Genomic DNA, 72,089 nt, shown 5'->3' with positions numbered 1-72,089 from the left:
CGAAATACTTCAATTTGATAGTATTTCACGACTTTCAGAGAATTCAAGTAATTCTTTTCATCCCCAGTTTCTAACACTAACATCATCAAATAGTCTAAAATATGATTGTGGTTTACATTGGTAAAATTAGTAAACATGATTATGTTTTGCTATTAGTTGTAGTCATATAGACCTGTTAAGGCATAGAGATTTTTGTGTTTTATTACACTTTAAGATAATTTATTTAATTGAAGATAAAATATATTGGATGACCTGGTGCGAAAATAAAAATAAAGGGTATAATGGTCTTTTCTTTGTTATTATCAAGTGCGACTGGATTGTTCTAGATTGCATGAAGCATCGAGACTTTGGATGGCGTGAGGAAAAAGGGAGCTGGTTTAATGGTTTGAAGGTTGGGTGCAAGAAAAGTTTTAGGGGGTATTTTGGTTTTCTTTTGGAATTTTAAAGAAGAAAGTTTTTTTTTTCAAAAAAGAGTTTGGAATAACTATTGGGTTTTTTTAATCAAGAAACAGTTTATACTGTCAAGATGTGTAAATGAATCAAGTTGTATACATATAATGTGATCCATATAAGCATACATTTAAGGCTATTTTCATAGTATCATAATTTCACATCTTCATATTAGAGCATTGTATTTTGAAAATTCTATTTTGTCTCATGTTATATATATCAAAGGAGTTGGTTCGGTGGTCTTATAAACAAAAAAAAATATTGAATTCAACAAAAAAAAAAGGCTAAAAGGATCAATTTTATAATTCAACATAAAAATTCAAAGATTCCAATAAAACAATATCTTAAAAATTCAGATCTTAAAAATTTAATGTATTTACTTTTTTATTTAAAAAAAATGTTGAAAGATTCTAATGTTGTGGACCCATCCACGCCATTCACCTCCAAACCCCATTTTATAGGAACCCGATCAAGATAACAAAGACAATATACTGATATAGAGTGTGGTTCTATTTTACGGGTCCCAACTGTAAAAATACACATACCAATAAATCTGGTATGCGTGTAAAGTATTTTATATCAATTAAATGAAGCGGATCACGTGTGAAAACAACTCAAAACAACATACAAGTCAGTGGACTGTGGATACAAAATTTAAGTGAAGCGAATTTTGTCAGAAGAAGAGAAGATATTTAGTTGGTTGGTCCCCCAGCCCTCCTCAGTCCTCACCCAAACCCAACATCTCGGCTAAACCCTCCTACCCACCTAAACCAACAAACTGACCAAACCACCCTCACCATAGCCAGATTTATTTTCAAGAGAAATTTGACATAAAATGTGTTGTTTATATACTTTAATTTGTATGTTTTATATCATTTTTTTGTGTATTTGTCTACATTTTGTCGTTTTAAGAGAGTTAGTTTAGTACATTATGTGGAACAAGTATACGAAACATTAATCAAAGAGTAAATGTATAAGATGATCATGAGAGCGACACTATGATCCAACGGTTGAGAGAAGCCATATCAAGTCTTTTTACAAGTCAATTCCAAGCTTTTGACTTACACAATCACAGCTAACCTCACCAAACCCGACCCGATTGTTTGCAAGATCAAATTCCATCCACATATTTTGTTGATGGTGATGTCCAATGATGTATGCTTCAATTCCTAACAAATCTGAATTCCCAAACGTAAAGCAATGTATGTCATCACCACCCTTGGTTACACCCGCCACTTTAAACAGGAGCTTCTGACCCGAAATAACCATTTCGGCGCCCCGAAACATCATGCTCACACTAGGTAACACGGGCAACCCGACTCGACTCCGTTCAACCCGGTAACAAAGGTCCATTGCACCTTGAAACACGAAGTTCGGATCCTCATACACCCGTAATACATTCTTAGTTTGTTTCAAGAACTCGTTTTTCAGAGCAGTGTAAACAGGTCCAAGAAGAAAAGTGAACTGGGTACCCGTATCTATCATTGTCTGACCGGCTCCGGTGTGGTCGGGTACGAATATAGATTTCGGCAAGGGTAGAACCGTACCCGCAACCTTGATTCCTTCAAGCTGAACCGTGTATGCCACCCGGTCGTAATACGGTAACGGCGTTGACATTTTAACCATGGATGTGTAAGCTAACGGCCGCCGGAGCAGAGAGATGTTATATTCTCCGAACAGTAATACGCCGGTGGAATCCTGACCCGATATGCAATACGAGAACTTTGGGAACCCAATTTGGGTCACAAAAGATAACGACCCCCGGTTCATACCCATTAGCCCGGTTGTTTTGGAATCCTCATCTTGGTTAGAGCTTGATTCCATATCCATGCAACCGAATATTACTCCGGGAAGGTCCGAATCCGTGAAGTGGAAGGTATCATAGGCGAGATTGCCGTCGACGGAAGTGGCGTCGGCGTAGGAGAGAGTAGCGTGGCAGAGTTTTTTCGGGTCGCAAGAAGCGGGGACAGTGAAGTCTCGGGTTCGGGTCATGCAAATGGGGGAGCTACAGAGAACAGGGGTGTAGGATTTGGAATGTAATGGATCGTACGACAGAGGTGTGGTTGGTGTTTTATTACAGTGAAACCATGAAAGCTCGCTGCCGGTGTCGAGGACCATGGTAACCGGCTGTGGAGGTGATCCGACGGCGAGGGTGACGGTGAGAGAAACATTATGTTGAAAAGGGAGCTTCTTTGGTGGTTGTATGTAGATGCTAGATGAAACTGATTTAATCTTGAGTGGTAAAATTGCATTTTTTGATGTAAGTGAAGATCTTGATTGAAAAAATAAACAAAAAATGAAGAACAGGTTAAAAAGAAGAAGCAGATGAACAGATGCCATGTAAGAGGTTTTAGTGTGGGTTTACCAAAGTGAAATACGAAAAAATATTGGGTTTTCTTTCTCTTTCTCTTTCGTTGTTGCTTTTCTCTCACATAGAAACACACACCGACTGTGTGTGTAATGGTAAGAAAGGACACCATACATACTATGTACTACGTGTGTGTCGATTTAAGGATTTTTAGGGCTTGTTGAGACCCTACCAAAAAGAGGTGTTTCTTGTTTTTGTAGTAGGTTGGTGTGGTCACTATTTATTTAAATTTGAAATTGCATAGAAGAAATGTACTATATGATTCAAGATTTTGGTAACAATAGTGGAAACAAAACACTTTTTCATCAAGATTTTGTGAATTGCGGTGTACAATAAGATAAAACATGAATGAATTATTATATGTAAGATAAAAACTAAGAAACAAAAATATAACTGTATTCATTAATTTTAGACTGAAGAATGCCAAAATATATTGAACCCCATTAAACTCTATTGATTATAAAAACCAAAAGTAAACACTATGTCTATCACTCGTGGTTTAGAGATAACAACATAACGAGAGTTATTCACCATATCCACTCTTACACAATATTATATATGGTTAAAAGCTATACTTAATAAATTTTATGATACTTTTAATCAAAGCCGGATAGAAATTTATAAAAAGAGAAACATATTGATACGACCAGATCTTGTCATCTTGATCAATTGTATTTCACAGTGTAAGCATTTATTTTTTTATATTTAAAAGGAAATCTTAGATTCAACGAAATGGAAAATTGTTGTTGAAGTGAGTATATTTCAAAACCTAATATGACATTGAGTATTAGCTACTTTTAATATAACCTAATTTTGGTGAATTATAATACAAGAAGTTTAATACTTAACATACAAAGAATATGTGACCTCACATGAAGGGACGGACGAAATGGAAAATTTATTATTTTGTAGAAGACTTTTTATGGAAATCAAATATTATAAAACTAAATCAAAGTAAACTCGAATACGAATTAAGGTATTTTACAGGTTGTCCATCTTTCAGTTCAATACTTTATAATATATATATATATATATATATATATATATATATATATATATATATATATATATATATATATATATATATATATATATATATATATATATATATATATATATATATATATATATATATATATATATATAGAGAGAGAGAGAGAGAGAGAGAGAGAGAGAGAGAGAGAGAGGTTCATGTGAGACGGCCTAATTTTGTGAGACCGTGAGACGCAATCCTATTCATTCATTGAAAATTTTTGAAATTTATTTTTTCAAATATTATTTTCGGAATTTATATTTTCCAAAAAAAATAAAAAAAAAGTACCAAAAAAATAAAATAAAATAAAAGTTTTTTTTTACATATTCTAGTAGAATAAATAGAATATTCTACATATCTGAGAAATCTAGTATAATATTCTAACATTCTAAAAATCATATTATAATATTTACAATATTTACAGTGTAATATTCTATTAAAATATTTCACGTATTTTTAAAAAAATAATAATAAAAAAATAAAAAAAATAGTAATTTTTTTTTTTACTTTTTTATTATTTTTTATTTTTGTAGGTAATTAAAGTTCCGAAAATAATAATTAAAAAAAGAATTTTTGGATTTTTTTCTTTTATTTTGCATTTTAAATTTATTTTTACTTTTCCCATATATATATATATATATATATATATATATATATATATATATATATATATATATATATATATATATATATAGGGGAGAGTTCAATTGAGAAAAAAAAAGGTTGAGAATGGGGGAATCATTCTCAGTCAATCATTTATTTTTGCCGCAAAAGCCTCCAACGTACCGGCGGAAATGAGAAACGAATGCACATGTGTTTTCCAACATAACATATTTTCTTAAACTATGCTAATCATTACCTTAATATATACAAAAACATAGTTTTTTTTCGTTTTTTTTGTTAATTTTTATAAGCTATTTTTATCAAAAAATGATTTTAAATATACCAAAATTCATGATTTTTTATTCTCTACAAATAGACATCCATAAATAAATAACAATGCATAAGGTTTTATTACAGTACATTCGTTATTCACTTATGAATAAAAAGTATGATTTTTTTTTACAATTTAAGTATCATTCATATATGAATATAGCATATAATAAACATAGTATATTCATATTTTAATATTGGACGATGAATTCACTTGTGAATATTAACATATATATTCACTTGTGAATATTAGATGGTATATTCACTTATGAGTATCAAATGATATTTCATATGTGAATATTACATAACATTACATGGTATATTACATGTGAATATTACAGAGTATATTCACTTGTGAATATATTAGATGATATATTCACTTATGAATATTACACAGTATATTCACATATGAATATTACAAGGTATATTCACTTATGAATATTGAAGGTATTTTGACAAATATATATAATTTTTATATGTTATTCACATATGAATAACATACAAACTTGCATATTTGTTTTGTGTTTTTAATAATCATATACTGATTCAGGTGAGAAAACATACTCATATGTGAATATAACGTGCTAATTTAGTTTAAGCATTTCATCAAACAGTTGGAGTGCAAACAAGTAAACTATTTTAAAAATGTTAAAAACATCAAGTTATCAATTCCAAATCATCATATACTTCCGATTTCGACTTCAGATGTGACATCCTATCTCTGATCGATTTCTTAATTTAAATCGAAAATCCGATTGGGAACCTGTGATTACCGATTCTAAGTCCCTCAATGTCGATTGTGACTGTGAGTCCAGAACTCCGATTCCAATTTCATGAACAGCGAAGAAATTCCGATTTAGTTGAAGAAATCTGGATGATTATTGAAGGTTGGAGGAAAAATTTTGATGATGAACGAACAGTTATCGAATTCTCTATAGTTACGTATTTGAGATTGAAGGTTATTACGATATTTACAAGTTTGTCACCGTGTCTTTTATGCTTAGATTAAATGAGTGGCTGAGAATGATTCCCCCATTCTCAACCTTTTTTATTTTCTCAATTGAACCCACCTCTCTCTCTCTCTCTCTCTCTCTCTCTATATATATATATATATATATATATATATATATGGGAAAAGTAAATATGTGGCTGTCATGTATGTAATATTAAGTATAGAACCATCTAAATTGACTTCATTTTGATTAAAAAAATATAATTTTGTTTCACGGTTAGCTTCTTCCTATTGCTTTTGAACTCATACGATTATTTATTTTGTAATTCATCCCAACATCTACGTATTTCGAATGTGTTTTTTTATTAAATCTCTAGTAGAAAATTCATAACTTCCTCTTACACCTACCTTGTGTATACTTGCATGTTTTTTTTTGATGGATTATGCGAAGCGGTTTATCGAGTTTCTATTGAACAATTTCAATCTTTCACCATAGTTTTTTGTAATAAATTTCAATATACTTAACTACATGTAGTTGATAAAAGATTATTATATACGGTTTGTTGTGCAAAAATTAAACTTATAAAACTCCATGAAAAATATATACAAAGCCAATTATAAACTCTAATAGAGGATACGAGAAATACTATAGCGATATTTGATTGAATTTTATTAAAATTATGTAGTTTTTGATGGTTCTACACCTACATAACAGCCACATATTCTCTAATGTGGGTGAGCAACTATTGTGCGGACGTATATATATATATATATATATATATATATATATATATATATATATATATATATAGGTTTAGGTTCTATGGAAAACCAAAATCCCTAAAAATCATAAAAATGCATAAAAAATACTTAGAGATCACAAAACTTTTTTTTTTGAATTTTTTATCAAAAAATCGCAGCTTTTAACATAAAATCGCTGAAAATTTTTTACAAAAAAAATGATTTTTTTTTCAGCGAAATTGTCAAAAAGGCTGTGATTTTTTGATTAAAAAAATTCAAAAAAAAGTTTTGTAATGTCTAGGTATTTTTTTATGCATTTTTATGATTTTTAGGGTTTTTTTTGTTTTCCAAATAACTCTTCCCTATATATATATATATATATATATATATATATATAGAGAGAGAGAGAGAGAGAGAGAGAGAGGTTATAATGTGGGTGAACAACTATTGTGCTGACGTGTGGACAATGCTATTCTATTAGAATTACTAAAAGAATAACTTGTTTAGTAATGTGAATACGTTCAACCTCACACAATTATTGTCATTTCCATGCATTCTTACTAATTCTTATTCATTTTTGTTCTCATACATCGGTTTTCACTCATTTTCATTCTTACAGAATAAGACTCAATAAACATCCTGACAACATTCTGACAGAATGAGAATAATAATAATAAATGTTTAAATAACCTTATAGATGATTTAATTGGTGAGAATACGTGATAATGACAATAGTTATGTAAGATTCAACGTATTCACATTATCAAACAACATATTTTCTTTGTCATTCTCATAGAATAACATTGTCCACACGTCCGTACAATAGATGTCAATCTACATTTGAACCTAACTATATATATATATATATATATATATATATATATATATATATATATATATATATAAGGTAAGCTCAATTGAGAAAATAAAAAAAAAAGGTTGAAAATGGGGGAATCATTCTGAAACAATCATTTGTTTTTGTCACAAAAGCATTCAAACGTACCGACGGAAATAAGAAAGGAATATATATGTGTTTTTCCAACAAACCATGTTTCTTTAAACTATGCTAATAATTACTTAAATATAAAAAAACATATTGATATAGTTTTATCGAAAAATGATTTTAAATATATTAAAATTCATAATTTTTTATTCTCTATAAATAAACATCCATATTGATATAGTTTTAAAATAAAATAAAAATTTTATTTTTTTTATAGATTCAACTATTGTTATTCATAAATGAATAAAAATGTATCAGATTTTTCCTACAGTACTTTCATTATTCACTTATGAATATATTTCTAAAAAGTATGATTAATTTTTTTTAGAGTTTAAATATCATTGATATATAAAAATGCATCAGAATGTTCCTACAGTACATTTATTATTCACTTATGAAGTTTTGATATATTTAAAATAATTTTTTTTGATAAAAATAGCTTTCTAAAATTAAAAAAAATATATATATATTTTTGTGTATATTAAGGTAATGATTAACATAATTTAAGGAAACATGTTTGGTTGAAAAACACATGTTTATCCATTATTCATTTTCATCGGTACTCGTAAGTATTTTGCCGCAAAACAAATGTGTGGCTGAGAATGATTTCATCATTCTCAACATTTTTTTTCTTAATTGAACCTTCCTTTTATATATATATATATATATATATATATATATATATATATATATATATATATATATATATATATATATATATTAAAAATGTAAAGAATAAAATGGTATTTGTAAAGATGATCAACGAGAAAAATGTTCTGAGTTGGTATATGATTGTATTTTATATAATTTTGAAAATTGATATCCTAATTTGTAATTAAATTACATCAGATCTAGGATGTTGAAATATCATATTTGCAAATAAATTAACTTTTTATTCTTGATAGGCTTTGGGTTGTGTTATATACAAGGTTGCAGAACTCGCTACTCGGTAATTATTCGGCCGACAGGAGAGTAGCAAGTACTCGGATTACTTGAATACTCGGATACGGTAAATCATGTAAAAATTTATTTTTAAGGAAATCATACATGTCAAAGATCATAATCTTAAATATTAGTTGATTGATATTCATTATAAAATTAGGTGAAATATCAACAAAAGATACATTTTTAAATGTTAAATTGTTTCAAAAATGGACATCATTCTTTAATATTATATATTTAGATTAATCATTTAATCTTCATCTTCCAATGTAGCTCTAATTTTTTTATTGATGTTAACTCCATCTGATTCATATTCAACATCTTCATTTAGTTCTTCCTCATCATCTGGCACAAATTCTTCCTCATCAACTTCTTTCAATCTAGAGCTTCTATGATTTTGTAAAAACTTCTCATCACCCATAGCTTTATTGGGCTCAACTTCATTGAACAATACATCATTTTCGACAATCCAATCTTGAGCCTCACTTGCATCTTTTGCTAATAGTACTTCGATATCCTTAGTCTTCCTTTTCTTGTTATTTTCTTACAAATTTGCATTAAATTGAACAAAAACAAGATTGTTCAATTTTGGATGTCTCTAATCTATTTCTTTTCTTTGTATGTACCTACAAATTTAAATAAGCAAAAAAAAAGTGTAACACCCATAAAAATTCATGTCAAATTTAAATTTTTTTAAAACATTTCAAAACACATGGTTATTACTAAACTTGTTTTCAAACTAGTATATTGTCAGAGTATCACATAATCAAATCATGAAATCATAAAATGTGAGGAGCGGTACGATGACGCCTTTGCCTTCCTGTGATCATCAGAAGTACCTGAAACAATAATCGATAAATGTATGCTCGAAGGCTTAGTGAGTTACCCCCAAAATACCAACGCCATACAGATATAACCATATCATATAAATATATAAACAAACAGATACATCATGCATAATGAGCCATCAGTCTGACTAGATCGACTCCCGGTCCTCAGTCTATCTGGACCGCTCTCTGAGCCCTCGGCATGTCTGGACCGCCCTCCTCAGGACCTTCAGCCTATCCGGACCGCTCGTTGGGCCTTCGGCCTGACTAAATTTGCCTGGCCCGGGCCTGCAGTCTACCCTGTCCGCCCAGGGTGTCTTAACCTACTGCACACAGCAGGACTTTCTGTAACATCCCCTAATTTCTCGGTCAGAAAAGACCGATTTAATTTATGCTTTTTATAATAAAATCAAAGAAATCTTTTTAAAAGATGTTGCGGAATTTGTTCCCAAAACAAAACATGATAAAAGTTTATCAAAACTTTCTTTAAGAAATGTATAGTTTCATTTTATATCAAAACCTCGGGATGTCATGTTCCGATACAGATCAAAAGCATAAACAAGACATTATAAGCCTTTCAACAGTTATTTACAACTACTGGCCTATAATCCAAAAATCCCTCATTGTCCTCCGACTATGCTCGGGGTCCACTACCTGTAACATAAAAAGCTGAGTGGGTCAGGCTTGGGAGCCTGGTGAGCATATAGGGTTTTCAACCCACAATAATAATAAACTTACTAAGTTCATCAATCAACAATAACCCTGACTACCCGTTCCCGTTATCCTTACTTTATGTCCCTAAGCACTTATCACAAGGGACCTAGCCTAATGAATATCATCGGGATGGACACTACTGCTAAGGGGTTTCCTCAGCCATACATGTCCTAAAGGCAACCATGAGGGGGGTGGAGTACAGCGAATGAACACCCAAGTTCATTAACACCTACAGGTTGTGAACCTGCTAATGTTTCCCACTGGACCGTCTAGAACATCTGTGGTCGTCATCCAAACTCCGCTAGATGAATTGTTCTCAAAACTCATCGAGGCCTCTCCTCAATTTTATTTTATCACACATCACTATCTACCCATGTTCTACCCAACATATTTGTAGATAAAAATACTTATACAGTTTAAAACTTGTATAAAACGTCAACTCAACAGTCACCTCAAATAAACAATTAAATATATTTACACATAGCACGTATTATAAGGTAAATACTTCATATCTATGTGTAAAATGAAAGTGACTATACACTCACATGATTTGATGATAATCGGGCAGCAATTCGTTTCCTAAAACGACCGTTTCTAATAAAACCAAGAGTTTCATTGAGAAACCGGGCTCTGCGAAAGGTCGGGCTTCGAAACCGAAAAAAATAAATTATAGGGGTATGAACTCACTTTGATAAGCGGTGATTTGGGCGGCGTTTCGTTTCCCGTAAAGAGTTTATTTAACGAGAAACCGGCTAAAATTAGGTAGAGTTTCGACAGGAGAGAGGTTACTTCTCGGGAATATCGGGGCTTCGAGCCTTGCTTAGGGTTCGAGACTTGATACCAGGGCTTTAGGGGTTGTATATGAGCTTATGGGCGTGGAAAATGTGAAAGAGGATGAAAATTGGGGTGAAAAAGTGTAAAAATTCGGAAGCCCTCGCATGCATATATATATATATATAATCCGAAGGTTCGGACCCGGAGCTATGTGAAGCTGACACGCGTCGGACAGGTTTCTTACTTCGGACCGAAGGCTCGCAAGGTGCTAGGCTCGGATTGGACCAAACCTCGGTCCAATGGGAAGGGGCCATGTGCGAAGGAGGGTGTCCGAGGGGTGTCTCCGAGGCATCTCATGCGAAGCTGTTGGCTTCTAAGTAGACCTCGGCTGCGGTCCAATCAGGAGGTGCCACACATGGGTTCGGTCCACTCAGCAGCTGCCACGTGCGAGGGTGACGTGGCATGCAAAATTGCCCGGTTTTTCCCATTTTTTCTTTATTTTTGTGCCAAACTTGCAAAAATCATAACTTTCGCATACGAGCTCCGTTTTGGACGTTCTTTATATGCACGCGTAGGTAAAATTACGCTCTACAACTTCCGTTTAGATTTTGTCGGCTTATTTTGACTTTAAATTTTATATTATTATTTTTAACAGACCGGGACATGAAATCCGTTAAAAAATCATAACTTCTTCATCCGACGTCCGTTTTCGTCAGACTTTTTACCGTTGTGCTCCTAATGACGAGACCTTCGATTCCCGTTTAGGTTGTGTCGGCTAAAAATCGCTCGATCTAAAATTTGAGTTTTTAGTTGTCTACTGCTAAGCTGAAACTTCGAAAAATCATAACTTCCTCATACGAAGTCAGATTTGGGCGTTCTTTTTATCGAACTTCTCGGTTTGACGAATACTACGACTTTCGTTTAGATTACTAAGGCTAAAAAGTAGTTTATCGAAAACTCACTTTTTACGACATTCGGCACCGTGCCTGTTTTGTCGCGAAACTTCGACAGGTCATAACTTCTTCGTTATAACTCGGATTTTGGTATTCTTTATATCCCCAAAATCCTTGTTTCAACCACTACAACTTTATGTAAAGATATCGGGCTTATCTTACACTTTAATTTTGACGCTTATTTTTATTCTTAATTAATTAAGCCCTAATAATTAAGCATAAAACACATAATTCCTTTTCATTTCTTCAAAATGAGTTACAAAGGTTAACATAGACCATTATGTCAATATTAATGCCTAGCCTAGAAACACGAGCGTTACAACTCTCTCCCCCTTAGGATGATTTCGTCCCCGGAATCACACAACGACAAACAACTACGGGTAGCGACTCACTATGTCACTCTCCGTTTCCCAGGTGGGATTTGGCCCAATTTATATGTTTCCAACGTACAGGCACTAAATCGACTATCTTACGTTACAACTTCTTAGTCTTACGGTTAACGATTGCATCAGGTTCTCCAATTAACCTCTTGTTCTCGTCCAACCTTAATTCAAAAATAGGAAATATGTCGGGCACACCTCCCGTGAACTTTTTCAAACAACACATATGAAAGGTGTTATGAATACTCTCTAGTTCTTCCGGTAATTCTAGCTTGTAAGCTTGATTCCGAATTCTCTGAAGAACTTTAAATGGTCCAATAAATCTTGGACTTAACTTTCCCCTTCTACCAAATCTTATAAGTCCCTTCCACGGCGAGACTTTAAGTAAAACCGAATCTCCAACTTCAAAGTTTATCGGTTGTCTTTTCTTGTCAGCATAACTCTTTTGTCGATCTTGAGCAGCTAACATCCTTTCCCTTATCACTTTCAACTTTTCGGCAGTCTGATGGACTATTTCAGGTCCCATAAACTGCTTTTCCCCAGCTTCCAGCCAACATGATGGCATTCGACACTTTTCCCTCTACAAGGCGTGATAAGGTGCCATCCTAATGCTTGAGTGGAAACTATTATTATAGGAGGATTCTACTAAAGGGAAGTGTTCATCCCAGTTACCTTGGAATTCTAGGGTACATGCTCTCAGCATATCCTCCAATGTTTGAATCGTTCGTTCGCTCTGACCATCGGTTTGCAGATGGTAAGTTGTACTCAAACACAACTTGGTACCCAATTCCTCTTGTAGACTCCTCCAAAATCTCGAGGTAAAACGGCTGTCACGATCGGATACAATCGTTAACGAAACACCGTGAAGCCTTACACTTTCCTTCACGTAAGAATTCGTAAGTTTATCCATAGAACATTTCTCTTTGGCTGCTATGAAATGCGCACTCTTAGTGAAGCGATCAACGACCACCCAAATCATGTCGTGACCGTTCCTTGTTCTGGGCAGTTTAGTCACAAAATCCATAGTGATGTCTTCCCATTTACCCATGGGTACGGGTAAAGATTCTAAACTCCCATACGGTTTCTAATGTTGTTCCTTAACCATAGCACAAGTTACACACTCGACCACATACTTAGCAACATCGAGCTTCATCGTGGGCCACTAGTAATTGGGTTTTGGATCCCTATACATTTTTGTACTGCCGGGATGAATCGAGTACGTGGTCTTGTGAGCTTCTTCCATCAGAAGATCTCTTACTCCTCCCGTCTTAGGTACCCAAATCCTATCTTGGAATACCTTCAACCCTTGGTTGTTTGTACCGAACACTAACATTTTGCCCAAACGTTCTTCCTTTCGGTCATTATTCTCCAAAGCTTGCTCTTGAGCTTTCTTTATACTTTCCACAAGGTTGGGGAAAACCCTAACCGACTCGCCGAGTCATTCGACTGACTTGCCGAGTCCAAGGCAATCTTCATCGGACTCGTCTAGTTGTTCATCCAACTCGTCGAGTTCATGACCATCATCATATGACTCGCCGATTCGACCTTGCGACTCGTCGAGTCCCTTCAATCCTTCAACCATACAGATGCTTTTTAGGCCATGCAAAGAACCCATATTACAGATCTTAGCTCATAGGGCATGTTTATCACGTAAAGTTGCAAACTTTATGTGCATGAAAGATGATAATGGCCCAAAACAAGCTAAAGGAGCGGCTTAAGGTAAGGGAAAGCGATAGATCAACAAAGAGTGGAACTTTATGACAAAGAGGGGCTAAAGGAGTCCAGATCTGAGGTTGCAATGTAACAACCCGAAATTTCATATCACTTCTTATAACTCAAATTGTAATCCAATTCGATCAACCAAACGCCGTTTCCAAATCCGTTTCCGATTTCGCCATTTAATTAAGTCATTAACTTGTATTGATCTAAAATGACTTAATGGGTGTCTTAATTCCATTTGAAATCATTCTAACACTCCATAATAGTCATCAGAATAATTCTAGAATCGACCATATCGAGTTACGACAACTTGGTCGGGTGCGACCAAAAGCCCCGCCTAACGCCGGTATCGGGTAGAATTTCGTCGTGTCCAATTCCCGAGCACTATATAAAGGATTCAAAGCTTCCATTTGAAGCTTTTGGCCATCTTTCCTTAATCACTCTCCAACCTCTCTCCTCATCCATAATCAAAGGTCCAAAAACAAAGATTTAAGGCTCCAAATCAAAGAGGTAACATCCCTAACTTGTTATCTAACCCCTTTAGCCTTCAAATTGATGTAAAAACAAGGATTTAGGACCCGGAACATGTGTTTACGGCCAAGGATCAAGCTTGGGCCGTAAACACTCAAAAATGGGGTTTTTAAGCCAATTAACCCTTCCAAATCATTGTTGGGACTTAGATACGACTTTGAGGCTTTCAATCTTGGACTTGAAACACTTAAAACATGAATTTTATGGGACAAAAGAGAGTTTACGGCCAAGGCATGTGCTTGGGCCGTAAAATCCTCAAACATGGGGAGTAAACACCTTTATACATGTTAGAATGCCTTGAAACTTAACCAATAGCCTTGGAATAAATCATAGAACCATCTAAAATTAGTTTGGGGGCCTTAAACATATCAAAATGCCACATATAGGAGTTTACGGCCTTGGCACATACTCTTAGGCCGTAAACTCATAAAAGTATGTTAGATGATGCCCTTAAATCACCCAAAGGCTTGGAAAAATTACTAGAATCACATGTGATTGCTCTAAGTGCTTCAAAACAATTATTCTTGACCATGGGAGAGTTTACGGCCGTAAACTACAAGTTTACAGCCGTGAACTCCCTTTTAATTGGTATAAGTCACATTAAATCATTCCAAGGTATTTTAGAAATTCATTCCATAAATCCCCAAGTCCAAACAAGCCATTAAACCCTCAAAATCACACCCACTTGAGTTCACGGCCGTGAACTCATGTATGTGGGTGTTATATGGACGTAAACTCCATAAAATGTTTACTCTTGGGGAGTAAACTCAAATCCCAAGTCCCTAGTGTCATTGCACGTCCGAAAATGTCACCCGGGTCACTCCAAACGCTCGTTTTGAGGTGTTTAACCTCGTTGGAGTGTAATGTTCCATATAATTAGTGAATGTAAATCTAATTAAATATATATGGACATTATTTCATTTTACATAGGGACATCGCGAGTAATCAAGCCCCAAACCAACGTCTAGTGTCCGAAACCGTCGCATTTCCGAGTCTGGTGAGTTCATACCCCTACCCTTTTTCACTGTTTTCAGGGGGGAACACAAGCAAAGTACAAGGGTTTCTTGTACTCAAAAACTTGTTTTCGTGTGTGTGTTTCACATTTTATATGCTTTTAATACTGATTGATACAACTGGTAACCATTCGATCATGCAGATCACGTAAACATTTATTTGTGAAATGGGTTTTATAAACTATTATGTTTTATGTATTTCACAAATGTTTTCCACATTTTATCAGTTAAAAGCATGACATTAGAACATATGAACATGAAACTTGTACACTGTTTGTCCTCGGTAACACTCCACAGAGATACGCGAGTGGAGGACTATCATATTATTACTAGTAAATTTGTTATTCCTGTATGATTGGAGACACGTCCTCGGTGAACACTCCACAGAGATATGCGAGTGGAGGACTACACCCATAACCAGAATCTCTGGGATTTAGAGAGCGTGACTTGAGTGTATAGATCTATACGGGGCTGACTACCCCACACCTGGCTGCTAGCTACAGCCGAACCGAAATGGTTCAAGGGTGACGAAAGTCATAAGGTTGTGGACTACTTATTGCCACAGGTTTAGTCTATAGTATGGTTATGGAAATCGCAATTAGGATAACAGAGATTTACTTATAGTAATAATGAATAACTTTATACATTTCACAAGATAACCAAGTTTCGGAATACATCTTTTACATTGATAACCAACATTCAGGAAAGTATGGGACTTTCCTGGGAAACCTTGTACATAACCAGGTCTAACCATAATACATCTTTTACATCTTTTACAAATGGTAACCAACATTCAGGAAAGCATGGGGCTTTCCTGGGGAAAACATTTACATAACTCGAAAAGTGTAACAAACTAGGTAACCTTACATCTTTTACAATTGGTAATATACAATCAGGAAAGTATGGGACTTTCCTGGGGATCCATTGGTACATAACCAGAACAGAATAACAAAACAGATAACCTAAATGTACATTTTCACAAGGGTAAACATGTTTTCAGTGTACAACTTTACTTTACATAAAGTGAAACAACAACCAACCTTTTTAAGAAAATGTGAGATTTTCTTGGCGTGTGTTACATTTTCAGAAACAGAAAGGAATCATGAACATTTTCACAAAACAAAAACCACTTATGAACTCACCAGCGTTATGCTGATTTTCAAACCGCTTGTGTTCTCAGGTCATTGATAGAACAGGTACCAAAGATCCACTTGATCCAGGATGGAGTGCGTACAAGACCCGTTCGTTTTGTCTAAATTTATACTATGTATCACAACTGTATAACTTTACTTTTGAAACAATGTAAAACTTTTCTATATGTAATGTAATGTTTGTTTCACTTTACTTACTATGTACATTGGATTTGATACTCAACGTGGAGTTAACGCCGTAAATGTTTCTGCCTTCGGTTTTCGAGGTGTGACAAATTGGTATCAGAGCCCTTGTTTATAGTGAATAAAGTATACCAAACCTTACATGGTATAAAACTATAAACACTAAAGGGCCTAAGTGCTCTGAAATAAAAGTATCCTCAAACTATAAGTATTTTCAAAAAGTATATAAGTATACCGAGCCGTCGAGATCCGTAACTACAAGTAGAACAAAACATAAGTAAATGGGTGTTGTGTACTGTGGTTAAACCTGGGCAGTTATGTAGTCGTGTCTAGGGTCAATATAGCCTGGCCAACTATATTCATTCGAGACACGGCCAACATGTGCTTGGGAGTGACTGTGGTATGCGGCATGCCTAAAAACTTACCCTAATACCACAAACATCGCGCCAGTGTAGTAACGAATCATGAAATACTATGGGAGTATTTCTCGAGCCAATCTTTTGTAAGAATCCTCGTTAATGTATAGATCCTTGATCATTCCATTAGCGATAGTTTACCTGCTTTGATAACTCTTTCCTGCTTTATCGCTTATTTGGAATAAATATCTGTCATATCTCTCGATCCAATTCAGAGGTCTTATCATCCTCTCTTTCTTGATCTTATTAGATCAAGATGCCTCCTAGAAAGAGACCCAGCTCAAAGACCAACAACCCTCCGCCACCACCTCCTCCTGAAATTGATCCCGTGTTATTCCAAACAGTTGTTACCGTCGCGATGGCAGCTGCCATGTCCCAATTGAGCACCGGTGGTTCCGGTGGTTCAGGGGGTAGCAATCAGAATCAAGAAAGTAATCAGGAACACCGAAAGGAGGGTTCCTACAAGGACTTCATGAATGCAAAGCCTTCATCCTTCGATGGCACTGGTGGTGTCATTTCCTTGTCCTGATGGTTCGAGAAAATCGAATCCATTTTTGAAATCTATGCGTGTGCTGAGTCCGATAAGGTCAAATTTGCAGCCTGTACCTTCAGTGATAAAGTCTTGACTTGGTGGAATGGCCGAGTCAAATCCTTGACCCTACCCATAGCCAATGCCATGGGCTGGGACGCCATGAAAGAACTTCTCCTTGCCGAATATTGTCCCCGTGGTGAAATGCAGAAACTAGAGCACGAGCTCTGGAACCTAAAGATGAAAGGTTCCAACATTGCTACATACACTTCCCGATTCGATGATCTCGCACTTCTCTGCCTTGGGCTAGTCACTCCTGAAAGTAAAAAGATCGAGAGGTTTATTTGGGGGTTAACCAATCCAACAAAAGGTCATGTCTTAGCTACTCGCCCGGACACATATGATAGTGCTAAGACTTTAGCCCAAGCCATAATTGACCACAGTGATGATGTCGAGGAAACCACCACCGCCCCTGAGTCGACTAAAAGCAGTGGTGAGAAAAGAAAGTTCTGGAAGAAGAAGAAGGGTCAATCTTCCCAAGGATCCTCCAAAAGACAGCAAACAGTAGCAGTCCATGCTGCTACTACCCCCGTTGTTGCTGCTTCTGTTGTGGGATCCACAGCTCCAACTCCTACCAGCCGGTATGCTGGTAATATCCCCCTCTGTGACAAGTGCAAGTATCACCACAACCCTGGCCCCTGCCGAGAACCGTCGTGTACAAATTGTGGTAAGAAGGGGCACACAGTCCGATTCTGCAAAGCTCCGGCCCAATCGACCAATCAATCTTCTGGAACAGGCGTTGGTCAAGCCTGCTACAATTGTGGTGAAGCTGGGCACTTTAAAAGGAACTGCCCTAAGAAGTCTACAGCTGACAACACCGGAAGGGTCCTCGCCATGGGACGGGAGGAAGCGGTTGCCGATACCACTGTTGTCTCGGGTACGTTCCTTCTCGACAACTCATATGCTAGTATTCTTTTCGATTCGGGTGCTAAAAGGAGTTTCGTTAGTCATACATTCAAACATAACCTAAAACATAATTCCTAACCTTTAACCGAAACGTTTACCGTCGAGATGGCGAACGGTGAGAAAGAGAGTGCGAGCGAAGTATTCGTATGTTGTACCCTTACCCTGAACGACCATTCGTTTCCTATCGATCTCATGTCGGTATCCATAAAGAGCTTTGATGTCATCATTGGCATGGATTGGTTGAGTCCCAATCATGCGGACATCCTTTGTTTCGAAAAAGCAATCCGTCTCAACCTTCCTTCGGGTCAAACTCTAGTAATCTATGGCGATAAACTCAGTTCCAACCTTCGTATCATTTCCTGCATCAAAGCTCAGAAGCTCCTGCGAAAGGAGTGTATTGCATTCTTGGCCCATGTAATCAACGAGAATCAGGAAGTTAAAGACCTCGCAAGCATCCCCGAAGTCTGTATCTTTCCTGATGTATTTCCCGAAGAGCTTCCAGGAATTCCTCCCGAGCGTCTGGTCAAGTTCCGTATTGACCTAATTCCTGGAGCTACTCCTGTAGCGAAGTCTCCGTATCGCTTAGCTCCAGCAGAAATGCAGGAGTTATCCATTCAACTCAACGAGTTGCTCAGTAAAGGATTCATTAGACCGAGTTCCTCACCCTGGGGAGCTCCGGTATTGTTTGTCAAGAAGAAAGATGGATCCTTTCGGATGTGTATCGATTATCGCGAACTGAACAAGTTGACTGTCAAAAACCGATATCCTCTTCCGTGAATAGATGAGCTCTTCGATCAACTCCAGGGAGCCAGTTACTTCTCCAAGATAGACCTTCGTTCAGGGTACCATCAGCTACGAGTTCATGAAAGTGATGTTTCCAAAACAGCTTTCAGGACTCGATATGGACACTACGAGTTCGTAATGATGCCCTTTGGTCTGACCAACGCACCGGCGGTGTTCATGGACCTGATGAACCGGGTGTGTCGTCCTTATCTGGACAAGTTTTTCATTGTGTTCATTGATGACATACTCGTCTATTCCCGAAGCGAAGAAGACCACAAACAACACTTGAGGCTAGTGTTGGAAACCCTGCGATCCAAGAAGTTGTACGCGAAATTTTCCAAATGCGAGTTCTGGATTCGAAAGGTAACTTTCCTCGGTCATGTAGTAAGCGAGGAGGGTATCATGTAGATCCTTCCAAGATAAAGGCGATAGAGAATTGGTCAGCACCGAAGACACCCACAGAAATCCGGCAATTCTTGGGTCTCGCTGGCTATTATCGAAGATTCATTCAGAACTTTTCCAGAATCGCCAAACCCTTAACCACTCTAACACAGAAAGGTGTACCCTTTTGTTGGAGTGATAAGCAAGAAACCGCATTCCAGACGCTGAAGAAAGCCTTGTGCAGCGCGCCTGTTCTGTCTCTACCCGAAGGGACAGAGGACTTCGTTGTCTACTACGATGCGTCTAATCAAGGCTTAGGCTGTGTGCTTATGCAAAGGGGAAAAGTAATTGCCTATGCCTCTAGACAGATGAAAGCACACGAGGTCAACTATACCACATATGACTTGGAGCTAGGAGCCGTAGTCTTTGCGTTGAAGATTTGGAGACATTACCTCTACGGAACCAAGTGCACGATCTTCACCGATCACAAGAGCTTGCAACACATCTTTGACCAGAAAGACTTAAACATGAGACAAAGGTGATAGGTAGAACTACTCAGTGATTATGAGTGTGAAATCCGTTACCATCCCGACAAGGCCAATGTGGTAGCAGATGCCCTTAGCCGAAAGGAGAGTGCAGGCCGTAAAGTGAAGAACCAGACAATAACCATCCATTCCAACCTACCCATGCAAATCCGAGAAGCCCAGTTAGAAGCCTTCAAACCTGAGAATGTGTCGACCGAAGCCCTGATAGGAATGGAAAAGAAATTGGAGATCAGAGGTGACGGAGTCCATTGTTTCATGGATCGGATCTGGATTCCCAAGTTCGGAGGATTCAGAGAGATAGTTATGGAGGAAGCGCATAGAACCAAATACTCTGTTCACCCGGGCTCTGACAAGATGTACTTAGATCTCAAGAAACAATACTGGTGGCCAAACATGAAGGCTGAGATACCTTCATTTGTGGGCAAGTGTCTGACTTGCGCCAAAGTTAAAGTTGAGCACCAGAAACCCTCGGGTCTGCTCCAGCAACCCGAGATACCCGAATGGAAATGGGAGATGATTACCATGGATTTCATCACCAAACTGCCCAAGTGTCCGAGTGGGTATGATACCATTTGTGTAATTGTCGATCGTTTAACAAAGTCTGCTCACTTCATTCCCATCAAAGAATCATACAAGATGGAAAGACTCGCACGGATTTACATCCAAGAGGTAGTCCGACTGCACGGTGTACCTGCGTCCATTATCTCTGATCGAGATAGCAGGTTTACCTCCCGATTTTGGCAGTCTCTTCAGAAAGCTCTTGGAACCAAACTAGATATGAGCACGGCGTATCATCCTCAGACCGATGGACAAAGTGAGAGAACAATCCAAACCCTAGAAGACATGCTTAGAGCATGTGTCATTGACTTTGGAAAGTCGTGGGACACACATCTACCCTTGATCGAGTTCTCGTACAATAATAGTTACCACACCAGCATTAGGGCTGCCCTGTTCGAAGCCCTTTACGGTCGCAAGTGCAGATCCCCTCTGTGCTGGGCCGAGGTGGGGGATACACAGTTAGCCAAGGACCGAGTCCCAGACAGTGCTCTCACTGGTCCTGAAATCATCTGTGAAACCACCGAGAAGATCATCCAAATCCGAGAACAACTGAAAGCTTCATGTGATCTCCAGAAGAGTTACGCTGATAATCGTCGGAAACCATTGGAATTCCAGGTTGGAGACCATGTCCTGTTGAAGGTCTCGCCCTGGAAAGGCACTGTACGCTTTGGTAAGCGTGGGAAACTTAATCCGAGGTACATTGGACCTTTTAAGATCCTCGCCAGGATTGGTCCGGTGGCCTATAAACTTCGTTTACCTCTCGAGCTCAGTAACATCCACCCCGTCTTCCATGTTTCAAATCTCAAGAAGTGCCTATCCGATGAAACCCTAGTGATTCCTTTGGACGAGATCGAGATTGATGAAAAACTCAACTTTGTGGAGGAACCGATCGAAATCATGGATCGAGAAGTCAAACGTACGAAACAAAGTCGCATCCCGTTAGTGAAGGTTCGCTGGAATGCCAAGCGGGGACCGGAATTCACTTGGGAGCGGGAAGACTCGATGAAACAGAAGTATCCGCAACTTTTTCCAGATCCATGATCTGTATTTTGTCTTGTATCTTGTCTTGAATTTCGGTACGAAATTCCCTCTAACGGGGGGAAAATGTAACAAGCCGAAATTTCATATCACTTCTTATAACTCAAATTGTAATCCAATTCGATCAACCAAACGCCGTTTCCAAATCCGTTTCCGATTTCGCCATTTAATTAAGTCATTAACTTGTATTGATCTAAAATGACTTAATGGGTGTCTTAATTCCATTTGAAATCATTCTAACACTCCATAATAGTCATCGGAATAATTCTAGAATCGACCATATCGGGTTACGGCAACTTGGTCGGGTGCAACCAAAAGCCCCGCCTAACGCCGGTATCGGGTAGAATTTCGTCGTGTCCAATTCCCGAGCACTATATAAAGGATTCAAAGCTTCCATTTGAAGCTTTTGGCCATCTTTCCTTAATCACTCTCCAACCTCTCTCCTCATCCATAATCAAAGGTCCAAAAACAAAGATTTAAGGCTCCAAATCAAAGAGGTAACATCCCTAACTTGTTATCTAACCCCTTTAGCCTTCAAATTGATGTAAAAACAAGGATTTAGGACCCGGAACATGTGTTTACGGCCAAGGATCAAGCTTGGGCCGTAAACACTCAAAAATGGGGTTTTTAAGCCAATTAACCCTTCCAAATCATTGTTGGGACTTAGATACGACTTTGAGGCTTTCAATCTTGGACTTGAAACACTTAAAACATGAATTTTATGGGACAAAAGAGAGTTTACGGCCAAGGCATGTGCTTGGGCCGTAAAATCCTCAAACATGGGGAGTAAACACCTTTATACATGTTAGAATGCCTTGAAACTTAACCAATAGCCTTGGAATAAATCATAGAACCATCTAAAATTAGTTTGGGGGCCTTAAACATATCAAAATGCCACATATAGGAGTTTACGGCCTTGGCACATACTCTTAGGCCGTAAACTCATAAAAGTATGTTAGATGATGCCCTTAAATCACCCAAAGGCTTGGAAAAATTACTAGAATCACATGTGATTGCTCTAAGTGCTTCAAAACAATTATTCTTGACCATGGGAGAGTTTACGGCCGTAAACTACAAGTTTACAGCCGTGAACTCCCTTTTAATTGGTATAAGTCACATTAAATCATTCCAAGGTATTTTAGAAATTCATTCCATAAATCCCCAAGTCCAAACAAGCCATTAAACCCTCAAAATCACACCCACTTGAGTTCACGGCCGTGAACTCATGTATGTGGGTGTTATATGGCCGTAAACTCCATAAAATGTTTACTCTTGGGGAGTAAACTCAAATCCCAAGTCCCTAGTGTCATTGCACGTCCGAAGATGTCACCCGGGTCACTCCAAACGCTCGTTTTGAGGTGTTTAACCTCGTTGGAGTGTAATGCTCCATATAATTAGTGAATGTAAATCTAATTAAATATATATGGACATTATTTCATTTTACATAGGGACATCGCGAGTAATCAAACCCCAAACCAACATCTAGTGTCCGAAACCGTCGCATTTCCGAGTCTGGTGAGTTCATACCCCTACCCTTTTTCACTGTTTTTCACTGTTTTCATGGGGGAACACAAGCAAAGTACAAGGGTTTCTTGTACTCAAAAACTTGTTTTCGTGTGTGTGTTTCACATTTTATATGCTTTTAATACTGATTGATACAACTGGTAACCATTCGATCATGCAGATCACGTAAACATTTATTTGTGAAATGGGTTTTATAAATTATTATGTTTTATATATTTCACAAATGTTTTCCACATTTTATCAGTTAAAAGCATGACATTAGAACATATGAACATGAAACTTGTACACTGTTTTTCCTCGGTAACACTCCACAGAGATACGCGAGTGGAGGACTATCATATTATTACCCATGTAAACTGGCAACTCAACCATCATGATATGGTTTTGCAAAGAATGATCTCCTGGATATACTGTATCGATAAAATCAACAATCGCATCGGTCACATCAATATCATTTTGGATCTCCCGATTCTTATAAAGATAATATGGATTTAAAAGGTAAGCTGTCAAATGTAAGGTTGTATCAAGTCTGCCTTTCATCTTTTTAAAAAAGATATCCATAATAGGCTCATATGTTTTTTTTATTGTTTCTCAAAGCATTAATACTTTCTTGTTTCACATTTTGAATCTCACCGTATATTTGTTTTAGTTGGGTCTTTTTATCGGCCAAACTTTGCAAAGTAAGAAATGCGGATCTCGTGACTCCCGGTTGCACAATATCTCTTTTCTTGGTAAAGTGTCTCATCATGGCCAAAGTTTTATGATGAGCATAAATAAACAGCACAAGTGTTTTTGTATGGTTGAGACTTTTCTTATACCTAGGTAGCCCACCAATACCTTTTAAAATAAATAAAATGTTAATAATATTATTAAAAATTAATAAATAACACTAAATTATAAACTTAGCACAATTAAAATTAATACCTTAAAGCATAAGATTGAGGGTATGTGTTTCACAAGATGTCCAAAAAAGAGATGGTCTTTTCCCTTTAACAACGTGGCCGCTCCCATATTATTTGATGCATTCTCGGTCACAATTTGAACCATATTCTCGGGGCCAACTTCTTTGATGCAACTTTCAACTTTCAACACACAATGCATATTCCCATCCAGGATCATTCGATTTGCGTTTAAGATTCTCTTGAGCTGCAGTTGATCCCATAGACGAGTTTGTTGTGGTTGATGTCATTACTTCAGTTAGAAATCTATGTAACACAAAGTGAGTTAGTAAGTCTAAAACACACATATTGTTTCAGAAAATAGAATAATAACATATTGTCACATAAAGTGATAAAACAAAATAACATACATACTATGATACTATTAGTCTATTACACAGAAAACATGAAAAAAAATACATACAAACTATGAAACTAATACTGAAAATATGAATTCTGAAATACATACAAATATACAATTACAACCCCGTTTATAGGATCAAAAGAATAATATCATATTGTTATTGTAACATAAATTGATAAAACAGAATAACATACATACTATTAGTCTATTACACAGAAAACGGGAAAAAAAAATACAGAACAGGAAAAAAACACATACAAACTATGAAACTAATACTAGAAATCTGAATTCTGAAATACATATCCAGTGCCACTGGTAGATATGTATTAGTTAATTCCTTTAACAACTTGGCCGCTCCCATATTATTTGATGCATTCTCGGTCACAATTTGAACCATATTCTCGGGGCCAACTTCTTTGATGCAACTTTCAACGTTCAACACACACTGCATATTCCCATCCAGGATCATTCGATTTGCGTTTAAGATTCTCTTAAGCTGCAGTTGATTCCATAGACAGGATTGTTGTGGTTGATATCATTACTTCAGTTAGAAATCTATCTAACACAAAGTGAGTTAGTGAGTCTAAAACACACACATTGTTTCAGAAAACATAATACTATCATATTGTCACATAAAGTGATAGAACAAAATAACATACATACTATGATACTATTAGTCTATTACACAGAAAACAGGAAAAAAACATACAAATCATGAAACTGATACTAAAAATCTGAATTCTGAAATACATACAAATATACAATTATAACCCCGCTTATAGGATCAAAAGAATAATATCATAGTGTTATTGTAACATAAAGTGATAAAACAAAATAACATACATACTATTAGTCTATTACACAGACAACAGGAAAAAATACATAGAAACTGTGAAACTAATATTAGAAATCTGAATTTTGAAATACATATTCACTGCTAGTGGTAGAGAAATCAAATATAAAAAATAAGAAACAGGGACAATCAAATACATATCTACTGCCACTTGTAGTAACTTAAGTCTCTACTAGAGAAATCAAATACACTAAAATACTGAATACATACATACCACACCAATAAAGAAATGAAATACATACACTGATACACACCAACCAAAAATCTTAAGGGAAAAATGAGAAACAGGGACAAAGTGGGACTGTGGGAGTAGAGATATAGAGCAATCACCTTTGTAAATACTCAAATATGAAATACATATAATTATACAAACTTAAATACAAAAAAAAACCGATATTTTGATGAAGAAACCGGAAATCGATAGTGAGATAGAGTAACACCAGGACATAGCGGGAGTAGAGATATAGAGCATTTTGTAACGCCCGTAGATCCGGACTAGTCAATTTAGAGATAATATGGGTCGAAAATGACTTTTTGATAAAAGATTATTTAGAATAAATAATCTTAACCAAGTTTTTGAATACTTCTCAAGGGTTCTGTATATATAAAGAACGTTGAAATCCGAGTTATAACGAAGAAGTTATGGTGCGTCGAAGTTTTACGGCAAAACCGGCACGACACCGGGAGACGTAAATAGTGAATTTACGATAGAGGACTTTTTAGCCTTAGAAATCTAAATAAAAGTTGTAGTATATGTTAAACCGAAAACATACAAAAAAAGAACGCCCAAATCTGACTTCGTATGAGGAAGTTATTAATTTTCTAAGATTTGGCTTAGCAGTGCACAACCTGAAACTCGAATTTTAGATTGAACGGTTTTTGGCCTACATGACCTAAATGAGAATTGAAGATCTCATTAATAGGAACTCAACGGTAAAAAGACAGACGAAAACAGAGTCTGTATGTAGAAGTTATGAATTTTACGCGGACATTTAACAGTATAATCTCCTCGTACTATTAAATTTAAGATCGGTCGAGAATTAGCCAACTTAGTCAAAATGAAAGTTGTAGATCTTATTTTTACCTACGCGTGGATATAAAGAACGTCAAAAACAGATGTCGTATGTGAAAGTTACGGATTTTAGAAGTCGGAAGTGTGCTGTGCGAAAATGGGTGATGTGACACAATTTTAGCCATTGCTTTCTCCCCAAGTCTTGCCACTAGATGGTGACATGTGGCACCAAGTTCATCCATTTTTCACCCTATAAATAGAACCTCTCCCACCTTATTTTCTTCACACATTTCCCATTCTTTTTTCTCTTTACTCTCTCTCTAGCCCCGAAACCCCCCGAAAAGCCTAGGGAACCTCCCTAGCACGAGGCGGAAGCCCCGGAGTGCTCGACGGCTCCGAGAAGAAGAGCTTTTCGGCTCGGGAACGCTGCTTCAAGCAAAGCCCGGTTTTCTATAAAACCCGCTGTAAGTGAGCTACGCCTACATTATTTTTAATATAGCTTTTATTTAATTATAGTAATGTTATTAGGAACTTATAGTAAGTACTTGGGCTATTATTATGGTTATATAAGTATTGTTTAACGCTTATATAATAGTAATAATAGGTAGACTATTAATTAGTATCGGAGAATAATATACTAAACTCTAGTGGTAATAATACTAGGTTTCGTCAAAGGAAATTATTTTTAAGAAGTGAAGCGCTGTCTGAGTTCGAAATCACCACATTTTCAAGTGAGTGCATAGTTACTTTCAACTTACACATAGATATGAAGTATTTTATATAAATTACATGATGTGTGTGCATATTATCTATATACTTGTTATCTATGCTAGATGAACAATTTTATACACGTTTTAAATGATTTAAACTGTATATATGTATTTTATATCTACAAAATGTGTTGAGTAAAACATGGGTAGATGTAATAGTTGATGTGTGACAAAATAAAATGATGAGAGGCCTAGATATAGATGTTATTGATGATCCAGTCATCTAGCGGAGTATAGATGACGACCACAGACTATTATAAACAGTTCAGTGGAACACTAACAGACTCGCAACCTGTAGGTGTTTATTTGAACTGTGTGCTCACCAGCAGTACTCCATTCCCCACATGGTTGCCTTATTTGACATGAATTGCTGAGGAAACCCCGAAGCATGTGTTGTCACCCCGATGAAAGTCCCTTAGACTAGGTCCCTTGTGTTAGATGTTTTAAGGACGTAAAATGAGGATAACGGGAACGGGTAATCGGGTTTGATTGGTTTGATAAAGTTAATAAACTTATTTATTGTGGTTGAAAACCCTATGTACTCACCAAGTTTCCCAACCTGAATCACTCAGTTTATTTATATCACAGGTGTTGATATGAAGTCACATTACACTGAGAGATTAAGGAGATATAAATCACTAGTGATAATGAATGTAAGTTTGGTTTATGCTTAAGTTTCTGTATTGACGATGACATCCCAAATGTTTTAAAATGAATAAAAATATTTTTCTTCGGAAATGCTTTGATAACGTATTTATCATGTTTTACTGGGAACAAATTCCGCAACATTTTTATTAAAAGAGGTACTCTAATTTTTATAAAGCATAAACAAAATCGGTCTTTTCTGGCCGTGAAAATGGGGATGTCACAAATTTGCCTTTGTAAATACTCATATATGAAATACATATGGTTATACAAACTTAAATACAAAAAAACCAAGTTCTTGAAGAAAAATCCAAAATTGACACAACGAGATACAATAAGAGTAGAAGAGAAAGAACCTCGATCGCTAGTGGAGGATCTCGCTAGTGGACAATCACGACTCAGGAACATAACATTGCTATTCGTTGGTATCGCTATTCGCCAGTAGAAGAGAAAGACGAGAGAGAGCAGCAGGGAGGTCAAATTCTCATAGAAAAGATGAGGGGGACCAAATTTGGGAATGTCGCCGGTTTTTTAGGTTTTAGGGTTCTTTTTTTAAAGTCAAAAATAAGTTTTATCAAGCTGTCAATTTTCGCCCTCGTTGACCGAGTTTGAATTTGTTTGCTGAGTTTGACTTTGTTGCCCGAGTAAGAGCGAGTTGGAGCGAGGTTGACCGAGTTTGACTTAATTCAATTTTTTTTGCCGAGGTTGACACTACTCACCTCAGTGGAGGGCCGATTCTGAGTACTCGGCCGAGCTGTCCGGTTTTTGCCACACTAGGCCAACCTAAGTAATACCTTGGTCAACCTTCGATTACTCGATGTTAATGATCAATAGCTTTTGGAGGGTGCTTATGAAATGATATACACATTAAAATGATCAAAAGAATAGAATAATTACCACACGTTAAGCTAAGAATCTTAATTAAAAGTTTAAATGAAAATTTGATAATTTCCATACAAGGTAGATGCTTTTATTAACATATATAAATATTTTTATGAGAATTATAAATAATATACTTACACTAACCGATGTTTGACAGAATAGCAAAGATGATGGTTCAGACAACAATTTGATTGGTCGATTTGGTGTGAGATTTTATTATGTCTTCCTAGTTGCTGATAAGGTGTGTCGTCTTTCAACCGGTTAGTACTTCTTTTTATAAAACACCATGAATTATTTATGGGGGTTTTTAATCATTTTTGTCCTTATTGTTTTATATAATAATAATAGGTGATGGTGTCAATAAGAAATCCAAACTCTGATAAGCAATACGTTTGGGAAGGAGAAGTGAATTCTAGCTCTTATATTATCCAAGAGGAGCCTGATCTTGAGAAGTTTATTCCTTGAGGATCTTGCATCTCAAGGTGATGGTTTTAGTCCTTCGTGCCCTATGATTAAAATAAAATTCATTACTTTGATTTTGTTTTTATACATTATTGATAAATCATTTGGATTTGATATTGCTATTGAGGAGGCCCAACCCCCGATTAACGCAACACATGTTGAGGAAGAGAGAAACGGGAATTGTATAGGACTTGTTAAGTTAATGGGACGTAATAGTGGTAAGTTTTGTAAAACAAGATTAAATAAAAGTTAGTGTTTGTGGTTTGCATTTGAACATATTTATGCATGGTTCATTTTTATTGCAATGTATGCGACTCTGTAAGCCCAAATGTTGATTATTGTTTGATCCCCGAGTGGTTGTGTCACCTATCTATCTTGAAAGGCCTTGTGGCCTTCTTGAACATATAGAGAAAAGAATAAAAGAAAACGTGTATATTGTAATTGTTGTAGCAGAAGGTGGAAGACAAGAACTTGTGGATGAGAGCTTAAGAGCCACCAACAAGAATGTCTACGAGAACAAGCTTTTAGAAGTCATTGGCTTGTGGTTATCTCAAAAGACGATATTGGCTTGTGATACCTAAGTTTTGTAACAGCTCGAAACTTTTTTAATGAATGATAGAATATTATGTATCAAATAGCATTTTATGTTTACTTTGTAGCCTTTTGATATATTTGATATTTATTTTAGTTTTATAGAAATACTCTTAATTTTGGTTTTATATTAATTGTATTTTTTATAATTTGATATAAATTCTCGTAATTTTAGTTGTATCAAGCATTAAGTTTTCGATTATCACTGAATCAAAAACAGAAAACTGGCTAATCGATGTTATATCTGGAGCGGAAGTTTTAATTTTAGTTGTGATGAATTTTCAAAATCAGGTCCAGATTGAAGACCTGAATAACTTCTCGGATAGTTTTTTCAAATCAATAAGCTTATGGTACAGCTTGAGCTTGAATGGGTGAAGTATGGCTTACCTAGTGACGTTCATGAATCCGTAGTTTCCAATTAACATGCCGACTTCGAATGATTCTAGATTCATGATGAGGCTTGCTCTATATGTCTGGAAAAAAAAATCAAAGATATCAAAGTTAATAGACACCTCCTTCAGCTTTCTTTTCACTGAGTAAATGGAGAATCATAGAAATCAATAAAGCTTCACCAGAAACATACCTGTAGGAATCTTGACCTGACATGGAGACCTTACAATTCTCTCCAGTGTTCACCACCACCACCATGTCCTATTTTCTTTTTCCCGTCACCACACAACAACATAGGGGGACTCTGGCCACATCTATCTAACCCTAGCTTTTTAAAAGAGAAATTAAACAACAATTCACTGATAATCTCATAAAAGCAATTAAAAGTTTGTGAAATTCACTATTTACAAAAGATAAACTAAGGAACATAAATGATACTAACAGATCGAAACCACAAACGAAATTCATCCTCATTTTCCTCGAAATATATAGTCCTCCATTAAGAACAAAGACTCAATTCAATATAGGTACAGTTCACTGAAATCGAAACAGATACGAAGAAGAGGAATGGAGGAAAAGGCAAGCGTACCTGAATATTTGGGAAGTTGACGCCAATTCTAATGGCCATAACGTTGAACGTAAGCTCGTAATTGACTATCTTCTTCTTCTCACCATTATTGTTCTTTAGTACCTTATATTTGCAATTATGAGCAGATGAAACAACGGCTGTGTTAAAGCACGCATCAAATATCAAATTTTTTATGAAGATTGAGCCATAATCCAGCAAAACAAAACACCCTAATCCCGACCTTCGATTTTATGTCGACAATCGGGCTGTGGTGAGCGATCGATTTTTGATGAAACCAAGCCAGTATAAATTGATTTTTGGGTGAAGAAGACGAACAGGGATGAGAGGGAGAAAGCTGGAAGGAGATGAAAAAGTGGAAGGCGAAGGAAGAGTGAAGAAGAAAGAAAGACGAAATAAAGAAAAGCGAAAGAAACAATTTGGACCAGGAGGGCGGCAATGCGGTAATCAAAGCAGATAAGAACCAGAAAAGACGAAAGAAAAGGAAGTGAATCTGTAATGGCGGTTAAGGATTGTGATTGGAGAAGAGGGCGGTAGGGAGTAGAGAAGAAGAGAAAAGAAGAATGAAAGAAGGAAATCGTGGTGTTAGAATGAAAAGAAAGAAGTTTTGTGGCAAAATAAGAAAGAGAAAAAAAGTTCCTGTTCATCATAGTTTTAGCGATTAATAGTATATACAATAGTCGAATTCAATAACCGAATTTTATAAAATAAGGGTACAAAACAATTGCTACGGAATTTGCTATAGAAAAATTGCTACAGAACAATTGCTCTACGAAATTTGCAATGAAAAAATTGCTACGGAATTTGTTATAGAAATTTGTTACAAAATTGGCTATGGAAAAATTACTATGAAATTGGCTATGGAAAAATTGTTATGGTATTGGCCATGGAAAAATCACTATGGTATATGCTACAAAAACATTGCTACGAAATGGGTTACAAAAAAATTGTTACGAAATTTTCTATGAAAAATTGTTACAGAATTTGCTACGAAAATGCTATCGAACTAAAATTGCAACGAATAGATGTCATAGAAACTATCATAGTAAAATTGCTACGGAATTATAATGCCGTAGCTAAACAGTTTGCTACAAGAAATAAAACTAGAAGAGTCTAATTGAAACTTTTTTTTAACTAATTGCATGGTTATTCGGCTTTAGCTACAGAATTTCATGCTTTTGTTATGGAATTTTTCCGTAACTGAATCAAAATTTTCTCATAGGAACTAATAACTTAATTATGCTAACAACAAAAACTGCACTAACACAATTTATACAAAATTGTTAGTTTATCGACCTGACAAAAAAAAGAGTTTAGTGCCTAAATTATCAAAAATTTAGATAATTAATTGTTGTACTACCTATTAATCTGACTCTAACTTTTACTTGTGTAGATTGATGAAATTTCAGTGAGATTATAATATATGTTTTGGTTGTTTTTTTAATATAAAAACTTACTTCTTCTCTAATGTGAACATTTTCTATACATTTGACCTTCGTGAAATATATGAACACACTATTATTTTACTAAAAGAATTCAGTCTTAAGTAATTTAATTAGTTTTACTAAAATATCATGCCAACTGTTATAATTTTATGTTTTACTTTTTCTTTACACCAAAAGTAAAGAAACTTGGTATCAATATCTACAGTAAAATTCTCAAACAATTGGCATTCTAAAGCCAATGGGTCCACTGTTTCCCACATTTGGTGTTTGGTTTATTAAGGAAAAAATGCAGGAAATTAAATTCCGCAAGTGTTTTTTTGGGAGTGACAAGACACAAAGAGCATGTAGACAATATATCGGCATGAGAGTGAAAGCCATAAAAAGAATGACGAAAAAAAAACAATTTATCTTGGATGACTAAGTTACCTTTTTTCTTCTTTCATTGTGCTCGATTCTTATGCAACCACTCCCGTTCATCAAATCCATGATAACTGATAACTCATCAAACCTTATCACCATGTTTCTCATTTTTCCGTACGAACATACATATTTAGTACTGCTCTTTATTATGCATACATACAAACTATGATCCACAATTTCAAATCAAAATGTATATTATCACAAATTCACAATGTCATTATTTTGAGGGCAGGGGCGAATCCAGGATTTCGGGATAAGGGGCATACATCATAATAAGATGATAACTTTGTTTGATTATATAGTTAGTTTAAGGTTGGAGGTTATTCTCTAAAATCATGAATAAAAAAAAAATCTAATTTACTTATCCTAAATTGAAATATAATTGTTTTAAGTTCAATATTAATGTACTCTTCCATCTTATTCTTTTCATGTTGGCAGACATTTTTATAAACATCTTTAATAATAATATTATTAACATTTTGTAATTGTAGTTTTATCACATTTTCTTTTTGTTTGAAAAAAATCAATGGTTCTTTATATGCTCCTGACTAATTTACCTCATGATTATAAAAATCATATTACCAATCATAATAAAATTATTAATTATAAATTGCAAAAATTTAACATGTTACAAAAGTTAGTAATTAGAGAATGAAATGGTGGTATATCGTAGCAACAACATCACCTTAATTACAGCCAAATCCCCACCGTTAATTACTAAAAAAAGGGCACTAAGTTTCAAATATTAAAATAAGATGAAAGGAGCTTTGGGCTTTATTTACCAAATAGACCATAAATGTAATCACGGGCTGTGTATTATGTCCATTACTATATTAAATAACATATATATATATATATATATATATATATATATATATATATATATATATATATATATATATATATATATATATATATATATATATATATATATATATATATATAGTAGGGAGTTTACGGCCCAAACTCTAAAAGTTTGGCCGTGAACTCCATTAAGGTGGTATGTGCAGTTTTGCAACTCTAAGATTCGAGACGGTACTTCCTTTCATCCGTTCGTTTGAAGAATAAATACTAAAAACACTCAAACGGACTTTAAATTGGCTAACAATTATTAGAAATGTAATTGACTTTTAATTGAAGTGAATGACTTTAGAGTTTGTATAAATGAAAATTTTGGGTTGTCACAGATATCCCTTTGGACAATGTCACATAAAGTTGGTCATGCGAGAAATAGATTCTCGAAGATATATACCTACATTTAGTATTGTTTGTCCTGAGCTTTATTGATTTTCATCGTGAAACATAATCGAATTGGACATTATTCTCTTTAGCTTGAATCAGAACATGTCATCTTCAAACGGACATAGATAAATCCATGGCAAAAATACTCTCTTTCCATCATGTTGAAAAACAACTATTTCAGCATTAATGACATTAAACAGAAAAGTTTTACATATCAACCAATTGCTATTGCACAATCCATTTCATGGGTCAAGATGCCATAATATTATTGTCGACATCGAAATTTTAAACATAGGTAACCAGGGGTAAACCACTAACAGTGAATGTGTTCAAGAATTACACATGATAGAAGTTAGTTATATCGTCTATGACTTCATCAAAACTATAGTAAATTTTGTGTTCTTCATGGAATCGGTTTATCAAATAATCATTAATCTCATCGATATTCTCATTTTTTGTGGATAATATTGTCCATGAAATAATATAATCTGATTCAGATCCGTTAATTTACAAGGATAAAAAGATTTTATTTTGTTTTAAGCAAATAATTTTTAGACGACTCTTATTTTTATTTGGACGAATATTCGTTTCACTGTTTAAAGTTTGGGCAAGTGTTTAGTGAATATTTTTTTACACAATATGGTAGTACTCGGGCAATGCAATGATGGCACATATATATAAGTTAGGGATGAACCTTTTAAGCTAAAAATCGAACTGGAACCGATTAGTGGTATTTGATCTGGTTCTCGGTTACCCCAAATAAGGGATGACAGATTGGTTCGTTCTGGCAGTGACAAATAATTTTATTTGAACATAGTCTTTTTTTGGAAATTTGTTTTATTTCAAAAAGATGACATACAATTTAAAGAATACATAATGTTTTGGAAAGTGTCATATGAACAAAGAGACGAATGAGAGAGTTACAACATGGTAATTTTAAATCGGCTTAATGAATATGAACCGGAAGTTTGAATGAAAAAGAACAAAGTTTAGAAAGAAACATATGCGGTTATTACAATTAAATTGGACAAAAAGAAGTGGTAAGCGCCAAGTCTTGCCAAGAACGCCAAACACTACCCTTGGCTATTGACAAGGACCTTGCCAAGCAAGCCTTGCTAGCCGGCTAGCCAAAAGAGAGAGGAGAGACAAGGGAACGGTGGTTTTTGACCGGTTGGCACTAATTTGTTTGTTTGTTTGTTTGTTTTGTTTTGTTTTGTTTTTAAATCAAACTTATTTAAATGACATCATTGTCACTGCCCAACTTTTACAAGGCGAACATATTTTTGTGGCAAATGTTACATGGCTTCAAAAATTATGTGTAACATCATGCTAGCCTCACCATTACTCCTTCTAACCTAAGAGATATAATAGTGAGAGGTGGGAAAAGGGAAAAAAATACGATGTTAGTGAAAATGTATAATCATAAAATAGAAAATGAAAAAATATAATATTTCTTATACTAATATACATTTAACGATAATGTTTTGGACAAAAGATTAATGTTGATCCTTATCAAAGAGTCGTCCGCCTATTTTTCTGATCTCCTTTCCTTCTATTAATCAGATTTTTGGCTTTGACCGGTGAAAAATGGGGTTGATGGTGTTGGCTAAAAAAGAGGGAGAGAGAGGAGGAAGAAGAGAAGAGGAACCCCCGCCCAATGGTGCTTTTACGAAAGTACGGTCACCGGTGGCTAATACCACAACAATTGGTGCTTTAAAATGTTGTATTGTACAACTATATAATGCATGAATTGTTGTGTATGTCAAAAAACGTGTACGAATTGTACAAGGTGTTGAACATACTCTTTCCCATCAACAATAATATTTCAAGTAATATTGATCAATGAAAATTTAACTAATATTATTTCAAAGAATATTGACCAATGAAAACTTGATTGCTTCTTGATTTTAACATATTTACATTTATCAACTTTTATAAATGACTTCTTAACATGGAGGTTTAATTCTTAATTTAGTAATTGACAATTCTTGGGATAATTAGTCCTCCCAATATTTGCTAATACACAATAAAATTCAATTTACCAATTCTTGGGCAACCCAACACATACGAAAAAATATTACAAACCTTAACTTTTGGCATCAACAAAAAGATTAGCCCTCCCAAAGTTTTTTTGGAAGCTATTGTTTTTCTGATTCTTTAATTAATTCAAGCAAAAAAAAGATCGCAGATCAATTTCTTTTTTTTTTTTTTAAACAAAAAATAACAAAAAAAAAAATTGTTTTGTAACATTAGTTTTATCCATGTGATAAACATCTTGCCAACATATTTTTTTTTGTTTGGCAAAAATAATGTTTTCCATTTAGATTTATAAGGCTAATAATATGAGATTAGCATCCAATATACGGTTTCCATTTTAAGCTACATTCCTACTTCACATTAAGATATTCACATGCTTATTAGTTTTGGTTAATAGACATTCAAGACTATAGTAATAACACTCAGCTTTGTATCCAAATTTTGTAAGAATTAGTGGTGATTTCAACATTCCATAATAACCTCCTTAATTCACCGTATTCGATTTTTGGTAAGTATTACTTGTTTGTCTATGTTCCACTTATTTGTACATCAAGTTTTATATTTTATACCTCTTAAAATTCAAGAATTGTCCAATATACTTAATAATATAGTAAAGATATATATATATATATATATATATATATATATATATATATATATATATATATATATATATATATATCCCTATACTAATAAAAGAGTAGTTCTTTTGCCATGTGTCATCATATTAAACCTCTTAATTAATGTGTTGCCATTTGTCAATATATTAGTTCTCAATTTTAAATTTTTTAGACATCCTCCTTAATGTGATGCTATTTGTCAATGCATTTATTCTCTATTTTAAATTTTAAATTTTATATTAATGTTTTCATTAATCCACAAATAAAAAATGTCTAATATATATTAAAAACTAATTTTACATATTTATTTGAATCAACGATTATAATTTCGTACAACTAAAAAATATCTCTTAAATTAACAATTTATTTAAAATAAAAGTTTAATTAATTTTATAACCGTGGTTCCCACGGGTTATAAACTAGTATATATATATATATATATATATATATATATATATATATATATATATATATATATATATATATATATATATATATATAGAGAGAGAGAGAGAGAGAGAGAGAGAGTAATTAATTAATTGATATCGTGAAAATATTCTATTTAAATGCGATCAATAAGTGGCGGAATATGTAACTTTCTGTTAAAATATGATCAAATTCATGTTCATTATCTCAAACTTTTTGGATAATGTTTTCTTGCCAGTTAAAGGCATAATTCATGTTAGAGTTCTTGAATAGAATATTAATTTATATAGTGGATAGTTATGCGTACCATTAGGCAACATTTGATTTTCTTGTTCTCAATTTACGCGCGTAAGCAACAAAGTCTTAATGAATAAAGAAAGACAAATCATAAATTGACTGCTATTAAAAAACATGTAAACGAAACAAAAGAACATAGCTCACACTTTTTCAGGTTTAAATACGTAACTTTTGTAATGCTAGTCAAAATTATTTATGTAGATAAATTACCATTTTGTTATGAGATAAAAAAATGGTAAATCATACCATATGAAAGGTTTACGTTAATCCGTCCAAAAACCTATATAGAAGGTGAGTTGTGGAATACTAACGATATTATAGGCGTATCGAAGTACGAACCTTGGATTCATTATGAAATTTTACATCTCAACCACTAAACTTTCATCGTTAAGACATATTACCACTCATTATGAGTTTATGATCCGAATTACATGTCATATTACCACTCGTGTATTTTAATTTATATGAATACAATACTATGACATATCTTATTCAAATTATCACTCCTTATTTGGGATTTGGTTAAAAGGAAGATTCTATGCATGATTCTATACTCTAACTCTCTAGAATGGCTAGTGAGAAATGACAAGATTATTAAAAAGATCGGGTATCCCCGGCTAGAACCGCGAATAACATCAGGACTCAAATCATACGAATAGTTTAAGTACAGGGGAAATTGAATTGGAAGCTGGGCGGGCGGAATTTAGTTGCTCTCATTTTTATTTTAATCTCATTTGAACCTATGTAATTTTGTTTTTTTTTTTTCAGTTTCCTCTATGTACCCATTCATAGTAGTTTGCTATTGTTTGGGTACTTTTGCTATATTTATAATATTATTTGTTGTTTCCAAAAAAATAAGTAAATGATAATCACGATTCCAATATGAAAACTTATGTGAAAATTAATGCATATTGATAAGTTGAAGTACATTATTATACGATTCAGAGATGAAAACTTATGTACCCATTCATAGTAGCTTGCTATTGTTTGGGTATTTTTGCTATATTTATAATTTTATTCGTTGTTTCCAAAAAAATAAGTAAACGATAATCACGATTCCGAGATGAAAACTTATGTGAAAATTAATGCATATTGATAAGTTGAAGTACATTATTATACGAGAAAATAACAAATCTAACTATTTTTCCTAATTACTTCTCACTTAATAACAACCTACCATCCGCAGACTGATGGTCATAGCGAAAGGACAATTCAAACACCGGAAGATATGTTGATAGCATGTACGCTAGAATTTCAAGGTAATTTGGATGAGCATTTACCCCTGGTAGAGTTTTCCTACAACAATAGTTATCATTTAAGCATTAAAATGACACCTTATAAAGCCTTGTACGGACAAAAGTGTTGTGTGCCGTCATGTTGGCTTGATGCCGGAGAAAAGCAGTTTATGGGTCCCGAAATAGTCCATCAGACTGCTGAAAAGCTAAAAGTGACTAGAGAAATGATGTTAGCAGCTCAGGATCGCCAAAAGAGTTATGCTAACATGAAGCGACGACCAATGACATTTGAAGTTGGAGATTCGGTGTTGTTCAAAGTCTCACCGTGGAAGGGACTTATAAGATAAGGAAAGAGAGGAAAGTTAAGTTCAAGATCTATTGGGTCATTCAAGGTTCTTCAGAGGATTGGGAACCAAGCTTACAAGTTAGAATTGCTAGAAGAACTCGATAGTATTCATAACACTTTCCATGTGTGTTATTTGAGGAACTTTATGGGAGAAGTTCCCGATATAATTCCACTTTCGGAGTTACGTATTGACAAAGATAATGTGACATCCCCAACATCACGGCCATAAAAGACCGGTTTAGTTTATGTTTTTAAAACAATTTCAGAGTAATCCTTTGATTAAAAGAGTTGCGAAATTTGTTCCCAAAATGAAATATGATAAAAATAAGATTTACCAAAGCATTTCTTAAAGAAATGTATTTTCATTGTATAACAAAACTCGGGATGTTATGTTCCGATAAACAGACCAAAAGCATAAATATTACATTACATACCTTACAACAGTTATGTAAAACAACAGGTCTATAATCCAAAAATAACTTGACAAGTCATCCATCTTATGCCCTCGTGCCACTACCTGTAATACAAATAAACTGAGTGGGTCAGGCTTGGGAGCCTGGTGAGCATATTGGGTTTTCAACCCACAATAAATAATTATATTTAATTTCACCAACCTACAATAACCCGATTACTCATTCCCGTGATCCTCACTTTACGTCCCGAAAACAACATCTATCTCAAGGGATCTAATATAGGAAATTCATCGGGATGGACTTTACCGCGAGGGGTTTCCTTAGCAATAAAAGTCCTAAGGCAACCATGAGGGGGATAGAGTACACCGGTGAACACATCGTTCACAACACCTACAGGTTATGAACCTGCTAGCGTTCCACTGGACTGTCTAGAAAGAGTTTGTGGTCGTTATCCATACTCCGCTGAATAACTAGATCAACAACAACATCGAGGTCTCTCATCTGTTTATCACACATCGACTATCTACCCATGTTCTACCCAACATATTAGTAGATAAAAATATATATTTTTATACATAGTTTAAAACCTGTATAACATTCTCATTCAATACATAATCCAAACAACAGATGAGACACATACATATAACACGTATTTCATAGAGAATAAATCATATCTATGAGATAGAAGAAAGTGAATATACATTCACGCATATAACAACAAAATATACACATAACACATATTTTGTATAAAATACTTCATAATTATGCGTTAGAAAAAGGTAACTACACACTCACTTGATCAGAAGATGATCGGACAGCACTACGGCTCTAAGAGTAGTATTTTTCAGTGAAACTGGGTTCACTTCACTCACCGGGCTTCTTACGGGCAGAGCTTCGGCTCGGAAACTCTTTTCTTCGCGGGATCTTCGAGCTTCGGGACTTGCTTCGGGTCTCGGGATGATACCGAGGCTTTGGGGGGTACTTCTTTGCACGTAAATCGAGGTAATATGAGTGAGAGGAGAGAATTAGAGCAACCAAACTCGGCTGACCCTTCAAATCTATTTATAGGGCAAAATTTGCCTTTGCCACGTCGTGGTGGCTGGGTCGTCACTGCATGCGTCATTGCAAGTGGGTCTGACAGACTCCAGAGCTCCTGCCACGTCGTGGCACTTTTACCACGTCGTGGTGGCTGACAGTTTTGGGGTTTCGCGCCCCGAACTTCATAAATTCATAACTTTCGCATACGAACTCCGTTTTCGACGTTCTTTATATCGACATGAAGGTGAGAATTCGCTCTACAACTCTCGTTTAGAATCCGTTGGATAATTTTGACTTTATTTTTAATATATTATAAATATATTACTTTTATATTATTTTTAGTAGGTCGGGACAGAAAAACTCCGTTATAAATTCATAACTTCTTCATCTGACATCCGTTTTCGCCTATCTTTTTATCGTTTCGCTACTATTAATGAGATCTTCGATTCTCGTTTAGATTGTTTCGGCAAAAAATCACTCGATCTCAAATCGAGGATTCGGGCTGCATACTGCTAACTCGAAACTTCGGAAAAATCATAACTTCCTCATACAAAGTCAGATTTGGGCGTTCTTTTTATGCACGCTCTCGGTTTAATGAACTCTACGAATTTCATTTAGATTGCTAATGCTAAATATCGCTCTAACGTAAATTTCACTTTTTACGTCATTCAGCGTTGTCGCATCTGTCGCGAAACTTCGACAGGTCATAACTTCTTCGCTATAACTCGGATTTCGACATTCTTTATATATTCGGAAACCTAGTCACGACCACTACCACATCCTTCATAGCTATCGAGATTATCTAACATTTTATTTTGACGCTTATTTTTATCCTTAATTTATTTAAGTCATACAGTTAAGCACAAAACACATAATACTCAAATAATACACTTCTATTATTTCAAAACGGGTTATAAAGATTAACCTAGACTATTATATCAACATTAATGACAAGCCCAGAAACATAGGCGTTACAGATAAGAGGTTAATCGAAGAGCCTGAAGCAATTGTTGACCGTAAGACGAAGAAACTGCGACGTAAGATGGTCGAATTAGTGCTAGTGCGATGGAAACATTCGAATGGGTCCAACCTCACCTAGGAGACAGAGAATAACATGATAAGTCGCTATCCACATCTGTTTACTGATGCATGATTCTAAGACGAAATCATCCTAAGGGAGAGAGAATTGTAACGCCTACGTTTCTGGCTAAGCATTATTATTATGATGTAATAGTTAAGGCCAACAATTTTAACCTATTTTATGTAACGAAGAAGAATTATTTGAGTATTATGTGGTTTATATGCAATATATGTGTTTATAACGAAATAATAAAATAGAAATAATATATGTGTCTAAAATAAAATAATAATTAGACCCACTGACCCAATGTCTTTGAATAAAGTTGAAGTAGTCATAACAACGATTTTGGAGATACAATAAATACTAAAATCCGACTTATATTGAAGAAGTTATGACTCGTCGAAGTTTCGCGATTAAACCGGTACGGCTCCGCGTATCGTAAAAAGTAAATTTTTGACGAAATACTTTTTAGCCTTAGCAATCTAAACAAAAGTCATAGTAGACATTAAACCGAGAGCGTGCATGTAGAGAACATCTAAATCTGACTTCGTTAGAGGAAGTTATGATTTTTTTAAGATTCAGCGTAGTAGTATACAGCCCGGAAATCGAATTTTAGATCAATCGATTATTAGCCGACACAATCTAAACGGGAATTAAAGATATCGTTAATAGGAGCTCAACGATATAAAGACAGTCGAAAACGGACGTCATATAACGAAATTATGAATTTTTAACGGATTTTAACTGTCTACATCTGTTAAAATATAACTTTAAAAATAATGTCAAAATTAGCCGACGGAGTCTAAACGGAAGTTTTAGATCACGTTGATAGCTACGCTGGCTTTAAAGAACATCAAAAGCGGAGTTCATATTGACATGTGGCTTGATCTAGGTCACACCTTCTTCACCACGGTGTGACAACCCGTAATTTCTATCTTGCGAAAGTCAAACTTATCCATTACAAGCCACATGTCTACATCTGTTAAAATATAACTTTAAAAATAATGTCAAAATTAGCCGACGGGGTCTAAACGGAAGTTGTAGATCACGTCGATAGCTACGCTTGCTTTAAAGAACATCAAAAGCGGAGTTTATATGCGTATGTTATGAATTTTACAAGATAATTAATTTTCGGATAACCAAAAATTGACATGTGGCTTGATCTAGGTCACACCTTCTTCCCCACGGTGTGACAACCCGTAATTTCTATCTTGCGAAAGTCAAACTTATCCATTACAAGTCAAACTTAATGATTTTTTATTTTAATAAAGTTAAAATAATAATATTTGAAACATTAAAAACACTTGATAAAAGTGTTGTATAATTTAAGAAGTAAAAACATGAAGTCCGAAGACCATTCTACCTTTCCTTCGGACCGTAAACCTTGCTTGAGCCGTGAATGGTTTGCATCCGTGAACCATTCCTCGGACCACAAACCTTCGGATTCTATCTCCTTGGGAAGGGTGTATGGCTGTAATCTCACATCTTATCATTTTGGGTCTCGCTCTCGGCCTCAAACCGCCTTCGGGCAGTGATCATGCTTCGGTCGTGAACCCTCGCATGACCGTTAACTCTTCTCGGTCGTGAACCCAAGGATCTTATCTCCTCGGGATATGTTTACTACCGAAGACTCTTAAGTATATATACAAATGTGACTAATTTTTTCTCATTTCACACACTCCAACCGCAAACACTTTCATTCTCTCTCAAGTATCAAAGGCCAAAAACCTCATCTCTCCTCAAGAACATCAAGTATTCTTCATCTTTATCAAACAATCACCTTCCAATCTTCATATCCTTGGGCCTAAAACACTTGAATCTTCAAGTGTTCTTCAATTCATCAAGAGCATCAGCCGAAAACACAAGATCATCCTCACTTTATGGTCGTGAACTCAAGAACACCAAGTGTTCTTGGGCCGTGAACACACAGCCTGGCCGTGAACAGCTTTCAGCCCTCCATCTTTGCTTCTAACACCCTTATTTGTAAGTTAAACTTACAAATTAGTTCGTTTTCCTAGCATTCTTATGAGTATATTCAATAATAGTATACCTATATATTACATAAATTGTGTTTAGGACCGGTTTTGTTAACAAGACTTCACTTGTGCAGATAACGTCCTATACCAAATCTTCAATCGAATACCCAACAAAATGTGAGTTCATACCCCCATATTTTTCCAAACTTTTTAATGTTTTTAGGGGGGGGGATACAAGTAAAACACAAAGAATGTTGTGTTTTAAAATATAAATTGTTTATTATGTCTTTCTTACCATTGAAATGTACTTAAGACATGAAATTTATTAAAACATGGAAATAAGCTTATAAACTATAACAATTATAGTTTATGGAACAAAAGAATCTTTTTATAAACTTACCTGCTATTTATAAAAAAGGTTTTCGCATTATTACTTGTAAAGTCGTTAATCTAGTTTGTGAGACACGTCTTTGGGTACTTACATATGTACTAGTGGAAGTCTACCCTATAAACCAGAGGCTCCTTGAGGGAGAGAGTGGGTTTATGTATAGATCTATATGGGACCAAAAATCTCTCACCTCTACTGTTAGCTACAGTTGAACCGGCAGGTCTGCAGGTGACAAACGTCATAAATGATATTGGCATCTGTTACACTTCGTATCTATTAGTATGGTCACAAAACTCACAAGTAGATAACAACGACATATTTACGTAGTAATATACTTTTTTATGAACAATTTCAAGGGATATTAACTATATGATTACTCAATATATATACAATAGGGTTAGATAAAACTGAAGCCCGGTAGACAGTGAAATTTGTGATTTCCGCCTTACTTCTTGTTCCTTGTTTGGTTGTGGGCTTAGGTCAGATTCACCCATTCAACTGTTTATTCGATCTCGGTTATATACAACTTGTATGTATTAAGTAATCATAGTAGCGTAGTATCGTCACATTAGATTTTCAGAACAAACAAGTCTTCAGCCAGTATAACTTATCGACAAAAATAGTAACATTAAAGTGAGTATAGTAATTATACTGGTGCTTTTCATTCTTGGAACGATTAAGACTATAATTCGGTTTTATAGAAAATATAAGATTTTCTATGGTAAACATCATCATTTCAAAGGTAAACAATTTTTGATAGAACTTTCTGAAAACAATAACAATGGTTACTGAAAACAATGTTTTACAATAGAATAAGTGGAACTAAGAACCTTTTTACAAAAGGTTCAACACTTGTTAACAAACTAGTATAACATAAAGGACCTTTAGTGGTTAATTCTATAATTCCTTAGTTTATACATCAAAGTTATATATAAATAATATCCGATAGGCGGTGGAATGTGTGATTTCCGCCTTACTTCATGTTCCTTGTTTGGTTGTGGGCTTAGGGCAGATTCATACATTTAATTGTCCGTTCGATATTTGGTTATTTATAGCCAGTATAAACTAAGTGATTGTAGAAGGAACTATTGTGGTTACCATTTTACTAAAGAAAATATAAGATTTTCTTAAGGAATATTTTCATCATATTTCAAAGAACTATTACAGTTAACTCCGTAAGCACCTGATGAATACATCAGGGTTATATACAATGAGGATCTAACAAACAATGGGATGTGTGATTTCCGCCTTACTTCCTGTTCCTTGTTTGGTTGTGGGCTAAGGGCAGATTCACACAATCGATTATTTGTTTGATCTGGATTGTATATAACTTGTATTCATTAAGTACTCGTAAAAGGAATTGTAATAGTCATTTTACTTATCATTCATTACATCAGAAAATATAGGATTTTCTAGAGGAATAGGTGAGCTTTTCCAAAGAACAAAGAGTATACCTTTTATAACAAAAATACTTATGAACTCACCAACTTAAATGTTGATACACTTTCAAAATCACTTGTATTCTCAGGAAACTAGTAGACAGGTACACACATAGGGATTTAGAAGATGGAGCATAGTAACTTCATATCTTTGTTTGTTATTTACTTTTGGAGTCAACCTTTTGTGAATCGAATACAATGTAAACATTTTAATATTAATGTCATGGTTGTTGTTGCTTGTTTTACTATTTTACATTTGTTGTGATACTGAGCATGACGTCCTTCGGCCCTGAACGATTCCGCCGTTTCGGTTTGAGGGTGTGACACACGGCTTGCCACCTGAAACTGACACATGGACACATTACGCCTAGCATAATGTTGGAGTACGCTGAGCATACGGCTCCTTTACAACCTATAAATAGAAGTCGCAAATCACTCAATTCCTCACACCTTTCTATCCAACTCTCTCCCAACCCCCCTCCCCAAAAAAAAGCCTTTAAGCTTTTATCTAGAACTTCCTAGGTGTTAGTAGCGAAGCCCCAAAAGTGTCGAAAAGCCCCGAGAAGTAGAGCTTTCACCTTAGAAGTTCTGCCCGCGCAGAGTTCGGTTTATCGCTAAACCACATGTAAGTTGAGTTGTGCTTACCGTACTTTAAGTATAACTTATGTTTTAAGTTCATTATCGTTATTATGAACCTATAAACAAGATTAATTAGTGATTCCAAGTCATTTTACTTATTGATCTACTTAAGGGGATGATGTCTAGGCTGGATTTAGTGAGGTGTTTAAAGTGGGATTTCCAAACAATATACTTCGTATACCAAACTGACCCTACCTCCGATATGATACTACCTGGTTGTTCCTTACTTGATAGAACTTGAAGTAGACTTTGAGTTAATGATGAATCTAGAATAATAATTAGTCTCAATAAATATTAGACTAAGACTTAGTGATAATGACATTAGGTTACGTCAAAGGAAAAGACAGTTACTTTCAAATAAAATGTTGCCCGAATTTCGAGTCGTCACTTTAACAAGTGAGTGCATAGTTACTTTCATCTTACACATAGATATGAAGTATTTAATATAAATTACACGCTATATGTGCTTATTATTTGTTTTCTTGATATCTTTGTTGGCTGAACGATTTATACATGTATTATTTGATTTAAACTGTATATGTATTTTATACCTATAATTATGTTGGGTAAAGATGGGTAGATGAAAGACGATATAGATGATGAATGATGAAATAAATAATGAAAGGCCTTGATTTTAAAGCTGATCCAATCATCTAGCGGAGTATAGATGACGACCACAGACTATTCTACACAGTCCAGTGGAACGTTGGCAGGCTCGCAACCTGTAGGTGTTTTTGAACTACGTGTTCATCGGGTGTACTCCATCCCCCTTATGGTTTCCTTACTGACACATATTGTTGAGGAAGCCCCTAAGCAATATTGTCATTCTTGAAGATAATCCTTAGGCTAGGTCCCTTAAATTAGATGTTCTAGGGACAAAAAGTGAGGATAATGGGAATGAGTAATCGGGTTGAATGATTTGATGAAAATAAAGATTTTAATTATTGTGGGTTGAAAACCATATGTTCTTACCAGGAACTCAAGTCTAAACCACTCAACTTATTGCATTACAGGTAGTGGCACAAGAGCATTGGTGTGATGAACAAATGAGAGAATTATGGATTATAGGCCAGCAGAATAATAGATGTTGTAAGGCCTATGTTATTTTCCGTTTATGCTTATGTTTTGTATTGATGATGACATCCCAACATTTTTCATATAATTAAAATACATTTATTCAAAAATGTTTTGATAATATATTTATCATATTTTGGAACAAATTTTGCAATATTATTCTTTAAAAATATACTCTGATTTTTAAAAAAAAGCATAAACAAATCAGTCTTTTGGCCGTGAAATTGGGGATGTCACATGGACCGCCTCACAGGGCCTACAGCCTATCTGAACCGCTCTATGGGCTGCCGGCCTGACTACATCGCCTTATAGGGCATACCGCGTATCCGGTCGTCGCCGAGTGTCTTGGCCTACAACACAAAGCAGGACCGCCTCAACCCAAACCAACATATCAACATATGAAACAAACAAACATGAACACAAAGCCGAAAAAATCATACAGATCTAACAGATCACAAAAGCATAACAACATACGGTAACCTGGATATTAATCTAATGGGTCGGCCTTGGTGCCTTATACCCATAAGTACAGTGAGGAAAACTCACATCGTAGTCTGATGAATAGTTGAACAATACACTGCTCCTAATACCAGCTCTCTCGGTTACCTATTCAACAGATAGAGACTAAGGCTTAACTATAGCTCAAAATGCCCAAAATACCCTTAAGTCAAACTTGGTCAACCCTTGTCAAAGTCAAATTCAACGGTCAAGGTCCAAAATTCAATATTCCTCCCTATCGGAGTACATCCAACGTACCATGGGAGTACGCCCATCGTACTCCGATGTTGACCAAAAAGCGGGGCGCTGACCACGTACCTGCAACGTACCTCCAGATACGCCCAACGTACGTTGCCCAGTCCCAAAACTCCATTAAGAGCCTATTCCATTAAGCCCTTTCACCCAAGACTCAGATCCAAGCCCAAAATGATGTCCTAAGTTATAAAGTTTCCAACTTTATGACTTTGCATGGTTATAAAATGCTTAATGTCCAAAACCTTATGTTCGTAACCTAATAAGACCCTCTAACACTTGTATGGGCTAAATATCGCATCCAATATCACATTTTTATGCTTCAAGACACTCCCAAAGGTCTGAAAGGACAGCTAAAAAGGATTAGAGTACCTCATACTCATAATACCAAGCTCATGGGATCAAAATAACCACAAATCTAAGGCTAACATGATCTAAATGAAATCAACATCAAGTTCAGAAGTTTATACCTCCAAACGGTGTCAAAAGATGGTAGGATCCTGGATTCAAGGTGTTCCACTCTTCAAGGATGATCTTCTCTTCTAACTTATTCCTTCAAGGACACCAAAATATACACAAAAGCTCCAAAATGCACTTGAGAGGATTAGGGTTGGCTAAGGAGCGATTTTCCGGATGGAAGTTGAGCAGGGGAAGGGGTCTTGAGCCATAAAGATGAATATCTAGTGCTCAAATCCTAAATAATTAGGGTTTAGCCTGGCCGGAGTATGTCCATCGTACTCATGCAGGCACACCCTTTTCCTAATTTGCCACATGGGACCCTTTTTGCAAATATATATCACTCAAAGGGTCAAAATGTAATATTTGAAAATCGATGTATTACAATATATATATATATATATATATATATATATATATATATATATATATATTCATTTTTTACATGCGAAACAGTAGGTGATAAACTCACCTACGATATGCTCTTTATTAAATACGATCTTCCTAACCATAGATGAGAATTAAAATCGAAGGTCATAACTTAGCTACTATTTCCTTTTAGAAACTACTTTATCCTTCGAATAACTATTGTTTACTTCTAAAAACTATTGTTTTCAACAAATAACTACTGTTTTGTTCTTGACTTTCAATTATTTTTTCGATCAACTTATGGAATCAACCCAAAAAACCAGCATTTACGTATAACTATATCATTATACAAGTTCAAAAAAAAAACATTCATTTTTAGAAACCGTAGGTGTCGTATGCCACTTACGGTGTACAACCTGATAATGCATAATTTGTGCATTAACAGCTGGTACACCGTAGGTGGCATACAAAACCTACGGTTTTCTCTTTTTTTTTCGGGGGGAGGGGCTAGGGAAAAAATGTAACTTATGTTAATAGATTGCATATTAAACAACAAACAAAAAAACGGAAGGATACAAGAAAATATCTGGTTGTTCTTCGGAGCCATCATTAAGGGAGTTCCTCTAACTTCAAACAATGAAAAATGACATAAATTAAAATTTTCAACTTTATATATTTTGTGATAATAGACCCTCAAACACAGTAGACAGACTTTAAAACATTAGTTCAATACCCCTAAAGAGTAGTTCATTTAAAACCAGTTTTTAGCCAAGCCGTAAGTTTCATGCTGAAACATTGAGGGAGTTCCTCTAACTTCAAACAATGAAAAATGACATAAATTAAAATTCTCAACTTTATATATTTTGTGATAATAGACCCTCAAACACAGTAGACAGACTTTAAAACATTAGTTCAATACCCCTAAAGAGTAGTTTATTTAAAACCAGTTTTTAGCCAAACCGTAAGTTTCATGCTGAAACATTGGATTTCGCTAATCATTTACGGTTTTGATAGTTATTTTTTGCTAAATGCTAATTTTTGGCTATTGAGTGAATTTTTTTTATAGAAAATGACTAGATTTGTAATTTTCTCTTGTTATATTTGGTACTTGGTGGGAACAATTAATAAAGTAATTTAAAAAAGACAACTTCAAAAATGGTCTCTGTGGTTTTCGAAAATATCAAGTTTAGTCCCTAAGTTCAAAAATCCTCACAGATGGTCCCTGTGGTTTCAAAACTTTTAACAAATGGTCTTTTTCGTTAACTCCGTTAGCTTTTGGCCGTTAAGTGGAGGGTATTTATGTCATTTCACTGCCACAGGGACCATTTATGAATATTTGCCTGATTTTTTTTATAAAAAAAAAAAGAAAGAATATAATTATTTAATATTAAAGGGTCTCTCTCTTTCTCTCTCTCTCTCTCTCTCTCTCTCTCTCTCCCTCCCTAAGCCTTTTGAATAATACAGTCAAATGAACAAATTTACTCCCTCATTCTTCACTTTAATCTCCTCCACCAAATTTACTCACTCCTTCTTCACTTTAATAGGTCAGAAAACAGTAATCTTCATTCCTCCATAGAGAAATTGAACCCAGGCATGTTCACCACCAAAGTACTTGAAAAGAACACATAGACTCCATCTAAACCAAGCAATGAAAATAGTGAAATCTCTGGCACCATTTTTCTTTAGTCTCCACTTGCCTCAGGAGTTATGAATAGAAAATCAGTTATGGGTCAATCATGAGATCACCAAAGAAGAACCATTTTTTGTGCTAACCAGCTCAAAAGCTGATGATTTTGATACATATCACTCAAGCCCATGGAGAACATACAATAGAAGCGATACACCTTTGCCATTTTTTCAGGCTCCAATTTTTAGTTGTTGTTCCTGAATCTATGTCTACAACAGAGATTCCTGATAAACCTAAACAAAATAGAAGATCAATCAAATTCATTGAGAAACTTCAAAGATGATCGATTTTCTATGCCAAACTGTTCAGAATCTTCATAAATGGTCCCTGTGGCAGTGAAATGACATAAATACCCTCCACTTAACGGCCAAAAGCTAACGAAGTTAACGAACAGGTTACTTGTTTTTTGTTATTTCAGACACTAACAGGTTACCAGGTAAATTAGGTATTTTCATTTAATAAAAGACCCAATATTTTGTATTTTTTCCATTTTAGACTTAAAATACTTTTTTTTTCAAAATAAACTCAACTTTAAAATTGGTTATAATCTTCAAGACCAAATATATAAGGTACTACTTCCCAACACCGAAAAAGAAAATATACATGTAGACACTAAATATGTTATGTAATATATTTTCATTCGAGCTAATCTAGAAGAATTGCAAAATTTTATTTTTATCTAAAAGTTATAATTAAACTTTATCTTAGATATATATTATATCATTAAACTTGATATATTGTTAATAAAAAAATGTTATTATTACCGCTAAAAAAAGTTTTATATTAATTTGATATTTTTTTTAACACAAATAATACATGGCTTGAAAGAATCTTTTAGCATAATAACAACTTTTTTATTTGTAGAAAAAAAAAACATGTAATTTAACAAACTTTATACAATTTTTTTTAGTTTGTCTATTATACTTATTTGGTGAGTTTAGACATATTTCCCTCTTTCACTTTTCTATATTATTTTTTTGACCGAAATTTTTAATCAGTTTTTTAGAACAGTTAACAAATGCACTCACTATCATACTCTTAAACTAAAGTCATAAAATATTTTGTAGAATTAGCCCATTATTGAATAATATGTTATAGTTATATAAATACATACATAAAGATATTAATCCTAAACATTCGTAATAGTTTTGTTTGAATATATAAGATTCAAGTTTAAGACTTTTTTTAAAAAAAATGTTAACATTACATATAAATACATAAAACTATATTTTGAGAATGAAACCATTTCAACATAAGTTGAAAATCCAAATAACAAGAATGATACCGTAATTTTTCAAAATGTAGACAACATTTTGTTATTATTTATATTACACTCGTGAAAAAAAAAATACTCTACAATTTCATTGTATGTGCAATGGCTAAAAAAATGTGCTTCATGCGTAAAGTAATATAATACCAAAAGATGCAAAAATTAAATCGTTGTCTATTATTTAAACTAAAAAAATATAATTACGTTTTTTATGCTTTGACGGAATTAAGCTACATGAACTTGATGAAATGAAGAAATAGCTTTTACAACTACTCTTTTTCTTTTTAATAAATATACATGGACAAAGAATTGTCCAATCATAAATAAATGTAAGAATAATATTTACATTGTGTAAATCGATGTTGATATTTAAACTAAAAGAATATAATCACTTTATTTATGCATGGATGAATTTAAGCTTAATTAAATCGATGTAGTTAAGAAGTACCTTATACAACTAGTCTTGAAGGTTGTAACCCATTTTAAAGTTGAGTTTATTTTGAAATAAAAAACATTTTAGGGCTAAATTGGAAAAAAGTACAAAATGTAGGGTCTTTTATGAAATAAAAATACTTAATTTCCATTTTGGTGACCTGCTATGATCTAAAATAACAAGTAACATGTAAAAATTGGGTTTTTTTGTAAAAAAAAGTTTTAGGTCTAAAAAGGAAAAAGGTCAAAACATAAGGTCTTTTATGCAACTTACGGTGTACAACATGATAATGCATAATTTGTTCATTAACAGCTTGTACACCGTAGGTGGCATACGAAACCTATGGTTTCCTCTTTATTTATTTATGTATTTTTTTTTGGGGGGTGTGGGGGCTTGAAAAAAAATGTAACTTATCTTAATAGATTGCATACTAAACAACAAACAAAATAATACGAGAAAATACTTGGTTGTTTTTTGGAGCCATTATTGAGGGAGTTTCTCTAACTTCAAATAATGAAAAATGACATAAATTTAAAATTTCAACTTTATATATTTTGTAATAATAGACCTTCAAACACAGTAGACAGACTTTGAAACATTAGTTCAATACCCCTAAAGAGTAGTTCATTTAAAACCGGTTTTTAGCCAAACCGTAGGTTTCATGCTGAAACATTGGATTTTGCTAATCATTTACGGTTTTGATAGTTATTTTTGGATAAAGGCTAATTTTTGGCTATTAAGTGAAAAATAATTATAGAAAATGACTAGATTTGTAATTTTATCTTGTTATATTTGGTACTTGGTGGGAACAATTAACAAAGTAATTTAAAAATTGTAAAATCTTTACAATTTGAAAATAGTAACTTTCATGTGATTGTGTATATTAGGATAGTTAAATACAAATGAAGTTCAATGTAGTCGTTTGTGGGTGATTTTGTAGTAGGGGAGGTCTAGGATCCCTCTGTGTTTGCATTTTTAATTTTTTTTACGTAGATCCAGTGAGCCCGCCTCCTGACCCATCCCCATCCATCCATTTTTTCTTTATTTAAAAATGGGTTATTGTCACTGTAGCCCAACAATGTTTCGTATATCGGTTTAAATGGTCCCTTGTGATTTTTTATTTTTTTTGCATTTAAAGGGTTTAAACTTGTTTTTTACTGGTTAATTTCACACCTTTACCCATTTTTGAAGGTTACACTGCCTTGTCAACTGTCAACTAAGCAGGTGAGTCAACAATGACTCGGTGAGTCGACTCATTGTTCTTCATCAGAGAGAAATGAAATAATACCTAAACCTTTGGTTCCTTTGTATTCTTCATCGGAGAGAAAAGCGGCACAAAATCAAGAACACCCAAAAACACTAGAACCCTTGGAGAAGAAGGTTTCATGTTGTTGTGCTCCTCTGATCCACCATCTGCACCAATTTCCGGCGCCATCAATATTGTAACCTCCGATCCACGATCTGTAGAAGTTGTAATCCCTTGTAACCTCCGATCCACGATCTGTAGAAGTTGTAATCCCTTCCTCCGCTTCCACACTACCCAACATCTACAGTATATCGCCATAATCTCCAAGGTCAAACTCCATTTATGCCTTTCGATTCTTATGTTGTTTCTTGTTAACCGATCATTTGGGTTAACTACAGATGGGGTTCTTTTGCTTTCTTTCAATTACTCTGTTTTGAATGATCCTTTAGGTGTTTTAGACACCTGGAAATTACTCTGATGACTCACCATGTTCATGGAAAGTTGTCTGTTGTGGGAATGTCGGCGATTCCACTGTCAATCTTGGATTGATTGAGTACTTGAGGAACCTTGATTTGTCGAATAATTCCATCAATGGGTTTATTTTGTCGTTGTATAATGATTCAGAGCTCACATTTCTTGATTTTTCGAATAATTTGATTTGTGGCATGCTTCAGGAGCTTGTTAGATGGTGGGTGGGGTTACAGTTTCTTAATGGTTTAGGGAATTTGTTGACGGGGGAGTTGCCGGAGAGTCTTGGTGGTCTTTGGAACCTAACGGTGGTTTCTTTGAAGAATAATTATCTTCATGGGAAGATTACGATTGGATTTGATTCGTTGAAATTTCTAGATATGTCTGCGAATTTCATCAATGAGTCATTACCTAAAGATTTTGGGAGTGGTGATCTTGTTTAGATCATGTTTACTTTAACGTTTCACACAACAATATCTCTGGGAAGATTCTGCCGGAATTCACGAACAAAATTCCGACAAATGCAACCGTTGATTTGTCGTTTATAAATATTACTGGATAAATCCCGGAATCCAGTGTTTTCTTCAATCAAAACAAAATATCCTTCGTTGGAAATTCAAAGCTTTGTGGGAAGCCATTAAACAATTTAATGAACATAATTGCAAGCTGTCACTCAAAATCCTCCGTGGCAAATAGGTGGCACTTACAAACATGATGATTAGGATGGGGTCACTGGGTGATCCCTTCAAAATTTTCATAATGACCTTTAAAACATAAAAACACAAGTTCGTACCCTTTAAATGCAAAAGAAAATCACGAGCGACCATTTAAACAAATATACGAAACATTGTTGGGCTATAGCGACAATAACCCTTTAAAAATTTGGTTCAATCTTTTTTATAAAATTTCGCCAACTTTTCTTCATTTTTTTTATATTTTTTCAGAAAATTTATTTTAGTTATATATTTTGTACGAACTTTGTTTTTGAGCAATTCGTTTTGACTTATTTCTTTTACCGAAATAGACTTTTACAACTTTTTTTACATATTCGTCGTGTTTTTTTTTTCAAGATTTTACCATGTTTACATATTTATTTTTATGCGTGTAACTTTTAGATATTAGATTTGTGTTACAAAATCATTTTTTATCATATTTTTCTTTTGCATATTCGCTTCAATGTGTTTTTCGAACAAACACAATGTTGTTTTCGCTGGTGCAAACCCTAGTTAAAAGCATTTCACATAAGCCTTTTTTTTGTAAAATATATGACTATTTCACGTTATATATATATATATATATATATATATATATATATATATATATATATATATATATATATATATATATATATATATATATATATATATATATAGGGTTATGTTATTTTATTTTCACTATCTATTGTGTGTATGTATGACTGATTCTGGACCAATCATTTTAGTTATTTTAAGAAAGTAATTAATGCATATTACATGTTGAAGATATAATAGGTATTAATTAAATCTTCAGCATTTAATATGCATTAATTACTTTCTTAAAATAACTAAAATGATTGGTCCAGAATCAATCATACGGGCACACAATAGATAGTGAAAACATTTGAACCTAACTCTCTCTCTCTCTCTCTCTCTCTCTCTCTCTCTCTATATATATATATATATATATATATATATATATATATATATATATATAATGAATGATATATTAATATTTCCATATCATTCTAGTTATTTTGGTAAAGAATTAATTTTATGAGTAGTCAAGTACCGTTACATGCTTAGTGAAATAGGTTTACATTTTTGATTTTTCAAACTGAAAACAGAAGAAAAGAACTTTTTAAATATCGACAAGGCAAGACGGGTAACAAATACTTGCTTCTTGTATGTGCATTATTGTACCTTCTCACCATTATTATTATGATGATTAATATATTTTTTTGTTTGACTCAATTTGATATGATATTAATATATTTTAATTTTACAAAGGCCCAAATCTTAAATTATAACTATTGTTCGGCCCAAAACGGGTGCCCGTCAAGGCGTCAACAGGGCTGTCAATATGGACCATTGAGGTCAACTTTGGGACAAGCTTTGACTCTCTATTTTAAACGACTAAAATTATTAGAACACCGTAACAAGTTTCCCAACTTCCACGTCTACCCTTCACCTCCATTCACAACCATATATGTTTTTTCTTAAAACTAGAAAAGATTTTCCGGCGTTGCCAGGGTCGGAAGGTACTGCTTTGTAAAGTAAAGTAGCATATTGAATTGCATTCAGATAATCTAGTAAATGAAGATAAACAATGTCATCTAATTACATAAGTAAGAAATCTAAATCATTATTTCTTGCAATAAATGAAGAAAATAAAGAAATTGTCTCACAAATTGAACTTTATTGTCATGTATGACAGCGGTCAGAAAACAAATCCAGAAAATATGTACCGTTGCTTTTTGTCGGTTAATGTGAGGGTAATTTGGTCTTTTCAAGTAGTAGGGACTGAACTTGTCACAATGGGTAAACCATATGGACCATTTATGTAATTTTGGCGGTGGTGGTGGTGATGGCAAATGGTGGGTGAGTTTATGATATTGGATGGGTATTTTCTAATAAATAAAACATTAATTTAAAACCAAAAAGAGAATGTTAAATCTGGTAAACCACAGGGACCAATCGTGTAATTTTGTCTAACAATAATAAAAATAATAATAACGAGTGACCATTTCTGCCAAAAGACTAAATACTAATAATATGTAATAAAAAGCGAGGGTTATGAAAAATTTAAACCAAAGTGAAAGGGTTGTTTGTGAACAAAAGCATAAAGGTGAAGGGTCAATGTTATAAGTTGGATGACCAAAATTGACAAATCACCATTCAATTTAATAACCACTTGGGTTGTGGTGACTTGGTAAGGCATGTGGAATATATGGTGGATAACCTATTGACCCATGTTCAAATCCTGGCACCACTCAGCCCTTGTGGCCATGGAGGTTCGCCTGCAGTGACTCCAGGGCATGAGGCAAAGCCTCATGTTTGCAGCGGGGGATTAGTCGGTGCGCGAAAGCTGGCCTGGAAACCCTCGTTAGGAAAGTTCTCTTTCCAAAAAAAATATAGCCTTAATGAGTTAATTAAAAAATATGGAATGATTACATTTGTCATAATTTTATTGGGTAGGAACATTTGTAGGTATAAAAAGTAGGAAGCAATTTAATTTCTCATATAATAATGGGATTCCTATATCTTAATACAATTTTTTTAAGAATACCTTTATTAAGTCATTTTGTTTTCTTGTTTTTTATACATTTGCTTCTCTATTGTATTTTCACAGACATGTCCTCTCTTTTTTAGGTTGTGTTTGGCACGTCACAACTAGCTGAAAATATAGCTTATTTTTCAAACTTTTTTAGGTTGTTTTGTTTGGTGAGCTAAAAAGCTAGTTTATAAGCTAGCTTTTAAAAAACTATTTAGAGTAACTTCTTAGGAGTTTGTTTACAAACTTACCAAATATACCATTAATTAATTATAGAAAACTTATTTTGGAAAATGCCTTTTATGTAATTTTATATCTTCCAACTAGCTTATCAGCTAGTTTTTACCAAACACTCTTTTTTATCGGCTAGCTTATCAGCTAGCAGCTAGCTTTTTAACCATCAGCTAGCTTTTCAACCATCAGTTAGCTTTTCAGCTACTAACTTGTTTTTCAGTTAGTACGCCAAACATAACCTTGATGTTTTATAAACAATATGTTATAAACATGTTTGGCAACGAGCATTTAAAAGTTTCGGTTTTTGCTTTTAACAAAAAGTTCGATGTAGCCAAAAAATTTCATTTGAGAATGAACTTTACCTTCTACTTAAAAAAAATCAAAAAAACTATTTTCATATGGCGTTTAATATAAGTTAGAAAAAACTTCAAAAATGGTCTCTGTGGTTTTCGAAAATCTGAAATTTAGTCCCTAACTTTTAAAAACCTCATAGATGGTCTCTGTGGTTTCAAAACTATTAATAAATTGTCCTTTTCCCTAACTTTGTTAGCTTTTGGCTGTTAAATGAAGGACATTTCTGTCTTTTCACTTACCACAGGACCATTAACCCTCAACATTTGGTGTGAAATTGTATATTAAAATAATAATAATAATATTTATTTTCTATCCCTAAATGTTCTTTCATCTTCTCTGTAGAGAAATCCCACACAGAGACCACCAACAGCCACATCAACCAAATTGGAGCAACAAGTGTTGTTCAAATCCGATAAAAACTTGTGGGTTTGGCTACGATTTAAGAAAAGATGAACAATCTAAGAAAATAGTGAAAAGGGATTGTAAAGTCGAAGCCTTTAGGGACGTATCAAGACCTGCGTTTGTGGAAATGGAGCCTATCATTGATGGTGATCATTTGGATCTCATTTTAGACAACACAAACCAAGGGATTGTAAAGTACGACAGGATTCACAAGCTTCAAGTAAACTTTTCCTGTTCTTCTTGCTAATTTACTATGCTGCAAATGTAGTCAATGAAATCAGTAGCAGCTCCCTATGTTCATTGTTACATTCCAATCTGTTTTCTGATTTCTGTTCATCAATCGGATTCCCCTTTACAAATCTTCTTTTTTTTTTTTTTTTTTTTTTTTTTTTTTTGTGGAATCAGTTCGTCTTCCCGTTCAATCCACATTTGTGGGGGTTCTTTTTTGTCGTGGGTTTTCAATCCATTTAGGTTGGGATAATATCTCCAAGTAAACTGAGGAAGAAGATGATGGGGCACAGAAGTTTGAATCAGGAGGAACAAACATCCAACTCCTATCTCTCAACAAATTTCAAGACCAGAACTGTTGTTGAATCGCAAAACCGAAATGATTTGTGGGTATGTGTGTTCTCCAAACTCACTCAGTTTCCTTCCTATTGGTCTGTGTTCTTGAAGCTCTGGGCATGGCAGATAGTAATTTAACCTGAAAACAGAGTCACTTTGTTCGTCCATTAACAGTTTGGTAAATACATTTCCTGGTTACAATTTCAATTCATCTATTGAGAATTCAAGAATGTCACAAGCCATCTTCTTCACTGCTGTCACGTAATAATTCACCAGATATTTGTAGAAACAAATTAAACCAACATTTTAGATCATACAAAGATAGAGAAAAATGAGCTCGAAGATTACACATTTTTAATGGATTCGTACTGGAATTTTTCTGGATGTTCTTCAAAAATAGAGAGGGTTGGATTTTTGTGATCAGGTTCGAGTTTGGCGTGGAGAAGAAGATATTCAACCCAACCAAAATCACCGTTTTGGGCAAGATGTTTGTTTCCATAACCGAAGGGGTTGGATGGGCTTGCTTCTTGTTCGAGAGAGAGAGACCCTTTTTATATATATATATATATATATATATATATATATATATATATATATATATATATATATATATATATATATATATATATATATATATATATATATATATATATATATATAAAAGGCAAAACTTCAAAAATGGTACATGTACTAGTGAAAAGACAGAAATGTCCTTCACTTGATGGCAAAAACCTAACGGAATTAACAAAAATGACCATTTTTAAAAGTTTTGAAACCATAGAGACGATCTATGAGGTTTTTAAAAATTAGGAACTAAATTTCAGATTTTCGAAAACCACAGACGATTTATGAAGTTTAATTTTGTCCGTAAGTTATTGATAATATAAGTTATTCATGTTTTTTAATCAATTTTTAGAATTGTCTTTAATTTTAATTGTCAAGTAATCCTTATTTTTGATTTATGTATTTTAAAAACTCTGAATGATTTTTGTCAAAAATTCATGTTACAAATAAAAACTATAGTTTAAACTAACTTAAAATTACTAAAATTATCACACGAAGTTACTAAACAGTAAAACGAAAGAAGTCTTATTTTCAAAATGATCGTATGATCCATTCATGTAAAATTGTAAATGATCACAAAATAATCATTTGATTTTCACAATATACATTTCGATTTGCAAAATACATGGTCCCTACTCTATTAATTTAATCTTTTATTTTTCTCAATTTGCAGTGTAACCGACTCGCAAATTAAGAACAAGATTGTCAAAATAAAACCGGTGGTCAAGATTAAAAAGTTAGTTGGAATAATCAACAAAATTATTTCATAAAATAATAAAACAATTTCCCAAAGTCTACTTCACAAAATAATTGGTTATGATAATATGATATGATATTGAGACTTTTAGCATCAATTTGCTATAAGGTGAACAGAGCAGTCCACGTTTTATATCAAGGTGACAGGCTGTATCCAGGAATTAAAAAGACCGAAAAATTATGCCTCAGGCCCTGCAGCAGCCAGCAAGCATATGCCCTTTTTGTTCTTTTATGCCGCCGCCGCCGCCGGCAACCTCACAATCTTAATTTGCCGACAAGAGATCAGATATTCAAAGTTCAAACCCAGGCCAATACTACTTTATCCGACGAACAACGCTATCTGTGCCTAAAAAGATTCGTGATTCTCATCTTTTGTGCACGCAAATCAAGACACTAACAAAGCTTTCATCTGTTGAATTCAATAAAATTTCCCAAAAAACGAAACAATATCTTGACATTGATATAACACAAGCAGATTAAGCTAAACTAAAAAAAAAAAAAAAAAAAAAAAACTGCAGGTAGTCTCATTCATGGAGGATTCATATGTTGTAATCTCAGTGTTTTGGTATTTACATTCAGCCTGAAGCTTCATCTCCTCGGAGGCTCGGTATGTCCGTCGAACGTGACAGCCCCCCTGCGTCTACGTGACGACCCGCTCAATGTAGACGACAAAGATCTACTTCGATGGCTTGCTCGATCATCAGAACTTGAACTAGAACTCGAAGCCAAAGCTCTTCTTCCTGTTCTTACACATCCACCTCCTAAACAGGAGAACAAATTGCGGAAAACACTTCCTAATCCATGCCGTTCTCTAGTGACACTGCCTCTTGAAGCCCATGAAATCCTCCTCGGAGCTCCATTCTGGTTGAAACCACCATCCATTTCTGTGAAAACGACCGGCAATTCTCTCTCGCCGCCTCTTCTTCCTCCGGAAAATCTCCCCACGGCAAATCCGCCTCCGGGAAGCCGCCATATGGTTAAGCCCACGGCTTCTTCTTCGTTTCCCGATTGGTTATTTGCCTCTCTGGGTTGATCCCCTGAATCTGTGTTTTCTATTGGTAATTCATGGCGGCATACAGGGCATGAGTTGCGTAAAGCGAGCCAGGGGAGAATGCAATCGGAATGGTATAGATGTTGACACGGCATTTCTTTAGCTTCTGATCCTAAATCGAATGGTTCCTTACAAACAGCACAATATGATTCGATTGACACGTGATTTTCTTGAATTTCAATAGTTGGCATTGCTTCAATGGCCGCTTTTGATGCAGGTGGATTGTTGTCAATTCTCCCCAATCCATTCCCTTCTATTTGCGCCAATTGGTCCAATAACCGATCAAAACCAGAACCCAATAGAAACTCTGACATACTTGCCGGCAATGGTCTTAGACCTGATCCGGCTCCATCGTCGTAATACAGCTCAAACCCCCCGCCGGTGCCGGATTCCTCCGTACCACTACCCGGTTCTTCCGGTGTGCTTGTTGGTCCACGGAGAACGATAACCGGGTTAAATGGTGAACGTTCACCAGCATTTCTTCTAGCTCGTCGGAGTAACGGCGGGCTAGGACTCGGCGCCGGGCTGTGTTGCCCGTTTCCAACCATGTACATGGCCGCAGCAGGAAACCGACTCCGGTGAAACTCCGAGATCACAGACCCATTTAATCTATTCGGGCTATCAATCTCCTCTATGAAACCTCCGTTGCAATCGGGACAAGATAAAGATGAATCTTCTTGATTGATTCGAACCCTAATAGATCGGCTGCATCTGTAGCACCAGTACGATGATGATGAAGACCCAGTCGTTGACATCTATGAGTCTAAAAATCTGATATGACGAAAAATTACAAACCCCAAATCGATTTTACCAGGAATTCGATAACTCGCCTTTACTTTTCTTCAAGAACGCCACAAAGATCGAATCCTCTTCTTCAAATAATGAATCTTTATAAGAAATGAGCCCTAAATACACATAACAAAACTCCCAAACTGTATAAACTGAGAAAAAGAATCTTCAATCAAGAAATTGATGGAATAAACCATGGACATGAAGCCTGAAATGGAAATTTAAAAATGGGTTAACGACGAAACAGGAGTATAATCGGTGGAAAAGGGGAATCTCTCCGGCAGGGAGAGAGATGATAAAGAGAGTGGGTTTGATGAAAGAGAAGAAGAATAAGCGATTCGTAAAAAAACTAAAAATTATATGAAGGAGAAGGGAACGCGTGAGAGAGATTGGCGTGACATTAACGCTTGCAATGACCAGACACGTCAGACGACTTTTAGTGGAATCAGTCAAAGTTATGATTTCAAAATTTTATTTACATTTTGCTACCTTCATTTGTTATGTGAGTTTTAAGCTCTCCCCTCCAACTTTAAGATATTGCAAACTTAATGGAATTGTAAAACACACTTTATTTATTAATGTGATTGTTGTTGCGATCCTCGTTTTAAATAAGTATAGTTCAATAAGTTCAGTTATTTTTTGGTTTGTCTTTTTGTAACTTTTGATTTGAATTAAATTTAATTAAGTTTTAAATATAATTTAAAGCATCACCTCTGTACAACACCTAACTCAATTTATCATAATCATTTCATTATGTTCATAAATAAAAATATAATGGTATCAATGATGTGGAAGGCTTTTAACTATTTCGGTATGTTTTAAGTTAACGAATTTGTAGTTAATTTCCAATCTAAACACAATAGTGTCAAATTTGTCAATTAATGATTTTGATTATTATGTTGTTCGCATCATTTAAAACCGGATGTGACAAAGTAATCAGTACCTTTAAGATGAGACATGTCATCATGTCAGTGAACACCTACACAATTTAAACATTAAACCTCTTTTTATGTAATATTGTATCTCAATATATAATTCATATTATTTCAACAAATACAAGCTTTTATTATTTGATGTTCTCCTATGTATATTGTGAAAAAATCTAGAGGTATATTTTTTTATAAAACGAGATAAGTTACACTAAATAATAAATATTATATCATATTATATAGAATGAATTATAGCTTGTGATATTTTAATATTTAAAAGAAAATTTCAGTAGATTTTTTTAGCTCGAAGTTAGTTCTACATTTAACTAAAAGATTAGAGGACCCAAATAATAAAATAATATGTTATTTATTAGTTTTATTCCTTCATCAACATTCTTTTAGGATTACTATTGTTAAAAAATTATTAAATTAGAAACTTTTAACAACTGGTAAATAAAAATGGCAAAACATGTGTATCAAACAATAATAAGGGGATCGTTTTTGTAATTCCCTCTTCGCGTCTATAGCCGAGTATTATTCTCCTAATCTAACTTTTGAACGGTCGAGCATTGTATTCATTTCTTCCTTTGAGTTCTTTTCTGTTCCAAACTCCAATTCCAACTTATCCTCCGAACTCGGAAGCAGAATGCATACTTTTATATTTATCTGTTTAAATTGAATAGCAGTTTATATCAAATTGCATGGTCATATAAGTTTAATAAGATTTATATATAAACCTTGTGTTAAGATTTTATTAAACGTATAAGGAAGCGTATGTGATGTTCCGTCCTGGTCAGGATGTGCTTCGGGGAACCCTTCGGACCTGAGACCACACTAGAAATAAATACTCAGTTGTATTCCATGATTGGTTATTAAATAGTGAGGGGTGAAATAGCAGCATTTTATGGGTGTGAATTGTCCTCGAACCAATTACAATCTTAACTGGGTATTGTGGTGTACGATTGTTATTATTGAAGTACAAGGTACCGTCTTTACATCCTTACTCTGACGATATTTTTTTAATTGCTTAATATATAAAAAATGACAAACTAGCAAGTAGCTAGAAGAAAAAACAATTACAATGAGTTATGTTCATTAGGTTTTGTAACCACAAAGTCCAGTTAATAAAGTTCCTACTGCTTCTATTATTAAATCATCTAAAAGAAGTAAATAGCAATGCTCTAAAAAAGATTACTCATTCCCATATTAGTAGACCGAAAGATTATACAATTTCGATTATGCCATAAAGTTCAAAACCACAACATTTTACTCTTTTATGCACCAAATCAAACATAAATATATAATCAACCCAAGTCAACAACTCGAAAACATTAGTGAACAAAGGAAAAGGCAAATCAAGCCATTTGATTACCTTCCCCCAAAACCATTGAGCAAGATCGCCAAGGATGGCAACGGGGCGGGTTTGGGACGGATTGTGGTAATCGTGCCCTGTCCTCGAATATGAAAATTGATCCCATCCCCAGCCCGATCACCGACGGGTATCCGTTTACAAAACACTATCGGGTCTGCATGTATCCCAACGGGATAACGGAGATCCTCATTTAACATTCAAATTTAGATTAACTTTGATGCAATAAAAATACAAAATCATTAGACTTAGTGATTGTAATCATAAATTCATCTCCAAAATAATTCTGATAATGTATAAAACCATTAAGAGAGACGTATTTGTTGTGATACATAAGTGGTTACCAGTGTCAAAAAAACAATAAAGACCATTCATAAATCATAATATCACTATTACTCTAAGTAGTATGAATAATAAATGGCAAAACACTATCCTTACAGATAAAACAGGAAGTTGTCTCAAGAAATTATCTTCAAATTTGTAATATCCAGATTCTCAGGTATATCATTTATTCTTTTATTTTTGGAGGTTGTGAGGGGACTCGGCGAGTTGGTGCTTAGACTCGCCGAGTAGGGTCGCGGATTCTTATCCGGGTTCATGGCTGGACTCAGCGAGTTTAGGAGGTGGACTCGGCGAGTCCACGCTGTTTAATGAAACCCTAATTTTCTGGGTTTGGGACCTATTTAAAGGCCCTTAGGGCCGTTAATTGCGGCTATCAAACCCCAGAGAGAAACCCTAAAGGAGCTATAGCGTTTGTGAGAGGATAGGAGCCATTTCTTGATCTTTGTGGTTGATTCTTGCAAGAATGAGGTGTTTCCAGCTTAGAGGAGACCAAGGAGGTTGTGCATCTGTGGATTTCAAGCAAGAGACTTCATCTTTGAGGTATTGTATCGCTCCTTTATCTGTTTTGTGGAAGGAATCCATAGATGTAGAGTTTTATGACCTTTATTGGAAGAAGATTGTAAGGATATGGCTCTATTCACTTTGATACTTCAGATATGGACCCATAGTGGTCTATGGAGCTTATCTCAGCTGGCTTTATGTTGAGATATGGAGGTGTTGAGCTAAGGATGTTGCTTTTGGGGCTAAATCATCAAGTGAAGCCTCCTAAACATCCCATGAGTGTCAAGACTCGATCTTTACGTGTTTATCAGGCTTGGGAAGGTCAGATCTATGGATTCAAGGAACAGATCTGACCTCAGGAGGCCATTTGAGTTTGTGCATGGCATGAACTCGCCGAGTACAAGGGCAGACTCGGCGAGTAGGGTTAGGGTTTCCCGTTAATCACTCAGTGAGTGGACTTGCCGAGTTGGGGGAATAACTCAGTGAGTCAGGGGGGAATCAGAGGACTGGAGTTCAAAGCGGAACTCGCCGAGTTGATCTTGAGACTCGGCGAGTTGAGTCGGGGTGGCCCCGCGATTCATGTCAGGTGGGACTCGTCGAGCAAGGGGAGGGACTCGACGTGCCAAGCAAGACTAAAGAGTTAGTGGACACGTCTAGACTCGCCGAGTCGCCCAAGTGCACTCGACGAGTCGGTTTAAAGTTTGACCGTTGACTTTTGTTGACTGATAGGATTTGGTCAACAATGTGGCCTTTGAGTCAGAAAGGGGTAAAATGGTCTTTTGCCCTTCTGAGGGTGCCAAGAGTGGGTTGAGTCTAGTCCCGAGAGATATATTTATGAGAGTTGTTGGGTAGTGTTTTGTGTTATGTGTTGCGTCTATTGGGCTCGTTAGCTAGTCCATTTTGTATCTCCGGTATGGGCCTGTCCATCCGTGAGTTTAGTAGGGTTTAGTATATATAGGAGCTTGCATGCATCCTAGAAGGTAACGATAGAATAAAACGATCAGAGTATTATTCAGCAAGTTTATTGTTATCGTTCTTGTAACCCTAAAATCCTCCACAGCGGAAGTTCTTAGTCGAGCTCTGCTGAGGATTGTTTGATCTAATCATTCGACACATATTGATCCATACTTGTGTTATTTACTGCTTTTACATTCATTGCATTACTTGTTAAGAAGATCTAATCGATCATTAAGTTTATTTTTTAACTCATCAATTGGTATCAGAGCAGGAGGCTGTGTAATTCATACACATCTTTTCTGTGAAAAAGGTTGCGATTAGGGTTATATTCCACATTAACTAATATTTATTGAGCCGTCATCCCATAATTGACGTAACTCAGCATTTATTTGTTTTGCCCTAATTTAATAGATTACAAGTCTGATCTTTCAAACAGGTTATACGATCAAGCATGGACGAGTCACAATCAAATCCCATAAACATCTCAAACAGCATTGGATCAACGATGAAGATTCCCATCCTTTACACCCAGGATTACGAAGTCTGGACACATCACTTTGAAGATTATGTCATTGGATCTGAAGACAATGGATATCTTATTTGGGAAGCAATCGTGTCTGGACCATTCGCTCACTCAGCAACGTCTAAAATCATTAAAACTCAGAAAGAGTATAATGATCTATTGAAAGACGTAAAAGACATTGCTCAAGACGAAAAAGATAAGTTTCAGTGCAATATTAAAGCATTGAGACTAATTGGATTCGCTCTTCAATCGGATACTTTCAGGCTGGTGAGTTCCTGCAGCACTGCCAAAGAAATATGGGATAGGCTACAAGAGTTATATTCCACAGACGAAGATCTGGAGCATTCCATTCAGACCTTACTTTTATCTAAGTTTGGCGAATTTAAGTAGAATCCTGAGGAAACTGTTACTCAGACGTTTGATCGCTTCAATCATCTTCTCAGTACGATGATTAAACATGATATTGAAAGGAAGTTGATTGAACAAAAAGTTACGTTTTTGAATGGTCTTAGATCTGAGTGGAGAGCAGTTGTGTCCACTGTTAAAGCTCATGAGCAATTCAAATCTTATTCATTGGCTAAGCTGGTAGGGATTTTGAAATCCCAAGAAAAGATTGTCTTGCAGGAGAAAAATGTGGTTTCAAGCTTGGGTTCCTTGGCCCTTCTTTCTAAAAGCAAAAGTGTGATGGAAGATGAAGACCTTAACTTAGAAGACTATGACCTTACCTCTGAAGACTATGCAATGATGGTGTCAAATCCAAAGAGGTTTATTAAGAAAAGGTTTCCTACCAATAAGAACCGGAATTGGCAGGGAAGCTATAGTTCTGAAAAGGTGAGGGAGGAACCGAAGGCAGAAGAAGCAAAGAAAGAGCCGAAAGCTGAAGGGGATTCTGGTGTGAACTGCTACTACTGTGGAGGAAAGAACCACTATGCCAAAGACTGTGTCCTAAAGAAAATGGCAGAAAAGGATGAAGAAAAGGATGAAGAAGTTGTGTTGATGAAAAAGCTGGAAGAGATCAAGAGAAAGAAAACTACTGCTAACCCTTCTATGAATGCTTTAATTGTGCAGGGTTCGGTAGCGGATGATGAGTTCGGTGGCGTTGAGGTCTGGTCAACCGACTCTGAGGATGATGAAGTCAAAAAGCCATCTCATGGAAAGGCTTATGTTGCAAAAGGTGAAGGAAGCGGTGGAAAGTGTTTGATGGTGTCAGATGTATCACAAATGAGGGGATACAACACAGATGGTGGGAATGAAGACACGAAGGAGCGAGAGGACTTGTGCTTCACAGCAAAACCTCTCAACGTGCAGTTTAATGAGCTTGATGAATTAATCAAGAAGGTACAATCCATTTTTGTTTCATTCAAAGTCCCACAAAATTCATATGAAAAAGAATTAAAAAACGTAAATTCAAGAATCTCATATCTAGACAGCAGTTTAACTCAAACACGGGTCACCAATTCTAACCTAACTGACCAAATAAGCAGGGTGTCTTCAAAGAGTGAGGAACGGAGGATGTGGGTAGAGCTGAAGGAGTCGGAGTTGATCAAATCCAAAGATGAAAACATTTATTTACAAAGAGACAATTTAAAACTTTTGAGACAAAGAAATGTGTTTTGTTTGATTGCTAAGCGTCTTTATTCTAACATCACTCAACTTCATCTTAACTGTGAAATATGACAGAAAATTCATCGCATGATTTTGCCCTTCCTTGAGTTTAAGGAGGACGAAATTGACGCTGAAGCATATAATTGTGAAAGTGTAGTCTCGTCTGAGGATGTAAATCCGACTTACATGTATGGTCTAGACAAAATCGAATCTTTCATAAAGTCAAAGGACCACAAGGACATGTTGAAAAACCTTTTGGATGAAAATGATAAATTGAAACTAAGGACCGAAACCATACAAAAGTTTGACTCATTGAATGCCAACTTGAGCTCAGAAAGTAAAATTGATGTTGAAAATGCATCTGAGCTTAATGAGGATGATGATATGAGTGAAATTTTTGTAGATGATGAAGTCGACTGTTCTGAGTTTGTCAAGAGCGAACCCGAAAACCACAAAAATCTTGTTTCAGAAAATTCTGTGGAGTTTGCTCGTTTGTCCCAACAAAAGTCCCCGATCCTTGAAGAAAAGGCTGTTGTTTACCAAAAGGTAAGGACGACTCCAAATCAGGTGTATAAGGTCACAGGAGTAACCGAACATCAGACAGCCGAACTCACAACCATTGTAAACGAAGATAATGCTGATGGTTGTGACGAATTCTTCTGGTCCGCCCCTATCGACAATGCTGACGAAACCGTTGGTCTGTCAGAACGGGCGTCCTGGAAAACCAAAGGTAGATATGTGCCAGAGCCTTTGAACAAGCCTGATAACTTCGACATGCCAAGTACTAGTGGTACAAAAGATGTTCCTGAAGAAAAAGGAGTTCCTGCAAAAGAAGTCACTCCTTCAAGCGAAACTTCATCAGTTCAAAGTGAACCGGCTGACAAGAAGCAAAAGCAAAAAGCCAATATCCATCAACAACCGAAGCAAGTGAAGAATCAAAAACAGCAAAGGAATCAGAGATACAAGAAGAATCTCTCTGAACGAAAACAGTTTTGGCAATCTCAAAACGCTCATTTCTCTTATCATTCCAGAAATTCGAAGTCAGAGAAAAGTGCTGTCAGACCACAAGAAAGTAATAACAACCGAAAGGACAGGTTCGGTTCTGAGAATCATAACAACCGAAAGGGCAGGTTCGGTTATGAAAGGAATATCAATCGAAGGGAAAGGTTCGGTTCAGAGAACACCAGCTACCGAAAGCATAGGTTCGGTTCCGAGAGCAAAAGCGACCAAAGTTCGAGATTCGGTCCCACAAATGACCAAAAACAAAAGGGTCACTCAGGACCTCAAGTCTGCAAAACTTCCCAATCTAACTTCTCTCGTTCTAATTCTTCTAATTCCTCTCAACCTCATTCTAAATCCAATTCTATTCATACTCAAAAACCAAAATCTTCAGCAGATTTGAAAGGAAAATCGAAGGTTTCCTCTGTCAAGACAGATCAAAATCATCCCAAAATCCAAATGCCTAAACCTGAATCCAAACCGAAGGTTACAAATCCCAATAAAATTAAGGTTTTCACCATTAAAAAGAAAGATGAAACAACTTTAATAAAAAGAACATATCTTGTTGACATCTCTCTTACTATTCATGTTCCTGTGAAAGGCTCACGTGGACCCAAGAAACTTTGGGTTCCTAAATCTGCTTAATTTTTGCAGGTTATCAGTGACGAGCAGTTTGACGAAGAATGGTATATTGACAGTGGCTGCTCACGTCACATGACAGGAAGGAAGGAAGAGTTGAGGGAATTTCGGTCTCTTTCAAACGGTGGAAATGTCAAGTTCGGGAACAACTCATTCGGCACGGTCAAAGGTTATGGAATGATAACAAATGGAGATTTCACAATTAGAAAGGTAGCATACGTTGAAGGACTGCAGCACAACCTCATCAGTGTATCTCAGCTCGTTGGAGGTACTGGTCTCAAGGTCTCATTCGACGATGAGGGTTCATAGATAATAGATAAGAAAACGAAAAGAGTAATTCTCAAATCGGAGCGCAAAGGTGAAATGTTTCCCCTGGATCTCAAACCCATCAAGGGAAATCCAACTATCTGCCTGTTATCCAAAGCACAATCTGACGAAAGCTGGTTGTGGCACCGAAGACTTTCTCATCTCAACTTCAAGGATATCAACAAACTTGTCACAGGTGGTCATGTTCGAGGTCTTCCATTTCTCAAATTCGATCGAGAACATTTATGTGTTGCGTGTGAAATGGGGAAGCAGAGTCGTCAAAGTCACCCATCGATTGTAAACACTAAATTTGTTGAACCATTAGAGTTAATTCACATTGACTTGTGTGGTCCATCATCTATCGAAAGCATCGGCGGTAGCAAGTATATTCTTGTCATTGTTGATGACTTTTCACATTTTACATGGGTGTTCTTTCTAAAGCACAAATCTGAAGCAACTCTCAAGCTAAAGATGTTTATCAAGCAGGTTGAAGTGCAGCTAAAGAAAGTCGTTCGCAACGTCAGGAGCGACAATGGGCTGGAGTTCAAAAATAAAGAATTCGAAGACTTCTTGGCAGAAAAAGGAACCAGTCACAACTTCTCAGCTCCCTACACCCCTCAACAAAACGGAATTGTCGAAAGACGAAACCGATCTTTGTGTGAGGCGGCCCGAACCATGCTAAGTTTTGCCTCTTTACCTTTATATTTTTGGGCTGATGCTACTGCTGCAACATGTTTTACACAGAACAGGTCCTATCTCAATAAACGCTTTAATCTCACTCCTTATGAGATCATCAACAACAGGAAGCCAAACGTCAAATTCTTCCACGTATTCGGCTCACGGTGTTTCATCTTCAATTCTAAAGAACATCGTAACAAGTTCGATGTAAAAGCTGATGAAGGGATATTTCTAGGATATTCTCTCACTTCGAAATCATACAGGGTTTTGAACAAGCGTTCGAGGAAGATTGAAGAAACTTATTATGTGACTTTTGATGACAGCTATGTCAAAAAGCTGAAGGCCAGTGAAGACAGAGTTGGAGAAATTTTTTATCAAACAAGCCAAGTCACAGCCTCGATTGCAAACCTGTTTGAGAAGTTTGTTGAGTTATTCGATGAACCAGAGAAGGCTACTCTCTCGGAAGCTAGTGCAGCAGACAAGAAAGTAGATCATCTGAAGCAACTCATCGAAGATGCTGCCAAGCAAATGAATGAGGGGGATCAAGAATCAAGTCCAAATGACCTTCCACAACACGATGCTTCAGTTGAGGGGGAGGATCCACCTTCTTCATCACAGCCGGTCTCACATGTTGAGGGGGAGAACTGTTCTCCAGCTGCTCCCGAAAGCCCAGCTGTACCCGAAAGCCCAACTATACCCGAAAGTCAATCTGCACCCGAAAGTCCTATGGTACCCGAAAGCTCAACACCACCCGGAACTCCTGTAGCTCCTGAAAGTCAAGATACACCTAAAAGCTTATCTATCGAGGGGGAGAATGCAGATATGTCCTATGACGATGATAGTCAATCTGAACTAGAAGAGCTGGTCAATGCTGAATTGGATCCATCCTATGATCCAAATTACCCTCCTCTTGTTAAATGGACCAGAGATCATCCTGTTTCACAGGTTTTCGGTAATGTCTCTGAAAAGGTCCTGACCCGATCACAACTAAAGGCAAAGCAAACTTCCTTATTTTCAAAAGTAGAGTTCTGTATGTTTAACTCCTTCGTCTCAAAAGTTGAACCAAAGACAGTTAACACTGCTCTTGATCACTCCGATTGGGTTCAAGCTATGCAAGCCGAACTTAATGAATTCGAAAGAAATAAAGTTTGGCGCCTCATTCCAACTCCTCAAGATGCCTCGGTTGTTGGTCTCAAATGGGTCTTTAGAAATAAGATGGACAAGGAAGGTAATGTGATAAGAAACAAAGCTCGTCTAGTGGTGAAAGGATACTGCCAGGAGGAAGGAATCGACTATGAGGAAACTTTTGCTCCTGTGGCTAGGCTGGAATCTGTTTGAATATTTCTTGCCTACGCTGTACACAAGAACTTTGAGGTCTACCAAATGGACGTAAAGTGCGCATTTCTAAATGGAGAACTCGAAGAAACGGTGTACGTAGAGCAACCACCTGGATTTATTAATGAAAAATACCCAAATCACTGTTATATTCTGGACAAAGCGGTATATGGACTCAAACAAGCACCGAGGGCCTGGTATGAAACGCTAACCAAGTTTTTAAAGATGTCCAAATTCAAACAAGGTTC

The 72,089-nt window shown here is 35.3% G+C and overlaps 4 protein-coding genes across 4 annotated transcripts; 1 reads left to right on the top strand and 3 right to left on the bottom strand.

The window, feature by feature from the left end:
• Positions 1–1,355: 1,355 nt before the first annotated feature.
• LOC111905764 (aspartic proteinase PCS1) lies at positions 1,356–2,980 on the bottom strand. Its single transcript, XM_023901507.3, has one exon. It carries the CDS (start codon positions 2,788–2,790, stop codon positions 1,486–1,488), a length of 1,305 nt encoding a protein of 434 aa, XP_023757275.1. The 5' UTR covers positions 2,791–2,980; the 3' UTR covers positions 1,356–1,485.
• A 54,838-nt stretch (positions 2,981–57,818) lies between these two features.
• On the top strand, positions 57,819–58,705 carry LOC122196544 (uncharacterized). The gene is made up of 2 exons (XM_042899554.2): positions 57,819–58,154; positions 58,340–58,705. Exons 1-2 carry the CDS (start codon positions 57,852–57,854, stop codon positions 58,403–58,405), a joined length of 369 nt encoding a protein of 122 aa, XP_042755488.1. The 5' UTR covers positions 57,819–57,851; the 3' UTR covers positions 58,406–58,705.
• On the bottom strand, positions 58,390–59,256 carry LOC111905788 (gibberellin 2-beta-dioxygenase-like). Its single transcript, XM_052769064.1, has 3 exons — positions 59,184–59,256; positions 58,847–59,045; positions 58,390–58,694 (listed from the first exon to the last, which is right to left on the bottom strand). Exons 1-3 carry the CDS (start codon positions 59,254–59,256, stop codon positions 58,496–58,498), a joined length of 471 nt encoding a protein of 156 aa, XP_052625024.1. The 3' UTR covers positions 58,390–58,495.
• A 620-nt stretch (positions 59,257–59,876) lies between these two features.
• LOC111905765 (probable E3 ubiquitin-protein ligase RHC2A) lies at positions 59,877–62,004 on the bottom strand. Its single transcript, XM_023901508.3, has one exon. It carries the CDS (start codon positions 61,622–61,624, stop codon positions 60,407–60,409), a length of 1,218 nt encoding a protein of 405 aa, XP_023757276.1. The 5' UTR covers positions 61,625–62,004; the 3' UTR covers positions 59,877–60,406.
• Positions 62,005–72,089: the final 10,085 nt, after the last annotated feature.

The sequence above is a fragment of the Lactuca sativa genome, chromosome 2 (genome assembly GCF_002870075.4).
Source record: "Lactuca sativa cultivar Salinas chromosome 2, Lsat_Salinas_v11, whole genome shotgun sequence".
Classification (NCBI taxonomy): Eukaryota; Viridiplantae; Streptophyta; class Magnoliopsida; order Asterales; family Asteraceae; genus Lactuca; species Lactuca sativa.
Note: the sequence above shows the minus strand (reverse complement) of the source record. Positions and strands in the feature narration are given on the sequence as shown.

Coding starts and splice junctions, on each gene's coding strand:
- LOC111905765 (XM_023901508.3), bottom strand. CDS start 61,624: ATGTCAACGACTGGGTCTTCATCATCATCGTACTGGTGCTACAGATGC.
- LOC111905764 (XM_023901507.3), bottom strand. CDS start 2,790: ATGGCATCTGTTCATCTGCTTCTTCTTTTTAACCTGTTCTTCATTTTT.
- LOC111905788 (XM_052769064.1), bottom strand. CDS start 59,256: ATGGTCATTTTTGTTAATTCCGTTAGGTTTTTGCCATCAAGTGAAGGA. Junction 59,046..59,183: donor CTGTCTTTTCACTAGTACAT/GTACCATTTTTG, acceptor ATATATAAAAAG/GGTCTCTCTCTCTCGAACAA. Junction 58,695..58,846: donor TACGAATCCATTAAAAATGT/GTAATCTTCGAG, acceptor ATTGAAATTGTA/ACCAGGAAATGTATTTACCA.
- LOC122196544 (XM_042899554.2), top strand. CDS start 57,852: ATGTTCTTTCATCTTCTCTGTAGAGAAATCCCACACAGAGACCACCAA. Junction 58,155..58,339: donor ACAGGATTCACAAGCTTCAA/GTAAACTTTTCC, acceptor TTGTGGAATCAG/TTCGTCTTCCCGTTCAATCC.